Below are 72089 nucleotides of genomic sequence, written 5' to 3' on the forward strand. Positions count from 1 at the left end.
GTCCCGATACTATTTTCCCCCAAAATAAAGATTTGAGTTCTAACAATATGATTGGCTCGCTAGTATAGGGCGTAAGAGGGAGGTTGGCGAAGCTGGAAGTTTTCAGGAAACCTGGTGGAAGCTAGGGAAGAGCTTTCGAGGCAGACTCTTTTTCTTCTATGTCTCTTAAGACCTTTTCACACGAGCCAACTTTTCAAATCAAACTGCTGAGCCAGCAAAAATGGATCAGTGATCCATTTATTTCTCGCCTATTTTTTTGGTGGATCAACTCATCGAACTTTTATTCACACGAACCAACTAGTTGACTAAACTCAAGTTGACTCATCTAGTTGGGTCAAAAAGTTGGCTCGTGTGAAAAGGCCTTTAGTTTAGCGTTTACTTTCGCACTTTATATTGATTTCCGGTTACAAATAGAGAGGTTCTTTTTCCCGTTATTTATTCCGTTAAACAAGAACTTATACTTCAAAACGCTAGATGTCACCACTGCATCGATAGAAGGCACTACTTTTACAATTATCATGTTTTTTGTTAATTATATTTTCACAGCCCTGATTTTATAGTTTACGGCGAAACTCTGTGGTTCGCGATTGGCAGTGTTGTTGGATATTTCGCACTTTAACTCCCCCTCCTCGAAGGATGGGTTATTGACTTCTGTTGTTAGATTTCCGAAATCACTTAAAAATTCAAAACCCCGTTGCCAAAATGCTACATTCCGTCACCTCCGAAAACTGACGCTTCTTTGTAAAATAATTATAAGCATATGGTTTAGCTACTAGATGTCACTGAAGTCTCAGAGATCGAAACGTTCCCAAAAAGAACTACTAGATGGCGAAACGAGCAATAACCATGAATATATCTAGCTATGAATATCCAACCCTACGATATAGCCCTTCTATCATGTCGATTTGATTTGGGTGGCAACTTTCGAGACCAGTGACGCGTTTTCAGCCAATCAGGAAACTGAAGGAAATGACGGCATGCTCCTCACTCGGTCGGAGCAGATGTGATTGATCACGTGACTAGATAAGCCCAACCCAAATTTTAGCGGGAGGTTAGAGAGGCTATTGCTATTGTATATTCATAGCTAGATATATTCATGCAATAACTGAATAGCCCCGTAGAAATAGTATGAGGTCGAATGACTTCGTATAGTTGAAAAATATGTTAAGTTCCATGCAGACGCTCGACAAGATTCAACCACTCAGGAGTCAGGACTCAAACGGTAGTTCCGGAAATTACAATTGGTTGTTATTTTTCTGCTTTGTTCGCGTTTTTAAACCAGCTTTGAAAGGTGGAAAATATAAATTTGTCGATAAAGTAAAGTACGCGACAAACAAGAATTTTTCTATGAACTTAACTAAAGTGCAAACAAACCATTTCCCAATGAGAAATGTATCGCATTTAAAGCAACTGTCGGCTGTATCATTGCCACCTGTATTATGTTAAGGCCCTTGTTATTACAGATGGCAATGAATTTATCGGATTCTTAAAAAAAACGACTTTACTGGAGAGCGTAGTGCCATCTATTAATTGCAAAGGAAGCTAAAATTCAAAATAGCGAAACGATATCGTCGTCTGATAACCATTTTAGACATAACCATAATTAGACAACTTACTTTATTTAGTGAACTTTAACCTAAATTATATGTCCCAAATGAAATATTTTGTTCAAAATAAAATTATCAATTGTAAATACTATGATCAAGTCTAGCTGTGTGTTATAAGGTCTGCAGGTAAAGACTATAGAAATTTTAAATAATTACCTTTACCTACGTATGACATTTGTATGGTACCCCACGCAAAGCGTGTAATATTACCGTTATGATTTTATTAATTCGCGACTGCAAGCTATCGCTACGCCCTCTTTTGGTGGCCGACGAAAAATTAATAGAATAGCATAATTGTTTATTGTTTGTCAAAACGGAAAAGGTATATCAGCAGTTGACGACTATCGTTCAGAATTACAATTATATTAAATTAAACTAAATTAAAAATTATAATTCTTAAGGAAAGCAAAATAACTTAGAATATATGAAAATTGTAAAAATATACACATATTTAGAAATATTAACGGTGAATAGGTAGCGTATTAGCAGGCGTAAAGACTTTTTATAGCACGCAATTATTCGTATTAAAGATTTATGAAGCAGAGCGTGGCGTCGCAGTGCCACCTAGACTCGTCGATAATTATTTATAAGACTATAAGAGTGCTTAGCGCTTAACACTACAGCCATCGGTTAGGCCCAAAATCCGAGATAGTACAGGTTAAGCCCGTTCTAGAAAGCGTGTATGGTATTAGTCTGTGCACGACTAAAGGGCAACAAAAGTGGCGTGATGAAAACGTAAGTGGTGGAATCTGTAAAAACTTCACAGTGACAGTCCTCCTGGGGCGCTGCCGCACAACGCCAAAGTTATTAGCTTCAGTGTCACAGTGCAGTTTGAGCCGATTCTGCCGCGTAGTTTTCCCACGGCACTTTTATTGCGCGTTAAGCCACGTCTAAATTCCTGTACGATCAGCTATACCAGTCTTCTAGCGTGGGCTTTAAATTTTAAGACAATCAGCCGTGAAATTTTCCTCGCAGGTTGCTTTGCGAGCATCATTGAGGCCGTTGGAAATTCCCAAACTTATTTATTATTGCGTCTTTTGTCTTAAAAGGACTATAAGATTTATCAGAAGGTAAGGTTAACTGGCGCTAGTTACGTCGGGACGTCACTTCGCAACTGAGTGGTTTATCTGTTTTCTTGTTGTTGTCAGAATGACTACCATGTTACGTAGATCTTGAATGATTAATATAGGGACGTTTCGGCTCCCTTAAAACTAAAAACACACTCTGCGCGGCCATGTTTAAAACATAAGATCAGCGTCTACTGTTTTTAAAACCTTCGCACTTGCGTAGTGGATGTTACGTCTATTTTTGCCGATAAATGGATAAGAAAAATAGTTTGAATACTGTCTTGCTAAAGAAATTCAATACACCAATTCGCATATTACATACAGGAAAACAAACCTTTAGAAACCGCCATCGAGTATAAAATTTTAATTTCGTATTTCTACACTAGATGACACCAGCGTGGATATTTTGGCGCAAAATTTGAAAAAAAATTAAATGTTTATATTTATTATATAATTTAAGTGCTATTTCAAGCTGAAAGTTTATATAAAATATTTTAGAAAATATAGTTATACAAAATTTCAGCTTTTAAATAACCACAATTTAAATTAGACTTTCGCGGATATTATAATTTTTGTTATTTCGGATTGTGAACTGATGGCGCCATCTAGTAACAAGTAGATTATTAATGTACACACAATGGCGGTACCCCTGTAATAGGGTCTTCTCCCTTCTTATATGCCTATTAGTGTAAAGCACCGAAGTGCCCCTAAATATTAAATAGTCCAAGAATTGATGAAAACGCGTTTTGGAAATTAAATTTAATTGTAAATACCTTCATAAACGAAGGTTGTGTTTTCAATAGTCAATTTTATTATCCTATTCAACAATGGACGTTATTTCTATTTCCCCCAAACGGTGTTTTTTGGGTGATTTTAAAGGGACGCCATTTCAACAGGATTGGCACACAGTTTTCCATAAAATGTATTTTTTTCCTCGAAAATATATGGTAATGAGAAATTAATGAAATATCATTAATAAAGCCCATTAATAAATTAATATCCAGCCTCCTACCAATTAAAGATAAAATTGAACAATCGGAATGTTACGGCATCTACTAATATCGAATTAATGAACATAAATTAATTGTCCGCCATTTGAAGGTTTTTTTCGTCAGCACTTGCTGAACACGTTGCAAATACTAAACGCCAACCCATCTTTGATAATATAAAAATACTCTGTAAAACGGACCATTATCTAAAATTAAACGTAAGAGAATCACTGGAAATTGTTATCAAACGTAAACTCCAACCAGGTGTCTTAAATAGAGACGATGTACCAGGTAGCCTCATCACGACATTGTGGACATAATTACTAACATTTGTTGTCTTTATCCCCCCCCCTCGTATTATTTACTATATATTATTTTTATACCCTCTTTTTTGATTGTATTGGTTTTTTACCTCGAAAACGATTTTTTGTGTAACTGTATTTAATGGTGTATAGCGATCAGACCTGATGTAGCTCCCGAACGGGAACGAAACTAGTCGTCCAGTTTTTAAATAAAAACTTTTATTGTACAGACAGTGGTCTCTTTAATTTTAAATTTTATATATATGGTAACCCTGTTTCATTTTGGTAGATAATATAAATTAAAACGGTTTTCATCATTGAGTTGGGAATATTAATCTAGAGGTCCAATCAAAATGTCGGATTTCCGTATTTCGCGAAACAAGTTTTTAAAAATAAGAATACTGCCGTCTGCTCCCAAATGACGAGAAAACTTTATCATTCTACCCGTGGCGCCGTCTATCTCTCAATGGCTCGTTCAAATAAGACGCGTTTTCCGACAAATTTTTTTTTCAAAAATAATGGATGGCGCCACGAGTCATATGATAACATTTTCTCGTCATTTTAGAGGAGACGGCACATTCGTAATTTTCAAAAACTTGTTTCGCGGCCCGAGCAGATTTGATTGGATCTCTAAATTAATATTCCCAACTCAATGGTTTTCATGATGTACGCGTTCTCCTTTTCAGTAAGCCTTGGTCTCAAATTAGTTGTTGTTATCTAAAAGTTAGAAGCAGCGCCAAGTTTTCTCGCGGCGTAGGTGTGAACTTCATAATCATGTCTGTATCTTTTTAGGCGTCAACGAGCTTTTTTATAACACTTATAAAGTCAGTTTTGCCCTAGTGCAAAGATTAGATTGGCCGTTTGGCCTTTCCCTAGTTGTTCAGTAAGTTATTCGAACTCGTATTTCTCTTACGCGAGTACATTCTGCTCGAGTCCAAAGGAATATAGACACTCCCAGAATTCTTAAAACGAGAAAAAGCTAATTTATAATCCGTAGTCAGGGCAATTTAGAGCGTCTGGTCACGAGACATCGCGTGCCGTGCTTCTCTTCGGGCAGAGTGGTGGTCAGCTCCGCGAAGAGCGGAAGTGCCCGAAAGGAGTTTTGCTGCACCGGATAACGATACAGAGAATACGCCTAGACTAGATTAGATTGCGCAAATTACGACCATATCGCACTTAAGCATCTCCGACTTTGAAAGGGCTTTTAACAACCTTACGAAAATTTGGTTTTAATTTCGTCACGTGATTTCCTGTAGATCAGTTCAGGTAAGATCTGAGCAAAATAATACCGTAAGTAACACAATATAAAGGTATGAAGTAGGTCATAACTGATCTGCGCGATAAAAAATACCATAAGTAACATAACTGAAAAGGAATGATATATGCCAGATCAGATCTGAGCAATAAAATAATACTATAGGTTACATAATAGCAAAGGAATGTTAGGTCAGATCTGAGCTAGAAAATTATACCGTAAGTAACATCACAAAATTTAGAACGACGTAGATCAGGTCGGATCTGAGCAATAAAATTATACCGTAAGTAACATCACAAAAATAAGAACGACGTAGGTCAGATCGGATCTGAGCAATAAAATAATACCATAAGTAACATAATAAGAAAGGAATGCTATATGCCAGGTCAGATCTGAGCAATAAAATAATACCATAAGTAACATAATAAGAAAGGAATGACGTAGGTCAGGTTGGATCTGAGCAAGAAAATAATACCATAAGTAACATAATAAGAAAGGAATGACGTAGGTCAGGTTGGATCTGAGCAAGAAAATAATACCATAAGTAACATAATAAGAAAGGAATGACGTAGGTCAGGCCGGATCTGAGCAATAAAATAATACCATAAGTAACATAATGAGTAAGGAATGACGTAGGTCAGGCCGGATCTGAGCAATAAAATAATACCATAAGTAACATAATAAGAAAGGAATGACGTAGGTCAGGCCGGATCTGAGCAATAAAATAATACCATAAGTAACATAATAAGAAAGGAATGACGTAGGTCAGGTTGGATCTGAGCAATAAAATAATACCATAAGTAACATAATAAGAAAGGAATGATATATGCCAGGTCGGATCTGAGCAATAAAATAATACCATAAGTAACATAATAAGAAAGGAATATGATATATGCCAGGGCAGATCTGAGCAATAAAATAATACCATAAGTAACATAATAAGAAAGGAATGATATATGCCAGGTCGGATCTGAACAATAAAATAATACCATAAGTAACATAATAAGAAGGGGATGATATATGCCAGGGCAGATCTGAACAATAAAATAATACCATAAGTAACATAATAAGAAAGGAATGACGTAAGTCAGGCCGGATCTGAGCAATAAAATAATACCATAAGAAACATAATAAGAAGGGAATGATATATGCCAGGGCAGATCTGAGCAATAAAATAATACCATAAGTAACATAATAAGAAAGGAATGACGTAAGTCAGGCCGGATCTGAGCAATAAAATAATACCATAAGAAACATAATAAGAACGGAATGATATATGCCAGGGCAGATCTGAGCAATAAAATAATACCATAAGTAACATAATAAGAAAGGAATGATATATGCCAGGTCGGATCTGAGCAATAAAATAATACCATAAGTAACATAATAAGAAAGGAATGATATATGCCAGGGCAGATCTGAGTAATAAAATAATACCATAAGTAACATAATAAGAAAGGAATGATATACGCCAGGTCGGATTTGAGCAATAAAATAATACCATAAGAAACATAATAAGAAGGGAATGATATATGCCAGGGCAGATCTGAGCAATAAAATAATACCATAAGTAACATAATAAGAAAGGAATGACGTAGGTCAGGCCGGATCTGAGCAATAAAATAATACCATAAGTAATATAATAGGAAAAGAATGATATATGCAGGTCAGATCTGAGCTATAAAAATGCCAGTCTTAAATCTCAATTTTGAAACCGCCTCGAAGGCAAATACAGCGTTTTTTCTTATTACAATTAAACGTTCTATTACCATTGTTTTACTTTTTAAAAAATAATACTATAAGTAACATAATAAAATTATACAATAGATAAGACAATAAAATAAGTAAGACAGGTCAAATTGGATTTATATAATTAGAGTTCGCCCTTTATTTTCCATCAGACAAGTGACTAATACCATACGTAACAAAAAAAATAAAGTATGATTCTAATTTTCTAACTAAGAAGGACGACAATTTTGGTCAATGTCGAAAAAAGGTCGGTTAGAGAATTAGCATTAAAACCATAGAAAGCGTCATATTTATGAATCGGCGATAACATAATTTCAAGGTATACTGGGTAAAATTTCGTTCGGGAAACATTTGAGCGCCATTATAGGTAGAAACTTTTAAAAATAGTCACATGGTTATAAAATTGCTTTAAAGTTTACCGTTAAACTGCGACTTCCAGCTTCATAAAATAAATATTTATAAGTTTAACTTTTAGAGAAAGTCATACTTAAAATTTTGTGGTTATGTTTTTAAATATTTTTACTTTTTTAATATAAAAAAGATTAATTTGTTAAACTTAGTATTATTATTGTGATAGTGACTAGAAATTGTAAAAAAAATTAAAGACTTAGACTAGAACACGTTTTTAACCTAGGCTTAGTGAAGCAGCCCCTGTGTTTTGACCACAGCCAACCCCGATCGTGGAAGCGCGTTATAGAAGTTGGCAGTGCTATGAGCTAATCTCCGATAACATTTTAACAAGTTAGCTAAGACCAAAACAATTTTGGTATGTTACTTATGTTTACAACAATATTAATTTCATAGACTCAAAACTTTGGTCTAAACGTACGTGACAAATCTCGCCTTGAAAGGGCCGATCCTTTTCCGTGCTTGCCAAAAATGAGGTCCCCAAACATATCGCTATAAATTCGGCCCCAATTCTTGTAGATAATAATTACGCCGATATATCTTTCCTTTCCGTCACGAGATGTCGTGCGCCGTCCAGCCTCGTGTAGCTCCCCACCGCCGTCCGCAATGGAGGCGGCAATTCTTTGTCGCGTTTTGATTATAGGAAGGAGAAGCTTACAAAAACGGAAGAAAGACCCATTTGCCTGTTTCATTAACTTCTTCCTCTCTCTCTCTCTCTCGCTTCTTCCTCCGACAAACCCTTCGGCCTAAGGCGAGAGGGAGGGATTGAAACCTTGAGTTAAGCCTCGGTCGTATAAACCGTCGTTTTGTATCCGGTAGTGGGGGCGGCGGCCGGGTGCCGCGCGGCGATGTGCTCCTTTTTCCGGTTAATCACCGAAGACTCGGCCGGATAGGAGCCAAGTGGCGACCACCCCTAAGCCTCGGCTCTGAATCCGTCAGAGATAAACGCCAGCGCCGGACTCTCGGCGTTGCCACGGCAACTCAGGTGTCAACAAAAGCCTCTTTCAATCGGGAGACACGACGGCCTTTATACTGATTGTTATTTTGGGAATCTGGTCTACGCGGGGTGTTAAGAAAACAATGTTTTATTTTTTGTAGGGTCGTGTCCTCTCGATCGGAGTCTCCCCTTGATTTCTTTAGCCAGGTCTTGTCCGCATCAGTACCGGATTTACTGTAGGTGGGGCCCTAGGCAGATTTTGGTGGGGCCGATGTAAGGAAAGCGTAAAAACGCAAAACTCGCGTGTCCCGAAAAAAAATCCATTGATTTCATCAGGGGTGGGGCCCCATAGACCAGGGGGCCTATTCTGTAAATATTCGAAATCCAATTTTCGATCGAAAACTAGATTTCGAACTTCGAGATCTCGACGAATGGTATTCGGTAAAGATTTCAAATAAGCATAAATCACTGTAAATTGTCGAAGTCGATCTCGACATGGTATAGGGTATCGAGATCGAATACCCATTCGATTTTTTACAGAATCGCCCCCTTGTGCCTAGTAGGCCTAGTCCTTAATCCGGCCCTGGTTCGCACGCCAACCCAATCGTTCGTAATTGCCCAAAATTTTAGAAAACTCTATCTAAACAAGATGTCACGGAACTTTAAGTACACACAATCCCCCCGATGTTATAACTATAACTTAAATTTTAAATTTAAATTTGAACAAATGTTCAATCATCTTGTACATCAACTTAAAAAGTCCAAGAGGAATTTTATGGAAAATGGATTTTTCGAGTTAATTGGTTTTCGAAATAAGGTAACGAAACGCGAACTCGTTCATTTAAATAAAATTTTAGATAAACCGAATTTTTTGAGTTATCTGTTTTTGGAAATAAGTTAGCCATATTTTTCGGAGTTAGATGTATCAATTGGTACGAAATTCAAATATCACAATAGTGCGTACGCGGGTTTTGAAGTCCCGCGAATTGGCCAGAAATTAAAATTTAATGAAACCGAAAACGTAGTTCAGAAATGATCAGTACTAGCTAAGAATATAAATTTCAATAAAGTCGGTCTTAATTTAAAAACGTATGTAGATTTAAAGTCGAAAATCACGAAAAACCACTGAAATGGAAAAATTATTTATAACGGGCTAGCGAGGACATGATATTTCCTTTCGATTAAGATATTCCAGGCCCTTCTAAACCTAATTTTTGGAGAGCTATGTGGAATATTGCGGCATCGGCTACACTGTACGTGGGCCCAGTAAAGACAAATCCCTTCGGATTGTGTAAAAACCGATAGATTTAGACGGACGTCGTTCATATATCATTCAAACGATGGTTTTGGAAAGCTTGTAAATGTGCAATGGTTAAGCCACGGCCAACTTTGATCCCGCGCTGTTCGCGCTATAATAGCGGTGAGCTCATTCGTTGAAGTTTCTATGTTAACCTAGATATTTGTATGAGTTGAGCACCCCTAGCGGAATATTTTGTTTAGAATAGTTTTTTTTATACAGACCAAAGGCGGGGAATTCAAAATTATTCATATTAAAATTGTATTATTGTCATTTTTACGCAATTACCTGGGACAAAACTTGTAAATATTAATAAAGTAACATGTATTATTACCATTTAATCGCAAAAGTTTCCGTTATATATGTGATGTATTAAATTAAGCGTATAAGACGCGTTATTAACACCCGTTTTGCATTGAAGCCAATGTAAACAAGTGGGCCCGGCAGTCCTAAATAATAGTTTCACACGAGCCAAGCTTTACGAACACAACGAATAGTAGTATAACCGTTAACGGAAACATTAACAAATAAAAGAAACGGTCGAGAGCCGCCATATCTTACCCTCCCCCACCCGAATGGAAGCGAGAGGCAAGCGCTGTTGCGGAAACTGTGTGCGAACGAAAACGCCAAAACGCCAGAGACGGAAACGGCAGAAGATCGCCGAATCCCGATTCCCCGGCTTGCTAGGTTGTTAGTTGTCGAACTCGCATGAATTTTAGGGACGGAAATCTGGTATAGCTATAGGAGAATATGGCTAGCTTTCTACGGCCTTTCCCTCTCAGGTTTAAAACGCGAGTGTAGGAGGATTCTACCGTGGCGTAAGAGAACGACGTTATTGCGGACGGTGAGAATCCTACCGTGGCGTTAGAAAACGGCGTGTCTGCGAACGGCGGCGGCGGCGGGGACTGTAGCGGCTACGGGAGTTTTACTCTAGCCTATACTAGGCTCGTGTAAAACTAACTAGCCTATATTAGGCTCGTGTAAAACTAAAAACTGTATGACTTCAGCGCCACGCTCGTTATAGCGGGAAAATCCTTGCTCGCGGAATTTCGGCGAATGGGTTGGCCGCTATAACGCGAACAGCGCGTGATCAAAGTTGGCTGTGGGTAAGCAGACGCTATTTTAACAGGGCTGCCATGTATTTTCATCCGAATATGCCTTGAAAAAATAGGGAAACCCAGTTATTTTCAACGATTGCTAAACCGGGCTGCCATACACTTTCGATGTTAAATAAATTAATTCGAACGAAAAATGCACGTTCGAAAAAATCACGTTCTCTTACCAGCTTTGAAAAAACCCGGCTTGATGGAAAATATAATAATAATGCCTATTTAAATTTATAAATCTGTTAGAGAAATCGCCGAAAAAGAAATTTCGAAAATATTAGGTTTGGAACAAATTGTTCAGATGTTTTCCTGCTATCTGGTCATGCGCGGAGTGGTCGGTGCGAGGTACAGACGACGTTGCACAAAACGATGATGACGCAAATGAATTTGCAGAGATCATGCGCTTATAGAGATATGAAACTCCCAATACCCCCAGAGACCCGCTTTTTTTAGCCAACGATGGCGCCTCTCGACGTCTGGGAGAAAGCTATTGCGATGCCATAAGCGAAAAATGGGTTTTCTCCCGGCCGAGCGTCGGCGCTGATGCTTGAATTTTCTTGACACGTTTTCGTGAGAGTTTCATATCTCTATAAGCGCAGCAACTAGCAGGATCTCTGCTATGGGGGTAAGTCAAGAAGATACAGTTCAGTTTTAATAATAAGTTTATAGTATATATCTTTGTATATTATTGTTAAAATTACATCTTATTTCAACCGTGAATTTGGCTTAAACAATTGTTTTCAAAGACTTCAATCAGATAGTTATTTTAAATTATTCGAGGCTGGTAATGGTGGCGTACCGGCACTAGCTTCTCCGAGGTGGCGCAGTAGTTAGCACTTTCGCCTCGCAGCAAGAGGAGCCGGGTTCGAACCCAACTTGTGTGAAAACTATGATATATCGGCGGAAATATCGGACGATATTAATAAAGTTATCTATCATAACTGTAGAGTATAAAATCATTGTACACTGTCATACCATTTTATTCTAATTAATATATGAAAAAACTTTTGCAAGCGCATATCCGAATATGTTTTTCATTTTACGTGATACATATTTTCTATCACAAATCGAATATCGTAGTTTTTTATTTGTTTAAAATCGTAACCCCCTGTCTAAAATAGGGCATGATCTAGCTTCGGAAGTCTGGCCTACGTGGCGCGGCCAATCAAATAATATATTATCAATATTTAGTTAACCGATAATTTTCTTATTTTTAAATGTTTTTTGGAAAATATTTTCTAATAGCGGTATCGACCAATATCGGCTTAAGCGAAGCCGATATTGGTCGATACCGATATTAGATAAATAGGCCGATATATCGGTGCATCCCTGGTTCTGTTTCTTATGGTATAATGTTATTGCATGGATCGGCCCGGACCCATGTCATGGTTTTTTTTTATATATTACTTAAAGGAACTGTTGGCCCTATCATTGCCACCTGCATTATGATAAGGCCCTTGTTATTAGAGGTGGCAATGAAATTGAATGAATAAAGAAGATTCTTCGAAAAAACGACTTTACTAGAGAGCGTGGTGCCATCTATTAATGGCCAAGGAAGCTAAATTTCAATAGTCAGAGAAAGATTGTAGAGTATTATAATTTTACAACTTATACTCTACTTAGTGTACTTTAACCTAAATTATATATTGCATGATAAAATATATTGTTAAAAATTACTATAATTTAAACTATTGACAAATTTACAAATGAGTCAATCAACGCGAGGGGTCCAGCCTTTTGTGTCGAAATGTAGCGTAAGCATCTTGTTTAATCTCGACGCTAGCGACATCTGTTGAAAAAGAGCTACTTCACGTCGAGCCGACACTTGCTTTAAGATATAATTTTATTTCACAGATCCAATCTGACCCATGTCATACTTATAATTATTATGGCATAATGTTATTGAACGGAACCAATCTGACCTATGTCCTTAATTTTTATATTTTTTGTGAAGCAGATCCGAACTCGACCATTTGGCATTGTCTGCCACAGATGTTCCGCGTCTTCGGTGTGGCACTGTTGCGGACAGGCCTCTCCTCCCCGTTGGTACAATGTTATTTTTACGCTTTGCGCCGAAGATTAGATAGAGGGCGCTGTTTGGAGATCCCTGCCTCCACTCAAATCCCAAATATCTATCATTATTTGGGGGAGAGAAACCGCTAATAACAATGTTTGACTGGAATGTTTGACCCGCGTTGGCCCCTACGCGGCGCTGGATAAATGGTTATTACTAAAATTAAATTATCCCCACTATTGATGAGATGAAATTCGCAAAAATGAAAAAGGAAAAAAAACGACAGGAAAATTTCTACTCGGTAGAAATTACATTAGTAGGCCAAACCCTGTAATTTAACTTCACCCTGAACATCCGCGTATTGTGTGTGCAACACTTTTACAGGCGCTCTTCAAGATATGCCATGGGGAATTCTTTAAAAAATAATAATAATAAATTTTTTATTTATACTTAGAAAGTAGTGGAGTAGTTTCGCCTCGCAGCAAGAGAAGCCGGGTTTGCTGCCACCTTGTGGCACACTGTGAAAACTCGGAACAACTCCTTCCGCGTAGAGTTTGCGAGTTATCTCCCCACTGGTTAAACGGTTTCCCCTTTCCATATAAACTTGTAGAGGTTAACGGTAATAGTGACTGTAGTTAGCTGTTGGCTGACGTGGCATGAAGGGCTTGTCACCACCTTCCCGGCCACCTGAATTAATGGCATTAAGATTCGCTAGACTTGGATTCAAAGCAAAAAATAGTAGGCATTTGGCCTAAGTTGAAAAACATTATTGTAATTTTTTTATCAAAAGTAACATAATAATCGTAAGCATGACAGAAGAATATATATTTTAATTCACTTTTCTTTTAAACAGTAACACCCAAGCATATCCAATTAGCACCATCCGGTAGTGACTTCGTAAAATACCTGTCTCAAAGAATACTTAATTTCTGGCGTATGAATTTTCGTATCTTTTTTACTAATTCGTAAGTAGTAAAGAAAAGTGATAGAAATAGTGTTGTAAGTCGGAAAATTTTCCGTAGAAAATTTCGCACTTGGAAAATTACCGAGGCCTTTTTTCAAGAAACTTTTCCGTATTTTTCTGAAATAATAAAAAAAAAAGATTTTCACTCCATGATTGCAAAATTAAATTAAAGTAAAAATGAAAATGTAGACTTTAGTATTGAATAAAAACCCTTAAAAAGTAATATGTTTCAATTTTTATTTATTTTTTAATTTAAGGAATATTTTCCGCAATTCAGAAAATTAACAACTATAGATAGAAAGTAAACCAAATATGGGCAAGGCTACTAGCAGAGTGGGTACTTTTTTTATTTTTTTAATAAAAATGAATGGTCGTAGCCGAATAGGGAATCGGAAATTAGACTGCCGCGCCACCAGAGAGTTGTGGTGACAGCTCGACCTTAACTTTATTTTAATATTTTATTCAGTTTTTATCCTTAATATAGACCGTATCCTTAAAACTTATATATACTTCTGATCTTAAGTTCGTTGCGTTTCAATGTAACAACAAAAAGTGCAAGACAATCACGACGTGGAAAAATCATTGTGAAGTAGAAATTTTGGATAAAAATCTTTGAAGGAAGAAAACGCTGGCGAAGTTGATCATCTCTTTTGATCATAGCCGGAGCCACCAATTAGAATATCTGGCAACGTTGGTGGAGCAGTTCAGAGGCCGTCATCCGTTTTTGCGCCCTTTTAAAAATTCCTCTTTGCGAAAGGAATATTTTCTGCCGTTTTCTCTTTTTGCATGCGGCACGCTAATGAGGGAAGTTTTCCACGAAGAGGGGTTTCAGAGCCCCCGGGGGCCCAAGCTTCTCTTCTTCAAAGAGAGCATCGTTATCTTTCGCTTTTTCAGGCCCGGGCCCCTCTTTTTAATGAAATTGGCCTCGTTAAAATACCCGTATCTGTGGTTGACGGCGCCCCAAAAACGTCGAAGGTGCAGTCGCCGAAGAAGCTCCCTTTCTTCTCTGTTGGCGACAATTAACAGTGGCCACGATACAGGTAAGCCACAGCCTATGTTGAAATTTTTAGAGGCCTCCTATAAGTGGTTTCGAAATATCTCAAAAAATAGCCTCGGAATATGCTAAACATTACTTCAATATACTTCTTAAAAGGACACAAATATATCCGGAAAATAACCATGAAATACTCCTAGAATGACATTGAAATACTCCTATGATGACATCGAAATACTCCTAAAACGACATTGAAATACTCCTAAAAAGACCTCGAAATACTCCTAAAACGCTACATTTTGTAGGCTATACACTTTAACAATACAACGCGTTCTTACCCCATCTGGTGGCTGGAAATCTTACTAAATATTCATAAGGTTACCACGATAATAGCAGAATTCACAAAGAGCTTACAGGCATGGTTGGCAAAATCTTTTTTTTTCAAAAGAACAGTAACACTTTTTTATTGTTTAATATAAACCAAAAAAACTTAACTTGAAAAATCATAGAAGCATCTAAGTTCAATAAGTATATCCAAATGTTTATAATAAACTCCAGCTGCAGGAAAAGTATAACTCCCGGTTCCGTCGTAGTTTTATTTGTCGATTTTGAAAAAGGTGGTCCTACTGTTGTTTGCTAGACAAAGGAAAATTTGTATTTATAGACGTACTATTTTTTACTTATTTTATTTAGTCTATTCAAACTTGGACGACAGCGAGTCACAACTCGTCAAAAGGAGGTTAAATGAAAATGAGTAGTTAAATTAGATATTCCATTAAGAGGACAAGTTTTCGATAGCCTTCCACAGTGCATTTTATTTCTCCCCGCGTATCAATCAGCTCGAGAGACTCCGAGGGAGTCTTGCAAGGTCGTTTGTACCACTAGATCTTAAAATTTCAAAATGGCAATCTAACGCGGTTGATATTGTTACGTAATTTATTGCGCTTTATATTTTAGTAATTTTTAATCTTGGTTTTTTAATTCAATAAAAACTATCAACTGATATTTAGTATATCATATTTAATCTATAAAAACGTGAAAAAATACCTTTTGGCGTAAAAATGTACTTCGTGTTTATCTTTGTTCTTTTTTCGAAGAGTATCGTCCACTCTTAGCGATACCTGTTTTTTTCAAATAACCTTGGACGACTCCCTTAGTGTGATTGGTGTACGGGGGCTAAAAACCAGGCTTTTTACCGATCCTCTAAAATCTACTAACCATGGATATTCCCTCCCAACCGAAATGGTTATACTATAAGCTTCTGCTAGTGTCTATAATTTTTAAATTTTATGGCGTCATAAATATTCTACACTATGTGACTATCGAAATGCACCAACATATCTAGAATAAAAAAGTATATTACTTCACAACGTTATGAAAGACTTCATGAATTTGGTTCTAACAAAAACCAGAATCTCAGGAGTTGAATAAAACAATATACATGTATATATGCTTTAGACGAGAGCCAATTTCATAGCAGACCTTGAATTAAACTCTTTATGGCCAAGTCCTTTACCTTTCTTGTCGCAATAACAATGCATCAATCGAGAAATTTTTATCTAATTAACCTCATTACCTAAAAAAAAAACTTCTAAAAAAAAGTTTTTGTAAAACGTTTTAAACATTTTCTGTTTGGTTTAAAAGATTGGTTTTAAACATGTTTAAAACACTTGTTTAAAATTTGCCAACCGTGCTTACAGGGAAAAAACATTTGGAACGAATCCATTAGAGGTACGATTTTAATGTTTTTATTTACACTAGGTGGCGCCAATGAGGTGGAATTTCACTCCCACTATACCGAAGATGGCGCTACATGGCATTATAGGGGTTTCCCGTTACTACTTAATAACGGCACACGACGCACGCTGCGTGGCACGTTCCACTTAACACGTGTCACTGAGAGTGCGTCGCGCGCCGTTATAAAATAGAGGCTGGAAAGTGGAAAGCGCCATCTTCTGCATAGTCTGAATAAAAATATTCCGCAGCGAAACGTTTTGGGCATACACTATTTGTGATTTATTGCAAAAAACAACAAGTTCTAACACTATTTTAAGGGGTGTTTTATGTGGCAAAAAATTTTTCAACGTTTCAAACTGGTGGCGACATCTAGTGTTTAAAAATCGTCCCCTAATGGTGTGACCCCTGTGAAAGTATCTTTTCCCTCGCCAAATGGGTATCGGTCTATATAGGTGACCCTAGACCTCGTGGACTATACATTCTAAAGCCGAGAATTTCGGCAAACGTGTCAAGCTCTATCGTTATTGTACGTAAATTTCTCGACACAAAGAGAGCGAAAGGCATAAAGCGTGACCGCGAAGCCAACCCATCAGGGGAGCTTCTCTTAAGTGCTGATACCACCATCCTCCCCGAGTTTGACGGTGAAGCCAATAAAGCCGGCAGGGTCGCTTCTAGAGGGCCCAAATGGGAGTTTGTCATCTTTCCCGCCTGTCAAGACGACCTCTCCGCATCCTCGCCTCCTCTCGCTCTTCGCCCAGCCTCCCGAAGCGCGCGACTTATCTTGAAAGCGACGTCAAAGGCTCAGGGAATATTTATTGACGTTTTCCAACGAAATTTAATTTTGAACTTCCATCTTTTAGTGGAAAACTTTCAATCAGAATTTTGCTCGAACCAAACAGAGATTTTTAAAAGTAAAAGTTAATACCATAGGTGGTTTTAATTAACTTTAACTTATCGTACACTTCATTCTCCACCGATATTCCACTATTTGGCTTTCCGTTGCTACGCAACGCGTTTTGAAATTTTTCATGATTAGGCTTAGCCAGATTCACTGCTCGGTAAGATGAGCTCCAAATTGACGGCTTTTAAAATTCATTTTGCGCGTGAAAATACCTCTACATGTTATGGCTAAAAAGCACGCAAAGTAGGCTGTGTGCCCACGACATGTACCTGTAGTGTCGCGCGAAAAATATCTGTTTATTTTCGCGTTTTAATTTTATTATAGAAGATCTATTGCTCCGAGTATTTCGTCAGTTTTATCATTACTTTAAATTTTCTAGGGTTTAACCTTTTTTGCCCCCTTTTTACTTTGGACTTTTCTACCTTTTCACGTAATTTAACTACATTTTTAGGAGTAGATTACCAATATTGTAATAATTTTTAATGTTAATTGTATTTCCTGTTAAGTCTAATTTTGGACTTAAACATAAGCAAATTAGTCTTCCATATTGAGTCTAATTTTGGACTTAAACATAAGCAAATTAGTCTTCCATATTGAGTCTAATTTTGGACTTAAACATAAGCAAATTAGTCTTCCATATTGAGTCTAATTTTGGACTTAATACTAAAACGGGCCAAATGTACGTTAGTGAGTATTGTCAACACGAAAAATTTTGTTTTCGAGTACCTTGGTTTATCGAAATTGTATACTCTTTCCGATTTTGCCAGGATTATTCAACTATAGAAGGTTGGTATACCAAAGAACTCGGATGGTGCCCAAAAGTCATACTTGCTTTTCCTCTCTTTTATCGTTAATGCAAGGGAGCGTCATCAGTGTAACCTTTTAATAACTTTTAGAATTACATTGGGTAAAGATAGCCATCATTTTAAATAAATATTTACAAACAAAAACATCTTCTAAAATATGAAAGTAAATAAATTTTATGAAATTATTTGCCCCATAATTGTTCCCTATTTTTACCGGGCTTCTATATATACGCAATAGAGGGTGCTCTTGACAAATCAGCATAAAATCCCGCGACTGACTTATTGCGAGACACGCGTTTCTATTACAGAATAGAGGCGTAGTCCAACCTCATAAAAGTTGAGTAGCCCTGATTTCACCCTAGCTACACAAGGCTTAGAGTGAATTTAAACTAGTACTTCCTTTTTTAACTTTCATTTTAATTCATGAGCCTGAAGAGTTCATAATTACTTTCTTTTAACTATTTATAACCAAAAGCTTACATATTTTAATATTTTAACCCGACCACCGGTAATTGGCTTCATAGGGCACAAGTTGACTTAGGCCTGTGTGGTTATTTGGATATTAGCTTAGCTGATTATTATATTGACCTCCCAAAATTTATTTAGTTTTAAATTACCTCAATATGTAAATTGCGTACTAAATTGCAAGTTGCGTACTAAATTGTAAGTTGCTTACTAAATTGCAAGTTGCGTACTAAATTGTAAGTTGCTTACTAAATTGCAAGTTGCGTACTAAATTGTAAGTTGCTTACTAAATTGCAAGTTGCGTACTAAATTGTAAGTTGCTTACTAAATTGCAAGTTGCGTACTAAATTGTAAGTTGCTTACTAAATTGCAAGTTGCGTACTAAATTGTAAGTTGCTTACTAAATTGTAAGTTGAGTGCTAAATTGTAAAGTGCGTACTAAATTGTAAGTTGAGTGATAAATTTTAAGTTGCGTACTAATTTTAAGTTGCATACTATATTTTAAGTTGCGTGCTGAATTGTAAGTTGCGTACTGAATTGTAAGTTGCGTACTGAATTGTAAGTTGAATACTAAATTGTAAGTTGTGGACTAAATTGTAAGTTACGTACTGAATTGTAAGTTGAATTCTTAATTTGTAAGTTGCGGACTAAATTGTAAGTTGCGTACTGAATTGTAAGTTGCGTACTGAATTGTAAGTTGAATACTAAATTGTAAGTTGCGTGCTGAATTGTGAGTTGCGTACTAATTTGGAGGTTTGATCATTTTGTAAACTGCCATTAAAGCAATAGGTGTCGTCATAATAAAACTTTGTGTTTAGACACGGTTTAGTATAGTTATTTAAAAATAACAAATTTTACATACTGAAAACCTAATTTGATAAACTACTGGAGATAGAATAACACTTGCGTGGTAATTATGTTACTTATGGTAGCATATAAATATGATATACATGTATTTCTGTAGCAATAAGCCGATTCTGATAACTTGCGGTTCAGTAACTTATTTTGAGATGGCGCTAGTATCAAATTTAATCTGTGTGCGTTCCGATGTGGTTAAACAAACTGGTCTTTCGCGCAGTTGCGTAACGACACTGGTCACAGGGCCATCGCTAGGCGTTTAAGTGGCCCAGGCAAAATGGTTTTTTGCAACCCTATTGACGGCTACTTTTAGTTTCTATTTAATTTCGCATCGTGGTCACCACAGTGAAGAACGTTCTCAGAGCATAGTAAGTGCCCTGAGCACACACTTTGCACTGAGAATGTTCAGGGTTTTGCGTCCCCTTTTAGGGTCAAAAACCAATGTTAGGTTTCGGGTGGGTGTTTGAACCATAAAACCCATTAGATACACCTATGTACCAAATAATGTGCAAATTAAACTAAATTAGAAGCTCACTAAAAGCGCTAATAAATAAGCGAAAAGTGAAAGGTCACATTTACACAATGATCGCGGAAAGAGCAGAGCGCTATACATTAGTTTTCAAAGAGCGCAATAAGAGAGAGGCACCGTCTTCGTTTCGCAATGATCGTGGAAAGAGTAGAGCGCTGTACATGAGTTTACAATGAGCGCAATAAGAGAGAAGCACCATCTTCGTTTCGCAATGATCGTGGAAAGAGTAGAGCGCTGTACATGAGTTTACAATGAGCGCAATAAGAGAGAAGCACCATCTTCGTTTCGCAATGATCGCGGAAAGAGTAGAGCGCTGTACATGAGTTTACAATGAGCGCAATAAGAGAGAGGCGCCCTCTTCGTTTCGCAATGATCGTGGAAAGAGTAGAGCGCTATACATTAGTTTACAATGAGCGCAATAAGAGAGAGGCACCGTCTTCGTTTCGCAATGATCGTGGAAAGAGTAGAGCGCTGTACATGAGTTTCCAAAGAGCGCAATAAGAGAGAGGCGCCCTCTTCGTTTCACAGTGATCGTGGAAAGAGTAGAGCGCTGTACATGAGTTTACAATGAGCGCAATAAGAGAGAAGCACCATCTTCGTTTCGCAATGATCGCGGAAAGAGTAGAGCGCTGTACATGAGTTTCCAAAGAGCGCAATAAGAGAGAGGCGCCCTCTTCGTTTCACAGTGATCGTGGAAAGAGTAGAGCGCTGTACATGAGTTTACAATGAGCGCAATAAGAGAGAAGCACCATCTTCGTTTCGCAATGATCGTGGAAAGAGTAGAGCGCTGTACATGAGTTTCCAAAGAGCGCAATAAGAGAGAGGCGCCCTCTTCGTTTCACAGTGATCGTGGAAAGAGTAGAGCGCTGTACATGAGTTTACAATGAGCGCAATAAGAGAGAAGCACCATCTTCGTTTCGCAATGATCGCGGAAAGAGTAGAGCGCTGTACATGAGTTTCCAAAGAGCGCAATAAGAGAGAGGCGCCCTCTTCGTTTCGCAATGATCGTGGAAAGAGTAGAGCGCTATACATTAGTTTACAATGAGCGCAATAAGAGAGAGGCACCGTCTTCGTTTCGCAATGATCGTGGAAAGAGTAGAGCGCTGTACATGAGTTTCCAAAGAGCGCAATAAGAGAGAGGCGCCCTCTTCGTTTCACAGTGATCGTGGAAAGAGTAGAGCGCTGTACATGAGTTTACAATGAGCACAATAAGAGAGAGGCGCCCTCTTCGTTTCGCAATGATCGTGGAAAGAGTAGAGCGCTATACATTAGTTTACAATGAGCGCAATAAGAGAGAGGCACCGTCTTCGTTTCGCAATGATCGTGGAAAGAGTAGAGCGCTGTACATGAGTTTCCAAAGAGCGCAATAAGAGAGAGGCGCCCTCTTCGTTTCACAGTGATCGTGGAAAGAGTAGAGCGCTGTACATGAGTTTACAATGAGCACAATAAGAGAGAGGCGCCCTCTTCGTTTCGCAATGATCGTGGAAAGAGTAGAGCGCTATACATTAGTTTACAATGAGCGCAATAAGAGAGAGGCACCGTCTTCGTTTCGCAATGATCGTGGAAAGAGTAGAGCGCTGTACATGAGTTTCCAAAGAGCGCAATAAGAGAGAGGCGCCCTCTTCGTTTCACAGTGATCGTGGAAAGAGTAGAGCGCTGTACATGAGTTTACAATGAGCACAATAAGAGAGAGGCGCCCTCTTCGTTTCGCAATGATCGTGGAAAGAGTAGAGCGCTATACATTAGTTTACAATGAGCGCAATAAGAGAGAGGCACCGTCTTCGTTTCGCAATGATCGTGGAAAGAGTAGAGCGCTGTACATGAGTTTCCAAAGAGCGCAATAAGAGAGAGGCGCCCTCTTCGTTTCACAGTGATCGTGGAAAGAGTAGAGCGCTGTACATGAGTTTACAATGAGCACAATAAGAGAGAAGCGCCCTCTTCGTTTCGCAATGATCGTGGAAAGAGTAGAGCGCTATACATTAGTTTACAATGAGCGCAATAAGAGAGAGGCACCGTCTTCGTTTCGCAATGATCGTGGAAAGAGTAGAGCGCTGTACATGAGTTTCCAAAGAGCGCAATAAGAGAGAGGCGCCCTCTTCGTTTCACAGTGATCGTGGAAAGAGTAGAGCGCTGTACATGAGTTTACAATGAGCACAATAAGAGAGAGGCGCCCTCTTCGTTTCGCAATGATCGTGGAAAGAGTAGAGCGCTATACATTAGTTTACAATGAGCGCAATAAGAGAGAGGCACCGTCTTCGTTTCGCAATGATCGTGGAAAGAGTAGAGCGCTGTACATGAGTTTCCAAAGAGCGCAATAAGAGAGAGGCGCCCTCTTCGTTTCACAGTGATCGTGGAAAGAGTAGAGCGCTGTACATGAGTTTACAATGAGCACAATAAGAGAGAGGCGCCCTCTTCGTTTCGCAATGATCGTGGAAAGAGTAGAGCGCTATACATTAGTTTACAATGAGCGCAATAAGAGAGAGGCACCGTCTTCGTTTCGCAATGATCGTGGAAAGAGTAGAGCGCTATACATTAGTTTACAATGAGCGCAATAAGAGAGAGGCGCCCTCTTCGTTTCGCAATGATCGCGGAAAGAGTAGAGCGCTGTACATGAGTTTCCAAAGAGCGCAATAAGAGAGAGGCGCCCTCTTCGTTTCGCAATGATCGTGGAAAGAGTAGAGCGCTATACATTAGTTTACAATGAGCGCAATAAGAGAGAAGCACCGTCTTCGTTTCGCAATGATCGCGGAAAGAGTAGAGCGCTGTACATGAGTTTACAATGAGCACAATAAGAGAGAGGCGCCCTCTTCGTTTCGCAATGATCGTGGAAAGAGTAGAGCGCTATACATTAGTTTACAATGAGCGCAATAAGAGAGAGGCACCGTCTTCGTTTCGCAATGATCGTGGAAAGAGTAGAGCGCTGTACATGAGTTTACAATGAGCGCAATAAGAGAGAAGCACCATCTTCGTTTCGCAATGATCGCGGAAAGAGTAGAGCGCTGTACATGAGTTTACAATGAGCGCAATAAGAGAGAGGCACCGTCTTCGTTTCGCAATGATCGCGGAAAGAGTAGAGCGCTGTACATGAGTTTACAATGAGCACAATAAGAGAGAGGCGCCCTCTTCGTTTCGCAATGATCGTGGAAAGAGTAGAGCGCTGTACATGAGTTTCCAAAGAGCGCAATAAGAGAGAGGCGCCCTCTTCGTTTCACAGTGATCGTGGAAAGAGTAGAGCGCTGTACATGAGTTTACAATGAGCGCAATAAGAGAGAGGCGCCCTCTTCGTTTCGCAATGATCGTGGAAAGAGTAGAGCGCTATACATTAGTTTACAATGAGCGCAATAAGAGAGAGGCACCGTCTTCGTTTCGCAATGATCGTGGAAAGAGTAGAGCGCTGTACATGAGTTTCCAAAGAGCGCAATAAGAGAGAGGCGCCCTCTTCGTTTCACAGTGATCGTGGAAAGAGTAGAGCGCTGTACATGAGTTTACAATGAGCGCAATAAGAGAGAAGCACCATCTTCGTTTCGCAATGATCGCGGAAAGAGTAGAGCGCTATACATTAGTTTACAATGAGCGCAATAAGAGAGAAGCACCGTCTTCGTTTCGCAATGATCGCGGAAAGAGTAGAGCGCTGTACATGAGTTTACAATGAGCACAATAAGAGAGAGGCGCCCTCTTCGTTTCGCAATGATCGTGGAAAGAGTAGAGCGCTATACATTAGTTTACAATGAGCGCAATAAGAGAGAGGCACCGTCTTCGTTTCGCAATGATCGTGGAAAGAGTAGAGCGCTGTACATGAGTTTCCAAAGAGCGCAATAAGAGAGAGGCGCCCTCTTCGTTTCACAGTGATCGTGGAAAGAGTAGAGCGCTGTACATGAGTTTACAATGAGCACAATAAGAGAGAGGCGCCCTCTTCGTTTCGCAATGATCGTGGAAAGAGTAGAGCGCTATACATTAGTTTACAATGAGCGCAATAAGAGAGAGGCACCGTCTTCGTTTCGCAATGATCGTGGAAAGAGTAGAGCGCTGTACATGAGTTTCCAAAGAGCGCAATAAGAGAGAGGCGCCCTCTTCGTTTCACAGTGATCGTGGAAAGAGTAGAGCGCTGTACATGAGTTTACAATGAGCACAATAAGAGAGAGGCGCCCTCTTCGTTTCGCAATGATCGTGGAAAGAGTAGAGCGCTATACATTAGTTTACAATGAGCGCAATAAGAGAGAGGCACCGTCTTCGTTTCGCAATGATCGTGGAAAGAGTAGAGCGCTATACATTAGTTTACAATGAGCGCAATAAGAGAGAGGCGCCCTCTTCGTTTCGCAATGATCGCGGAAAGAGTAGAGCGCTGTACATAAGTTTCCAAAGAGCGCAATAAGAGAGAGGCGCCCTCTTCGTTTCGCAATGATCGTGGAAAGAGTAGAGCGCTATACATTAGTTTACAATGAGCGCAATAAGAGAGAAGCACCGTCTTCGTTTCGCAATGATCGCGGAAAGAGTAGAGCGCTGTACATGAGTTTACAATGAGCACAATAAGAGAGAGGCGCCCTCTTCGTTTCGCAATGATCGTGGAAAGAGTAGAGCGCTATACATTAGTTTACAATGAGCGCAATAAGAGAGAGGCACCGTCTTCGTTTCGCAATGATCGTGGAAAGAGTAGAGCGCTGTACATGAGTTTCCAAAGAGCGCAATAAGAGAGAGGCGCCCTCTTCGTTTCGCAATGATCGCGGAAAGAGTAGAGCGCTATACATTAGTTTACAATGAGCGCAATAAGAGAGAGGCACCGTCTTCGTTTCGCAATGATCGTGGAAAGAGTAGAGCGCTATACATTAGTTTACAATGAGCGCAATAAGAGAGAGGCACCGTCTTCGTTTCGCAATGATCGCGGAAAGAGTAGAGCGCTGTACATGAGTTTCCAAAGAGCGCAATAAGAGAGAGGCGCCCTCTTCGTTTCGCAATGATCGCGGAAAGAGTAGAGCGCTATACATTAGTTTACAATGAGCGCAATAAGAGAGAAGCACCGTCTTCGTTTCGCAATGATCGCGGAAAGAGTAGAGCGCTGTACATGAGTTTACAATGAGCACAATAAGAGAGAGGCGCCCTCTTCGTTTCGCAATGATCGTGGAAAGAGTAGAGCGCTATACATTAGTTTACAATGAGCGCAATAAGAGAGAGGCACCGTCTTCGTTTCGCAATGATCGTGGAAAGAGTAGAGCGCTGTACATGAGTTTCCAAAGAGCGCAATAAGAGAGAGGCGCCCTCTTCGTTTCACAGTGATCGTGGAAAGAGTAGAGCGCTGTACATGAGTTTACAATGAGCACAATAAGAGAGAGGCGCCCTCTTCGTTTCACAGTGATCGTGGAAAGAGTAGAGCGCTATACATTAGTTTACAATGAGCGCAATAAGAGAGAGGCACCGTCTTCGTTTCGCAATGATCGTGGAAAGAGTAGAGCGCTATACATTAGTTTACAATGAGCGCAATAAGAGAGAGGCGCCCTCTTCGTTTCGCAATGATCGCGGAAAGAGTAGAGCGCTGTACATGAGTTTCCAAAGAGCGCAATAAGAGAGAGGCGCCCTCTTCGTTTCGCAATGATCGTGGAAAGAGTAGAGCGCTATACATTAGTTTTCAAAGAGCGCAATAAGAGAGAGGCACCGTCTTCGTTTCGCAATGATCGCGGAAAGAGTAGAGCGCTGTACATGAGTTTACAATGAGCACAATAAGAGAGAGGCGCCCTCTTCGTTTCACAGTGATCGTGGAAAGAGTAGAGCGCTGTACATGAGTTTACAATGAGCACAATAAGAGAGAGGCGCCCTCTTCGTTTCGCAATGATCGTGGAAAGAGTAGAGCGCTGTACATTAGTTTACAATGAGCACAATAAGAGAGAGGCGCCCTCTTCGTTTCGCAATGATCGTGGAAAGAGTAGAGCGCTGTACATTAGTTTACAATGAGCACAATAAGAGAGAGGCGCCCTCTTCGTTTCGCAATGATCGTGGAAAGAGTAGAGCGCTATACATTAGTTTTCAAAGAGCGCAATAAGAGAGAGGCACCGTCTTCGTTTCGCAATGATCGTGGAAAGAGTAGAGCGCTGTACATGAGTTTACAATGAGCGCAATAAGAGAGAAGCACCGTCTTCGTTTCGCAATGATCGCGGAAAGAGTAGAGCACTGTACATGAGTTTCCAAAGAGCGCAATAAGAGAGAGGCGCCCTCTTCGTTTCGCAATGATCGCGGAAAGAGTAGAGCGCTGTACATGAGTTTACAATGAGCACAATAAGAGAGAGGCGCCCTCTTCGTTTCGCAATGATCGTGGAAAGAGTAGAGCGCTATACATTAGTTTTCAAAGAGCGCAATAAGAGAGAGGCACCGTCTTCGTTTCGCAATGATCGTGGAAAGAGTAGAGCGCTGTACATGAGTTTACAATGAGCGCAATAAGAGAGAAGCACCGTCTTCGTTTCGCAATGATCGCGGAAAGAGTAGAGCGCTGTACATGAGTTTCCAAAGAGCGCAATAAGAGAGAGGCGCCCTCTTCGTTTCGCAGTGATCGTGGAAAGAGTAGAGCGCTGTACATGAGTTTACAATGAGCGCAATAAGAGAAAGGCGCTGTCTTCGTTTCGCAGTGATCGTGGAAAGAGTAGAGCGCTGTACATGAGTTTACAATGAGCACAATAAGAGAGAGGCGCCCTCTTCGTTTCACAATGATCGTGGAAAGAGTAGAGCGCTGTACATGAGTTTCCAAAGAGCGCAATAAGAGAGAGGCGCCCTCTTCGTTTCGCAGTGATCGTGGAAAGAGTAGAGCGCTGTACATGAGTTTACAATGAGCGCAATAAGAGAAAGGCGCCGTCTTCGTTTCGCAGTGATCGTGGAAAGAGTAGAGCGCTGTACATGAGTTTACAATGAGCACAATAAGAGAGAGGCGCCCTCTTCGTTTCGCAATGATCGTGGAAAGAGTAGAGCGCTATACATTAGTTTTCAAAGAGCGCAATAAGAGAGAGGCACCGTCTTCGTTTCGCAATGATCGCGGAAAGAGTAGAGCGCTGTACATGAGTTTACAATGAGCACAATAAGAGAGAGGCGCCCTCTTCGTTTCGCAATGATCGTGGAAAGAGTAGAGCGCTATACATTAGTTTTCAAAGAGCGCAATAAGAGAGAGGCGCCCTCTTCGTTTCGCAGTGATCGTGGAAAGAGTAGAGCGCTGTACATGAGTTTACAATGAGCGCAATAAGAGAAAGGCGCCGTCTTCGTTTCGCAGTGATCGTGGAAAGAGTAGAGCTTTGTACATGAGTTTACAATGAGCACAATAAGAGAGAGGCGCCCTCTTCGTTTCGCAATGATCGTGGAAAGAGTAGAGCGCTATACATTAGTTTTCTAAGAGCGCAATAAGAGAGAGGCACCGTCTTCGTTTCGCAATGATCGCGGAAAGAGTAGACCGCTGTACATGAGTTTACAATGAGCACAATAAGAGAGAGGCGCCCTCTTCGTTTCGCAATGATCGTGGAAAGAGTAGAGCGCTATACATTAGTTTTCAAAGAGCGCAATAAGAGAGAGGCACCGTCTTCGTTTCGCAATGATCGCGGAAAGAGTAGAGCGCTGTACATGAGTTTACAATGAGCACAATAAGAGAGAGGCGCCCTCTTCGTTTCGCAATGATCGTGGAAAGAGTAGAGCGCTATACATTAGTTTACAATGAGCGCAATAAGAGAGAAGCACCGTCTTCGTTTCGCAATGATCGCGGAAAGAGTAGAGCGCTGTACATGAGTTTACAATGAGCACAATAAGAGAGAGGCGCCCTCTTCGTTTCGCAATGATCGTGGAAAGAGTAGAGCGCTATACATTAGTTTCCAATGAGCGCAATAAGAGAGAGGCACCGTCTTCGTTTCGCAATGATCGTGGAAAGAGTAGAGCGCTGTACATGAGTTTCCAAAGAGCGCAATAAGAGAGAGGCGCCCTCTTCGTTTCACAGTGATCGTGGAAAGAGTAGAGCGCTGTACATGAGTTTACAATGAGCGCAATAAGAGAGAAGCACCGTCTTCGTTTCGCAATGATCGCGGAAAGAGTAGAGCGCTGTACATGAGTTTACAATGAGCGCAATAAGAGAGAAGCACCGTCTTCGTTTCGCAGTGATCGTGGAAAGAGTAGAGCGCTGTACATGAGTTTACAATGAGCGCAATAAGAGAGAAGCACCGTCTTCGTTTCGCAGTGATCGTGGAAAGAGTAGAGCGCTGTACATGAGTTTACAATGAGCGCAATAAGAGAGAAGCACCGTCTTCGTTTCGCAATGATCGTGGAAAGAGTAGAGCGCTGTACATTAGTTTTCAAAGAGCGCAATAAGAGAGAGGCACCGTCTTCGTTTCGCAATGATCGCGGAAAGAGTAGAGCGCTGTACATGAGTTTACAATGAGCGCAATAAGAGAGAAGCACCGTCTTCGTTTCGCAGTGATCGTGGAAAGAGTAGAGCGCTGTACATGAGTTTACAATGAGCGCAATAAGAGAGAAGCACCGTCTTCGTTTCGCAATGATCGCGGAAAGAGCAGAGCGCTATACATTAGTTTTCAAAGAGCGCAATAAGAGAGAGGCACCGTCTTCGTTTCGCAATGATCGTGGAAAGAGTAGAGCGCTGTACATGAGTTTACAATGAGCGCAATAAGAGAGAAGCACCGTCTTCGTTTCGCAATGATCGCGGAAAGAGTAGAGCGCTGTACATGAGTTTACAATGAGCGCAATAAGAGAGAAGCACCGTCTTCGTTTCGCAGTGATCGTGGAAAGAGTAGAGCGCTGTACATGAGTTTACAATGAGCGCAATAAGAGAGAAGCACCGTCTTCGTTTCGCAGTGATCGTGGAAAGAGTAGAGCGCTGTACATGAGTTTACAATGAGCGCAATAAGAGAGAAGCACCGTCTTCGTTTCGCAATGATCGTGGAAAGAGTAGAGCGCTGTACATTAGTTTTCAAAGAGCGCAATAAGAGAGAGGCACCGTCTTCGTTTCGCAATGATCGCGGAAAGAGTAGAGCGCTGTACATGAGTTTACAATGAGCGCAATAAGAGAGAAGCACCGTCTTCGTTTCGCAGTGATCGTGGAAAGAGTAGAGCGCTATACATTAGTTTTCAAAGAGCGCAATAAGAGAGAGGCACCGTCTTCGTTTCGCAATGATCGCGGAAAGAGTAGAGCGCTGTACATGAGTTTACAATGAGCACAATAAGAGAGAGGCGCCCTCTTCGTTTCGCAATGATCGTGGAAAGAGTAGAGCGCTATACATTAGTTTACAATGAGCGCAATAAGAGAGAGGCACCGTCTTCGTTTCGCAATGATCGTGGAAAGAGTAGAGCGCTGTACATGAGTTTCCAAAGAGCGCAATAAGAGAGAGGCGCCCTCTTCGTTTCACAGTGATCGTGGAAAGAGTAGAGCGCTGTACATGAGTTTACAATGAGCGCAATAAGAGAGAAGCACCGTCTTCGTTTCGCAATGATCGCGGAAAGAGTAGAGCGCTGTACATGAGTTTACAATGAGCGCAATAAGAGAGAAGCACCGTCTTCGTTTCGCAATGATCGCGAAAAGAGTAGAGCGCTGTACATGAGTTTACAATGAGCGCAATAAGAGAGAAGCACCGTCTTCGTTTCGCAGTGATCGTGGAAAGAGTAGAGCGCTGTACATGAGTTTACAATGAGCGCAATAAGAGAGAAGCACCGTCTTCGTTTCGCAATGATCGCGGAAAGAGCAGAGCGCTATACATTAGTTTTCAAAGAGCGCAATAAGAGAGAGGCACCGTCTTCGTTTCGCAATGATCGTGGAAAGAGTAGAGCGCTGTACATGAGTTTACAATGAGCGCAATAAGAGAGAAGCACCGTCTTCGTTTCGCAATGATCGCGGAAAGAGTAGACCGCTGTACATGAGTTTACAATGAGCACAATAAGAGAGAGGCGCCCTCTTCGTTTCGCAATGATCGTGGAAAGAGTAGAGCGCTATACATTAGTTTTCAAAGAGCGCAATAAGAGAGAGGCACCGTCTTCGTTTCGCAATGATCGCGGAAAGAGTAGAGCGCTGTACATGAGTTTACAATGAGCACAATAAGAGAGAGGCGCCCTCTTCGTTTCGCAATGATCGTGGAAAGAGTAGAGCGCTATACATTAGTTTACAATGAGCGCAATAAGAGAGAAGCACCGTCTTCGTTTCGCAATGATCGCGGAAAGAGTAGAGCGCTGTACATGAGTTTACAATGAGCACAATAAGAGAGAGGCGCCCTCTTCGTTTCGCAATGATCGTGGAAAGAGTAGAGCGCTATACATTAGTTTACAATGAGCGCAATAAGAGAGAGGCACCGTCTTCGTTTCGCAATGATCGTGGAAAGAGTAGAGCGCTGTACATGAGTTTCCAAAGAGCGCAATAAGAGAGAGGCGCCCTCTTCGTTTCACAGTGATCGTGGAAAGAGTAGAGCGCTGTACATGAGTTTACAATGAGCGCAATAAGAGAGAAGCACCGTCTTCGTTTCGCAATGATCGCGGAAAGAGTAGAGCGCTGTACATGAGTTTACAATGAGCGCAATAAGAGAGAAGCACCGTCTTCGTTTCGCAATGATCGCGAAAAGAGTAGAGCGCTGTACATGAGTTTACAATGAGCGCAATAAGAGAGAAGCACCGTCTTCGTTTCGCAGTGATCGTGGAAAGAGTAGAGCGCTGTACATGAGTTTACAATGAGCGCAATAAGAGAGAAGCACCGTCTTCGTTTCGCAATGATCGCGGAAAGAGCAGAGCGCTATACATTAGTTTTCAAAGAGCGCAATAAGAGAGAGGCACCGTCTTCGTTTCGCAATGATCGTGGAAAGAGTAGAGCGCTGTACATGAGTTTACAATGAGCGCAATAAGAGAGAAGCACCGTCTTCGTTTCGCAATGATCGCGGAAAGAGTAGAGCGCTGTACATGAGTTTACAATGAGCGCAATAAGAGAGAAGCACCGTCTTCGTTTCGCAGTGATCGTGGAAAGAGTAGAGCGCTGTACATGAGTTTACAATGAGCGCAATAAGAGAGAAGCACCGTCTTCGTTTCGCAGTGATCGTGGAAAGAGTAGAGCGCTGTACATGAGTTTACAATGAGCGCAATAAGAGAGAAGCACCGTCTTCGTTTCGCAGTGATCGCGGAAAGAGTAGAGCGCTGTACATGAGTTTACAATGAGCACAATAAGAGAGAGGCGCCCTCTTCGTTTCACAGTGATCGTGGAAAGAGTAGAGCGCTGTACATGAGTTTACAATGAGCACAATAAGAGAGAGGCGCCCTCTTCGTTTCGCAATGATCGTGGAAAGAGTAGAGCGCTGTACATTAGTTTACAATGAGCACAATAAGAGAGAGGCGCCCTCTTCGTTTCGCAATGATCGTGGAAAGAGTAGAGCGCTGTACATTAGTTTACAATGAGCACAATAAGAGAGAGGCGCCCTCTTCGTTTCGCAATGATCGTGGAAAGAGTAGAGCGCTATACATTAGTTTTCAAAGAGCGCAATAAGAGAGAGGCACCGTCTTCGTTTCGCAATGATCGTGGAAAGAGTAGAGCGCTGTACATGAGTTTACAATGAGCGCAATAAGAGAGAAGCACCGTCTTCGTTTCGCAATGATCGCGGAAAGAGTAGAGCACTGTACATGAGTTTCCAAAGAGCGCAATAAGAGAGAGGCGCCCTCTTCGTTTCGCAATGATCGCGGAAAGAGTAGAGCGCTGTACATGAGTTTACAATGAGCACAATAAGAGAGAGGCGCCCTCTTCGTTTCGCAATGATCGTGGAAAGAGTAGAGCGCTATACATTAGTTTTCAAAGAGCGCAATAAGAGAGAGGCACCGTCTTCGTTTCGCAATGATCGTGGAAAGAGTAGAGCGCTGTACATGAGTTTACAATGAGCGCAATAAGAGAGAAGCACCGTCTTCGTTTCGCAATGATCGCGGAAAGAGTAGAGCGCTGTACATGAGTTTCCAAAGAGCGCAATAAGAGAGAGGCGCCCTCTTCGTTTCGCAGTGATCGTGGAAAGAGTAGAGCGCTGTACATGAGTTTACAATGAGCGCAATAAGAGAAAGGCGCTGTCTTCGTTTCGCAGTGATCGTGGAAAGAGTAGAGCGCTGTACATGAGTTTACAATGAGCACAATAAGAGAGAGGCGCCCTCTTCGTTTCACAATGATCGTGGAAAGAGTAGAGCGCTGTACATGAGTTTCCAAAGAGCGCAATAAGAGAGAGGCGCCCTCTTCGTTTCGCAGTGATCGTGGAAAGAGTAGAGCGCTGTACATGAGTTTACAATGAGCGCAATAAGAGAAAGGCGCCGTCTTCGTTTCGCAGTGATCGTGGAAAGAGTAGAGCGCTGTACATGAGTTTACAATGAGCACAATAAGAGAGAGGCGCCCTCTTCGTTTCGCAATGATCGTGGAAAGAGTAGAGCGCTATACATTAGTTTTCAAAGAGCGCAATAAGAGAGAGGCACCGTCTTCGTTTCGCAATGATCGCGGAAAGAGTAGAGCACTGTACATGAGTTTCCAAAGAGCGCAATAAGAGAGAGGCGCCCTCTTCGTTTCGCAATGATCGCGGAAAGAGTAGAGCGCTGTACATGAGTTTACAATGAGCACAATAAGAGAGAGGCGCCCTCTTCGTTTCGCAATGATCGTGGAAAGAGTAGAGCGCTATACATTAGTTTTCAAAGAGCGCAATAAGAGAGAGGCACCGTCTTCGTTTCGCAATGATCGTGGAAAGAGTAGAGCGCTGTACATGAGTTTACAATGAGCGCAATAAGAGAGAAGCACCGTCTTCGTTTCGCAATGATCGCGGAAAGAGTAGAGCGCTGTACATGAGTTTCCAAAGAGCGCAATAAGAGAGAGGCGCCCTCTTCGTTTCGCAGTGATCGTGGAAAGAGTAGAGCGCTGTACATGAGTTTACAATGAGCGCAATAAGAGAAAGGCGCTGTCTTCGTTTCGCAGTGATCGTGGAAAGAGTAGAGCGCTGTACATGAGTTTACAATGAGCACAATAAGAGAGAGGCGCCCTCTTCGTTTCACAATGATCGTGGAAAGAGTAGAGCGCTGTACATGAGTTTCCAAAGAGCGCAATAAGAGAGAGGCGCCCTCTTCGTTTCGCAGTGATCGTGGAAAGAGTAGAGCGCTGTACATGAGTTTACAATGAGCGCAATAAGAGAAAGGCGCCGTCTTCGTTTCGCAGTGATCGTGGAAAGAGTAGAGCGCTGTACATGAGTTTACAATGAGCACAATAAGAGAGAGGCGCCCTCTTCGTTTCGCAATGATCGTGGAAAGAGTAGAGCGCTATACATTAGTTTTCAAAGAGCGCAATAAGAGAGAGGCACCGTCTTCGTTTCGCAATGATCGCGGAAAGAGTAGAGCGCTGTACATGAGTTTACAATGAGCACAATAAGAGAGAGGCGCCCTCTTCGTTTCGCAATGATCGTGGAAAGAGTAGAGCGCTATACATTAGTTTTCAAAGAGCGCAATAAGAGAGAGGCGCCCTCTTCGTTTCGCAGTGATCGTGGAAAGAGTAGAGCGCTGTACATGAGTTTACAATGAGCGCAATAAGAGAAAGGCGCCGTCTTCGTTTCGCAGTGATCGTGGAAAGAGTAGAGCTTTGTACATGAGTTTACAATGAGCACAATAAGAGAGAGGCGCCCTCTTCGTTTCGCAATGATCGTGGAAAGAGTAGAGCGCTATACATTAGTTTTCTAAGAGCGCAATAAGAGAGAGGCACCGTCTTCGTTTCGCAATGATCGCGGAAAGAGTAGACCGCTGTACATGAGTTTACAATGAGCACAATAAGAGAGAGGCGCCCTCTTCGTTTCGCAATGATCGTGGAAAGAGTAGAGCGCTATACATTAGTTTTCAAAGAGCGCAATAAGAGAGAGGCACCGTCTTCGTTTCGCAATGATCGCGGAAAGAGTAGAGCGCTGTACATGAGTTTACAATGAGCACAATAAGAGAGAGGCGCCCTCTTCGTTTCGCAATGATCGTGGAAAGAGTAGAGCGCTATACATTAGTTTACAATGAGCGCAATAAGAGAGAAGCACCGTCTTCGTTTCGCAATGATCGCGGAAAGAGTAGAGCGCTGTACATGAGTTTACAATGAGCACAATAAGAGAGAGGCGCCCTCTTCGTTTCGCAATGATCGTGGAAAGAGTAGAGCGCTATACATTAGTTTCCAATGAGCGCAATAAGAGAGAGGCACCGTCTTCGTTTCGCAATGATCGTGGAAAGAGTAGAGCGCTGTACATGAGTTTCCAAAGAGCGCAATAAGAGAGAGGCGCCCTCTTCGTTTCACAGTGATCGTGGAAAGAGTAGAGCGCTGTACATGAGTTTACAATGAGCGCAATAAGAGAGAAGCACCGTCTTCGTTTCGCAATGATCGCGGAAAGAGTAGAGCGCTGTACATGAGTTTACAATGAGCGCAATAAGAGAGAAGCACCGTCTTCGTTTCGCAGTGATCGTGGAAAGAGTAGAGCGCTGTACATGAGTTTACAATGAGCGCAATAAGAGAGAAGCACCGTCTTCGTTTCGCAGTGATCGTGGAAAGAGTAGAGCGCTGTACATGAGTTTACAATGAGCGCAATAAGAGAGAAGCACCGTCTTCGTTTCGCAATGATCGTGGAAAGAGTAGAGCGCTGTACATTAGTTTTCAAAGAGCGCAATAAGAGAGAGGCACCGTCTTCGTTTCGCAATGATCGCGGAAAGAGTAGAGCGCTGTACATGAGTTTACAATGAGCGCAATAAGAGAGAAGCACCGTCTTCGTTTCGCAGTGATCGTGGAAAGAGTAGAGCGCTGTACATGAGTTTACAATGAGCGCAATAAGAGAGAAGCACCGTCTTCGTTTCGCAATGATCGCGGAAAGAGCAGAGCGCTATACATTAGTTTTCAAAGAGCGCAATAAGAGAGAGGCACCGTCTTCGTTTCGCAATGATCGTGGAAAGAGTAGAGCGCTGTACATGAGTTTACAATGAGCGCAATAAGAGAGAAGCACCGTCTTCGTTTCGCAATGATCGCGGAAAGAGTAGAGCGCTGTACATGAGTTTACAATGAGCGCAATAAGAGAGAAGCACCGTCTTCGTTTCGCAGTGATCGTGGAAAGAGTAGAGCGCTGTACATGAGTTTACAATGAGCGCAATAAGAGAGAAGCACCGTCTTCGTTTCGCAGTGATCGTGGAAAGAGTAGAGCGCTGTACATGAGTTTACAATGAGCGCAATAAGAGAGAAGCACCGTCTTCGTTTCGCAATGATCGTGGAAAGAGTAGAGCGCTGTACATTAGTTTTCAAAGAGCGCAATAAGAGAGAGGCACCGTCTTCGTTTCGCAATGATCGCGGAAAGAGTAGAGCGCTGTACATGAGTTTACAATGAGCGCAATAAGAGAGAAGCACCGTCTTCGTTTCGCAGTGATCGTGGAAAGAGTAGAGCGCTATACATTAGTTTTCAAAGAGCGCAATAAGAGAGAGGCACCGTCTTCGTTTCGCAATGATCGCGGAAAGAGTAGAGCGCTGTACATGAGTTTACAATGAGCACAATAAGAGAGAGGCGCCCTCTTCGTTTCGCAATGATCGTGGAAAGAGTAGAGCGCTATACATTAGTTTACAATGAGCGCAATAAGAGAGAGGCACCGTCTTCGTTTCGCAATGATCGTGGAAAGAGTAGAGCGCTGTACATGAGTTTCCAAAGAGCGCAATAAGAGAGAGGCGCCCTCTTCGTTTCACAGTGATCGTGGAAAGAGTAGAGCGCTGTACATGAGTTTACAATGAGCGCAATAAGAGAGAAGCACCGTCTTCGTTTCGCAATGATCGCGGAAAGAGTAGAGCGCTGTACATGAGTTTACAATGAGCGCAATAAGAGAGAAGCACCGTCTTCGTTTCGCAATGATCGCGAAAAGAGTAGAGCGCTGTACATGAGTTTACAATGAGCGCAATAAGAGAGAAGCACCGTCTTCGTTTCGCAGTGATCGTGGAAAGAGTAGAGCGCTGTACATGAGTTTACAATGAGCGCAATAAGAGAGAAGCACCGTCTTCGTTTCGCAATGATCGCGGAAAGAGCAGAGCGCTATACATTAGTTTTCAAAGAGCGCAATAAGAGAGAGGCACCGTCTTCGTTTCGCAATGATCGTGGAAAGAGTAGAGCGCTGTACATGAGTTTACAATGAGCGCAATAAGAGAGAAGCACCGTCTTCGTTTCGCAATGATCGCGGAAAGAGTAGACCGCTGTACATGAGTTTACAATGAGCACAATAAGAGAGAGGCGCCCTCTTCGTTTCGCAATGATCGTGGAAAGAGTAGAGCGCTATACATTAGTTTTCAAAGAGCGCAATAAGAGAGAGGCACCGTCTTCGTTTCGCAATGATCGCGGAAAGAGTAGAGCGCTGTACATGAGTTTACAATGAGCACAATAAGAGAGAGGCGCCCTCTTCGTTTCGCAATGATCGTGGAAAGAGTAGAGCGCTATACATTAGTTTACAATGAGCGCAATAAGAGAGAAGCACCGTCTTCGTTTCGCAATGATCGCGGAAAGAGTAGAGCGCTGTACATGAGTTTACAATGAGCACAATAAGAGAGAGGCGCCCTCTTCGTTTCGCAATGATCGTGGAAAGAGTAGAGCGCTATACATTAGTTTACAATGAGCGCAATAAGAGAGAGGCACCGTCTTCGTTTCGCAATGATCGTGGAAAGAGTAGAGCGCTGTACATGAGTTTCCAAAGAGCGCAATAAGAGAGAGGCGCCCTCTTCGTTTCACAGTGATCGTGGAAAGAGTAGAGCGCTGTACATGAGTTTACAATGAGCGCAATAAGAGAGAAGCACCGTCTTCGTTTCGCAATGATCGCGGAAAGAGTAGAGCGCTGTACATGAGTTTACAATGAGCGCAATAAGAGAGAAGCACCGTCTTCGTTTCGCAATGATCGCGAAAAGAGTAGAGCGCTGTACATGAGTTTACAATGAGCGCAATAAGAGAGAAGCACCGTCTTCGTTTCGCAGTGATCGTGGAAAGAGTAGAGCGCTGTACATGAGTTTACAATGAGCGCAATAAGAGAGAAGCACCGTCTTCGTTTCGCAATGATCGCGGAAAGAGCAGAGCGCTATACATTAGTTTTCAAAGAGCGCAATAAGAGAGAGGCACCGTCTTCGTTTCGCAATGATCGTGGAAAGAGTAGAGCGCTGTACATGAGTTTACAATGAGCGCAATAAGAGAGAAGCACCGTCTTCGTTTCGCAATGATCGCGGAAAGAGTAGAGCGCTGTACATGAGTTTACAATGAGCGCAATAAGAGAGAAGCACCGTCTTCGTTTCGCAGTGATCGTGGAAAGAGTAGAGCGCTGTACATGAGTTTACAATGAGCGCAATAAGAGAGAAGCACCGTCTTCGTTTCGCAGTGATCGTGGAAAGAGTAGAGCGCTGTACATGAGTTTACAATGAGCGCAATAAGAGAGAAGCACCGTCTTCGTTTCGCAGTGATCGTGGAAAGAGTAGAGCGCTGTACATGAGTTTACAATGAGCGCAATAAGAGAGAAGCACCGTCTTCGTTTCGCAGTGATCGTGGAAAGAGTAGAGCGCTGTACATGAGTTTACAATGAGCGCAATAAGAGAGAAGCACCGTCTTCGTTTCGCAATGATCGTGGAAAGAGTAGAGCGCTGTACATGAGTTTACAATGAGCGCAATAAGAGAGAAGCACCGTCTTCGTTTCGCAATGATCGCGGAAAGAGAAGAGCGCTGTACATGAGTTTACAATGAGCGCAATAAGAGAGAAGCACCGTCTTCGTTTCGCAGTGATCGTGGAAAGAGTAGAGCGCTGTACATGAGTTTACAATGAGCGCAATAAGAGAGAAGCACCGTCTTCGTTTCGCAATGATCGCGGAAAGAGCAGAGCGCTATACATTAGTTTTCAAAGAGCGCAATAAGAGAGAGGCACCGTCTTCGTTTCGCAATGATCGTGGAAAGAGTAGAGCGCTGTACATGAGTTTACAATGAGCGCAATAAGAGAGAAGCACCGTCTTCGTTTCGCAATGATCGCGGAAAGAGTAGAGCGCTGTACATGAGTTTACAATGAGCGCAATAAGAGAGAAGCACCGTCTTCGTTTCGCAGTGATCGTGGAAAGAGTAGAGCGCTGTACATGAGTTTACAATGAGCGCAATAAGAGAGAAGCACCGTCTTCGTTTCGCAGTGATCGTGGAAAGAGTAGAGCGCTGTACATGAGTTTACAATGAGCGCAATAAGAAAGAAGCACCGTCTTCGTTTCGCAGTGATCGTGGAAAGAGTAGAGCGCTGTACATGAGTTTACAATGAGCGCAATAAGAGAGAAGCACCGTCTTCGTTTCGCAATGATCGCGGAAAGAGTAGAGCGCTGTACATGAGTTTCCAAAGAGCGCAATAAGAGAGAGGCGCCCTCTTCGTTTCGCAATGATCGCGGAAAGAGTAGAGCGCTGTACATGAGTTTCCAAAGAGCGCAATAAGAGAGAGGCGCCCTCTTCGTTTCACAGTGATCGTGGAAAGAGTAGAGCGCTGTACATGAGTTTACAATGAGCGCAATAAGAGAAAGGTGCCGTCTTCGTTTCGCAGTGATCGTGGAAAGAGTAGAGCGCTGTACATGAGTTTACAATGAGCGCAATAAGAGAGAAGCACCGTCTTCGTTTCGCAATGATCGCGGAAAGAGTAGAGCGCTGTACATGAGTTTCCAAAGAGCGCAATAAGAGAGAGGCGCCCTCTTCGTTTCGCAATGATCGTGGAAAGAGTAGAGCGCTGTACATGAGTTTCCAAAGAGCGCAATAAGAGAGAGGCGCCCTCTTCGTTTCGCAATGATCGCGGAAAAAGTAGAGCGCTGTACATGAGTTTCCAAAGAGCGCAATAAGAGAGAGGCGCCCTCTTCGTTTCGCAATGATCGCGGAAAGAGTAGAGCGCTGTACATGAGTTTCCAAAGAGCGCAATAAGAGAGAGGCGCTGCTTCGTTTCACAGTGATCGTGGAAAGAGTAGAGCGCTGTACATGAGTTTACAATGAGCGCAATAAGAGAAAGGTGCCGTCTTCGTTTCGCAGTGATCGTGGAAAGAGTAGAGCGCTGTACATGAGTTTACAATGAGCGCAATAAGAGAGAAGCACCGTCTTCGTTTCGCAATGATCGCGGAAAGAGTAGAGCGCTGTACATGAGTTTCCAAAGAGCGCAATAAGAGAGAGGCGCCCTCTTCGTTTCGCAATGATCGTGGAAAGAGTAGAGCGCTGTACATGAGTTTCCAAAGAGCGCAATAAGAGAGAGGCGCCCTCTTCGTTTCGCAATGATCGCGGAAAGAGTAGAGCGCTGTACATGAGTTTACAATGAGCGCAATAAGAGAGAAGCACCGTCTTCGTTTCGCAATGATCGCGGAAAGAGTAGAGCGCTGTACATGAGTTTACAATGAGCGCAATAAGAGAGAGGCGCCCTCTTCGTTTCGTAATGATCGTGGAAAGAGTAGAGCGCTGTACATGAGTTTCCAAAGAGCGCAATAAGAGAGAGGCGCCCTCTTCGTTTTGCAATGATCGCGGAAAGAGTAGAGCGCTGTACATGAGTTTCCATAGAGCGCAATAAGAGAGAGGCGCCCTCTTCGTTTCGCAATGATCGCGGAAAGAGTAGAGCGCTGTACATGAGTTTCCAAAGAGCGCAATAAGAGAGAGGCGCCCTCTTCGTTTCGCAATGATCGCGGAAAGAGTAGAGCGCTGTACATGAGTTTACAATGAGCGCAATAAGAGAGAAGCACCGTCTTCGTTTCGCAATGATCGCGGAAAGAGTAGAGCGCTGTACATGAGTTTACAATGAGCGCAATAAGAGAGAGGCGCCCTCTTCGTTTCGTAATGATCGTGGAAAGAGTAGAGCGCTGTACATGAGTTTCCAAAGAGCGCAATAAGAGAGAGGCGCCCTCTTCGTTTTGCAATGATCGCGGAAAGAGTAGAGCGCTGTACATGAGTTTCCATAGAGCGCAATAAGAGAGAGGCGCCCTCTTCGTTTCGCAATGATCGCGGAAAGAGTAGAGCGCTGTACATGAGTTTACAATGAGCGCAATAAGAGATTGTGGTTCTAAAATCTACCTGTCCCCTTATCTGATCAGGTACAATCTATTGGTTTATCGGAATTATGTATTCGAACTGCTTCGGATTTTGAAAGCCCATATTTAAGAAGATAAGCAAAACAGATATCTGTCGTCAGCAAAAACATTTTAGAACATAGCCATAAGTAGCATAACAACACTAAGTATGACACTACCTATGGTCTTAATTTTTAACATCATTTAATTTAGGTGCATAGGTTTTACAGAAATATGGTTTTTGTAATAATTGAAAGTCTAGCGATTCACCAATTTTTCAGACAGAGAATTGCCGTAATTGTCTCCGGAAATAGGTAACCGCGTTAAGGCGTCACTACATCCGTTCCTTGTGAAAACTGCCGTTCGGAAGCCACCGAAGATCAAGGCTCAGGTAATGGCGGGCCATGCGTGATACTCGCTTATAATAGATAAATATTAAATTAGACCTAAACTTAGGCTGGCGGTAGTAGGTTCACCTTCCACCATGCGGTGGTGCAACGTTTCCTTTTAAAAGAAGTGAAAGCTCAGAAGCTCTGGCCTTGCTATTTCTTTTAACACTCCAGGATAATTATTGTCTTGACTACTTGATTCGTTCTGCGTGTCTTCTACCGTTGGCATGCATCATGGTATGGCCTTCTTAGTAAGGTAGAAAGACTGGCATTTAACCGTTTTGCAGAACTTTGCGTCATAGTGTTGTTTTAGCCATTTGAGCTTGAGTGTTGGGTTGCAAAACCAAGCAGCAGGGAAATGCGAACATTAAGGTTTGGGTTCGTGTGATAGATAAAAAAGGACTTTGTAAACCAATCGACGTAACCAGCGTAAAAAAGTAAACTTAAACAGTATTTAAATCCCTGCTGCTTGCTTTTGCGCTTGTTGTAGGCCACACTTTGAAACTGTCTGGCGCTCTTTTAACTCATCGTAGGAAAACGGAAAAAAAAACAGGCATACTTCTCAACTAACCCACTACGATTGTAGACCATTGGACCGAAATCCCATTCGTCCGAATGTACCATTTAACTGAATCCCAATCGACCGAAAACCACGTTTTGCGCGGTTTTAATTCAATATAACGTTAGTGATACATTTTTATATATCGTAGGGTACGTGACGATAGTATATCTAATTTGGACAAAACTATGTCTTAAATATTTATTATTTCGTACCGATGTGTATTTTTAGACCTTTTCCCCTTGAAATTCGATATTTTCCGGGTTTAATTTTTGAAAATAACCTTGATAAGACCCGACGTGAAATAGTTGCCTACCATATCTAACCAAACCCAACCCAATCTAACCTAACCTAACCTAACCCAACCCAACCCGAACTAACCTAACCTAACCTAACCCCACCCAACCCAACCTGAACTAACCTACCCGAAGTGAAAAAGAAACCAGATTTAAATTTCCCGTCAACCGAATCCCGCTATGTTGGGCTAGAAACGAAAATACGTTTCGGTTCAATGGGATTCGATCGAACGGGATTCGGTCCAATAGTATACAACCACCCACTACAACTCTTTCAAACTTTTTTATAACCTTTTGAAACACCCTGTATTTAGAAGTAGCTATAAATTTGGAAAAGTTGGTATTTGTGAAAGTTGCCATTATTAATACTTTCGATTCCGCTCACTAGATGACGCCGTCTGACTCTTACAAAAATATATAAAAACAAATTGGTAGAACTACATGCAAATGAAAACTGTGCCGGTTCCAAGTTCTTCCTTGCGTAAACTGGTTCTTGGTTATAGATTACGGGTGTAGTCATACTTTTGATAAAATCTACTTCGGTTAACCGTAAATAGATCTAATATTGCGTGGTAAAGTTGGCCGTGATATGATATATAATGGGGGCGGTATTTGGGGGGGGGGGGATGAAGAGCGACGAAGCGCGTGACACGGAGAAGTCATCTCTCTCTCTCTCCCCGGGCATCCCGCCGCACAGTGGCGTCCCGCGCGGGAAGAGATGGAAGCTCTTCTTTAATGGAATTGTCGTGTTGATCGGAAATCGTCCACCCGTGACCCCTTCTCACACCCTACGCTGTGACCTCTTCTCCTCCCACCATATCATGGCTAAAGGGCTCCCCCTAATTCTCCAGCGTATCCCCAATTCCCCATTGTATTATTCAGGATTTATTCACCACGAGGGCGTGTATTCGCGGTTTTAAAATAATTTCCTCTTGACATTCTAGGGTGATTTTTATATATATTTGGTTATTGCTTGATTTTATAGCTATAAGTATGGGAAATAATGTGTTTAGGGTTACTGAGAATGTACGAGGCTATAACCATGCGCTCAAGGTTCCAATGCTTAAGATCGTCTGTGCGCGCCATCTAGTATAAGTCGTCTGTACGATTACTTTTTACCTTTCTACAAAACAAGTTTTAGTTATTGAAATTTTTTATTTTTATTTATTTTGTTTTGTGCAACTTGAATTTAAACTGAATTTTTTTTTTAGTTCAATATTAATTACAAATAGTTAGTTTAATTTTTTAAGAGCAACCACCCATTAGATGGCGCCACTAAGTACTAACTATTTAAGCTATTTCCACCAATGGGAAAGCGGGTGAAAGGTCACGTTTATTGAATGCCCTCCAATCGTTGTCTACTCTTAAAAATTTCCCTCATTATTGTGCGAAAGAAAAAATATATTAAATTAAGTCAGGTCTATGAGGTAATATGAGTGTATTTAAGAAATGAATATTCAACTCTAATAAATAATTTCCCGCATGAACCTCTCTATAAAAGTGAAAAGTGGAGCTAGTTTTGCCGTCTAAATTCAATATAAGCCAAATAGATAATAGTTTTATGCCTTGTCTCAGTATTTATTCGTCCAAGTCTCAACTGAAGCGATTTACCTCACTAAATCTTTTTGCTATCTAAATTTTGCGAACGAACGATAAATATGTAAAGATGTCTTACGCAATTTTAAATTATCCGTAATCATTTATAATAACCAATCATAAGGTGAAGATTAATATTCTCCTCCCATTGTCTTGAGAGAGGCGACCTAGAGTATTCGACGATCTATTCAACATAATGTAGAACGGTTCAAACGCGGATTTTTTCGCCGTAGGTTCTTCTTCACCAAATAAATTATTACCAGAAAACTTTACACGTATACGCTAGGAATTATTTTTAGTAGACACTAGGAATGTCTAGGTAGGACAATGGTGGCTCTGGTGATTCTCGAAGAAATTGGTGTGGTATACATCAGAGATTTTCGGTGGTCAACCAATGGTTTTAAAAAATACACAGAACGTCTTCAACCACAGCACTCAATGTCAGTGTAGCTCCGTTGTTACACTGTTATAGACTCTTAAACGCACCTTCCCAATCGACCACCATTACCTTACGGGGAGGGTGATGAAAAAACCGGTTTTGGGGGGATGAAATTTCTGCGGCAGAGGGCTGGCTCCTTGGTTGTCTGTACGATAATGGCGGCGACCAGTACACGTTTCTAAAAAGAGTGTATATCTCAGGCCCCATCTTGAACTTAGGTCTAGAGCGCCATCTCTTAAACGGAATACGAAACATTATTCTTAAGAATTATTATATTAATTAATTATTATAAATATATTATTTTGATAAATACGTTGTATTTTGTAATTGGTAATATTAATATATATATCATATTAATTACATTTAATTATCTTTAATTTGTTGTTTTTATTTTTATTTTAATCATTAACAATTAATAGTATGAAAATGTATTCATTTCAGATTTAACATTATCGTTACAGTATTTCACAAAATATATTTAGAAATTTGGAAAATTTTATATTTGTGAAAGTTGTGATTATACTTTTGATCTCGGTCAATAGATGGCGGCATTTCAGTCTTACACAAAATTGATAATAATATAAAGTGTGTCAATTTAGACAAGAAAGAACTTGGAACCGGCACAGATTTTATTTCCATGTAGCTCTACCAATTTGCTTTATTTTTCCCCTCTAAGAGTCAGATGGCGTCATCTAGTGAGCGGAATCGAAACTTTCACAAATACATAATTTAAAGAAAATTTAGCTACTTTTAAAGCAAGTGTCGGCTCAACGTGAAGTAGCTCTTTTTTCAACAGATGTCGCTAGCGTCGAACTCAAAACAAGATGCTTACGCTACATTTCGACTCAAAAGGCGGGGCATAAAAGTACCCCTCACGTTGATTGGTTCGTTTGTAAATTTGACAATAACTTAAATTACATTAATTTTTAACAATATATTTTATATAATTTAGGTTTAAGTCCACTAAGTAGAGTAAGTTGTCTAATTTTAATAATTATAAATGGTTATAAGACAACGATATAGTTTCGCTATTTTGAATTTTAGCTTCCTTTGCAATTAATAGATGGCACTACGCTCTTCAGTAAAGTCGTTAATTTTAAAGAATCCGATAGATTCATTGCCATCTGTAATAACAAGGGCCTTATCATTATACAGGTGGCAATGATACAGCCGACAGTTGCTTTAAATATACTTTTGGAAAATACTGTAACGATATTTTTTTTATAAACTGAGTTATTTTTATAATATTTTAAAATAATGAGTATAATTACATTAAACTAAAAAACTACGAAATAATTCATAAATATAAATTAAATTGTTAAAATATAAATTTAATTTACACGCGAAAGTCAAATATAATATTGTAAAACATAACGTGTTTTTAAAAAAATAATATAATTATTATAATTACAAATAGTAATACTTATGAAAAATGTCTCGTGTTCCATTCGCCCTACACCTAAAATCAAGCCCGAATGATTACGAATTATTATGTTAATTCTAAAGAAGACGGGAAATGTGTTGAGTGGGAAGAATCTTGGATAGAGTTGGTGCGTTTCTAGCCAATAGGAAGTAGATATGAAACTTAAAATATTCTTTAGTATTCGTTTACTCCGATTAGCACGTTATTTATCTAATTTCTTCGCAATGAAATCCCAATACGATTATTCTTAAGTTATCCTTTTAATTATAATAATAAGAAATGATAATCATCGAGTTCCTTCACCCTAGCTTTACGAATTTACGAGCGAACTCCATAAATTACATCATAAGTAACATAATAATTTATTAACTATGACACTTTATATTATACCGAAAATACCCTGTTTCGCCAAAGACCGTATAAATAATTACTGTACTCTCCGATAAATTTTCGAAAGCTTGATGCAAATTGAAACGCTTTCAACTGTAAAAATAACGTTTACTTTGGCAAAATAATGATAATAACGTAAAATAGTCGCTTCGATTTGTGGGTTTTTTCACAGGATTTTCGTTTTTTTTCACCGTTTTTGAGGATTTGTTTCACAGGGCTTGTGGGTTTTTCCCACAAAATTTGTGGATTTGTAAAAAAAATCATAGTTTAAAAAAAACCACGAATTTTTATTTTGGGTGGATTCGTAGATTTGTTTCAAGAATTTCTAAATTTTTCTCTTGTATTTTGTGGTTTTTTCGATAGATTTTTTGGATTGGTTAAAACTACTATATTTTTGTAAATAAATACCAAACTATTGCGGGATTTATTTTTGTAAATAAATATCAAACCATTGCGGGATTTATTTTTTGTAAATAAATACCAAACCATTGCGGGATTTATTTTTTGTAAATAAATACCAAACCATTGCGGGATTTATTTTTGTAAATACCAAACCATTGCGGGATTTATTTTTGTAAATAAATACCAAACCATTGCGCGATTTATTTTTTTAAATATATACAAAACCATTGCGGGTTTTATTTTTGTAAATAAATACCAAACCATTGCGGGATTTATTTTTTAAATATATACAAAACCATTGTGGGTTTTATTTTTGTAAATAAATACCAAACCATTCCGGGATTTATTTTTGTAAATAAATACCAAACCATTCCGTGATTTATTTTTGTAAATAAATACCAAACCATTGCGGGATTTATTTTTGTAAATAAATACCAAATCATTGCGGGTTTTATTTTTTTAAATATATACCAAACCATTGCGGGATTTATTTTCTTAAACAAATTCCAAATCATTGCGGGATTTATTTTTGTAAATAAATACCAAATCATTGCGGGTTTAATTTTTTTAAATATATACCAAACCATTGCGGGATTTATTTTGGTAAATATATACCAAACCATTGCGGGATTTATTTTTGTAAATAAATACCAAATCATTGCGGGTTTTATTTTTTTAAATATATACCAAACCATTGCGGGATTTATTTTTGTAAATAAATACCAAATCATTGCGGGTTTAATTTTTTTAAATATATACCAAACCATTGCGGGATTTATTTTGGTAAATATATACCAAACCATTGCGGGATTTATTTTTGTAAATAAATACCAAATCATTGCGGGTTTTATTTTTTTAAATATATACCAAACCATTGCGGGATTTATTTTTGTAAATAAATACCAAATCATTGCGGGATTTATTTTTGTAAATAAATACCAAACCATTGCGGGATTTATTTTTGTAAATAAATACCAAACCATTGCGGGATTTATTTTGGTAAATATATACCAAACCATTGCGGGATTTATTTTGGTAAATATATACCAAACCATTGCGGGATTTATTTTTGTAAATAAATACCAAATCATTGCGGGTTTTATTTTTTTAAATATATACCAAACCATTGCGCGATTTATTTTCTTAAACAAATTCCAAATCATTGCGGGATTTTTTCTTAGATATTGGATTTTTCTGTGGATTTTCAGGGAATGTATGGGAATTTTCTGAATGTATGATCCCTCGTATAGTATATTTTTAGTATCATTTGTGGCGATATCTACTTCCTAAAACGCACCAACGTTCTTCAAGATTCTTCCCTCTCAACAAATTTCCCGTCTTCTTAAGAATTAGCGAACAAAATAAATTATATTTCATTCATGCAATAGATAAGTTTATCATTTCACGAAAATTTAAAAACGTTTAAAGTCGTTTGGTAGAGCACAGGAAAACCTGTATATTATTGCAAAATACAATTTTCATTCAACCCAAATGGAAACGCGTGATTAGATTCGTATTGCACAATGACAATAGTGGATACTTTTCGACTGTTCTGGGATTTCCGATGGTTTCCGGTAAATTCCGGTAATTTCGAAGCGAACAAATTATTCGGTAAATTCCTGTAATTTCTAAGCGAACAAATTAATCGGTAAATATTGGTAATTTCGAAGAGAACAAATTAATCGGTAAATATCGGTAATTTCTAAGCAAACAAATTAATCTCTAAATATTAGTAATTTCGAAGGGAACAAATTAATCGGTAAATATCTGTAATTTCTAAGTGAACAAATTAATCGGTAAATATCGGTGATTTCTAAGCGAACTAATTAATCTCTAAATATTAGTAATTTCGAGGCGAACAAAGTAATCGGTAAATATCGGTAATTTCAAAGCGAACAAATTAATAGGTTAATATCTGTAATTTCGAAGCGAACAAATTAATCGGTAAATATCGGTAACTTTTATCATAGGTCCAAGTCAACTTACAATTGTTAGTTTCGAAGCAATCAATCGGATTAAGCTGTGAATGTTGCTGAATCAGAAGGAGTAACTGGGAGTAATCGGTTTCTAATAGTTCTTAAGATACAATCCTGTTAATCGTTTAAAATCGCTAAATTAGTTGCAAACCTAATAATCGTTTAAAATCGGTAAATTAGTTGCAAACCGAATAATCGGTTAAAATCGGTAAATTAGTTGCAAACCGAATAATCGGATAAAATCGGTAAATTAGTTGCAAACCGAATAATCGGTTAAAATCGGTAAATTAGTTGCAAACCGAATAATCGGTTAAAATCGGTAAATTAGTTGCAAACCGAATAATCGGATAAAATTGATAAAATTAGATGCAGACCGAATAAACGGTTAATTTCGGTAAATAAAACGCAGACCGAGTAATCGGTTAAAATCGCTAAATTAGTTGCAAACCAAATAATCGGATAAAATTGCCAAATTAGTTGCAGGCCGAATAAACGGTTAATTTCGGTAAATAAAACGCAGACCGAATAATCGGTTAAAATCGGTAAATTAGTTGCAAACCCGATTTAGCTATCGCGAATATCAGTGTACAGCCGTGGCTCTCCGGACTCGGGCCATTCTCGGCTGAAAATCGAAGGCTGTTAAAAAATTCCGTCGTTTTTGGGGTAAAAAATGTGGTAAAAAGTCAAAAGAAAACGTTTATTCTTTTGAAGCATTGGCGCGCATACTAATGCACGAAGATGAAGTTGTGTAAAACAGCGCGTTCACTTCAAGATGCTTGTCACGCTGTCTCTCTCTGTTGATGGTAACAGCCACGTTCGCCCTTTTTCTCACGACCCTACTCGGGGCACAATTGCTCCTCTTCGTCGAGGTGCGAAATTTGGCAGTTGCCAACATCTTTCTCCCGTTTTTTAAATCTACCGAGGTGTTTTGTAATAAAACCTTTCGGGAATGCTACGGTGGCCCGAACCAAGTGTCAAAAGGGTTTCAATTCTCGAGGATGACGCCATAGATGGCGCCGCAGTTATACTCGCAAGAGGAACCGGGCTCTAGCCAAGGTTGGACATAAGGCACTAGTCACGGCGTTTGACTACTAAAATAAATGCTCTGGATATTAAAAGCTCAAGCTCAAGTTCAAGTTTATTGTTTATCATTTTATGTGACCATTTTAGTGTTTAGAATTAATTGAAATCTGGGGGCTCTCTAGTCAATTTGACTAGTTAAAAATTTAACTAAATATTCATAAATAATGGCGAATATGGCGTATCATAAATTCATCATTCATCAATCCCATTTTATTTAAAAAAATAATAAACTCCTATTTTAATTCTGACGGGTAAAGCAAAATGCTGGCTGTCCTTCTTGTTTTTACCCCCCCTAGTCAGTGACTACTAAAATAAATTAAGATAGGAGGTTCACTAGTCAGGCTGACTACTAAAAAAATATCGTTATGTCCAAACATGGTTCTACCCCAACTTGTGCCACTTATAGAAAACGCAGCTACAATTATAAATAGTCCTTTAAATAAAAGATCATTCATAGCCGATTATAGAGTTTTTGTGCTGCTGCGACTGGACATATAACTGGTTTGTTTATGGTTTCTCTTTATATTGCAGCTTTTTTCAACAGGGGGCAAGACAGTCAGAGAGGGTTTATTTAAGCGCCTATTGCCATCATTGAGTTGGGAATATTAACCTAGAGGTTCAATCAAAACGTCGGATCTCAGTATTTCGTGAAACAAGTTTTAAAAAATAAGAATACTGCCGTCTGCTACCAAATGACGAGAAAACTTAATCATTCTACCCGTGGCGCCGTCTATCTCTCAATGGTTCGTTCAAATAAGAAGCGTTTTCCGGCAAAAAGATTTTTTTCTTCAAAAATAATGGATGGCGCCATGGGTCATATGATAACGTTTTCTCGTCATTTTAGAGGAGACGACACATTCGTAATTTCCAAAAACTTGTTTCGTGGAGAGCAGATTTGATTGGATCTCTAGATTCATATTCCCAACTCAATGATTGTCATTGCGTACAAGGCGAATTTTGGAAACCCTCTACCGCCATCTATACTTTTAAACATAAATGTAAAAATGGCATAAATTAATGTTAAATTAACTAAATAAAATAAATGTTATAATATTATTAATGCGCAACTCTCGCCGTTTGTTTTCCTGAATGTAGATGGATACTTAAGCGCCGGACTATATTTAGCCTTTGGGCAAATTGTTTTCGCAGCCTCCGTTCTGCTTTGCATGGCCCTCATAGGTTCAAATGCCCTTTCCATCTTCGTCTTGAAATTCGAAGTGGACCCCGCACCCCTCTCTCCATCATTTTTGGCTTCTTTGACACCACCCGAAAGGTCGTCCCATCAAATGTGAACCCCCCAGGGTACCCCTCCCCGATGCATTATTAGTTTCGTATTTCCACTCGGAAATTATTGCGCATTTCAAAGAAACCTCTGAGACGCGGCAAACTACAGATCCTACTCGTTACCGGAAGCAAAATCAAATCGTTTTATTCAGACATTTATTTATAACGTAAATACTCCTAAGAAAGCCACGAATAAATATTCTTTAATGAAACCTTTTTCACGAAATACGACGTCACTTCCAACTCCGCGACGAAAAATTCGTCATCAAACGGAAGTTAAATAATAATCAGAAATCTAATACCCTTGGCACCACCTTAGGCCTAAGTCATCAAGCGACTTTTGAAGCCTTTAATTCAGGTGGCCGGGTTACAATGCGTAGGAGGGTGGTGGCAAGCCCTGCATGCCACACGATCGAGCCAACAGCTCCCTACACTAACTATTACCGAAGTGTATTTTTGAAACGCCCTGAATTCCTCGCGAATTTCAGCTTTTGACAATCTATAGTTTAGATCCCAAGATTTTGTTTCCATGGTAACCTTTTCGATAGCTAAAGAAATTTAAGAATATTCAATTTACAGTTCACTAATATGTTTAACGGCCTAGGATTTCTTCTGCCAGTTTTCCTTTAAGTTTTCTTCCCACCGCGCAAATATCCGGGTGGTAGGCCAACCCCTGAAACACGTTGGCCTACCACCAGGATATTTGCGCGACGGGAAGAAAACTTAAAGGAAAACCGGCAGAAGAAATCCTAGGCCTTTAATGGAGAATGCCTGATTATGTTACATATGTTTGAACTTCGTGGCTTGCACTTAATAATTGTAAAATTTTAACCTAACAATTTTATCTTTTTTTATTTTTTTATTTGCGTACAATGTATTTACAAATCAGATTTCCTTTTACAATTCCATATTTTTTGTACACTTGCCCTTTACTTCTACAAAAGCAAAGCTTGTACGTAGAGGGCACAATTAGTTATTACAGTTTTAGAAACCGCACCATTCATAAACTCAAATGTTATACAAAGATATATATTGAAACATGTTATTTATCATATCATATTTTTCAGCCGCCCATTTTTTACTTTTCTTTTAAATTTTTTAAGATATACTTCATTTTTTAAGTTTGGATTAAGTAGATTAAATATTAACGGACCATAATACATGGCATGCTTTTGACTTGGTCTTATTTAGTTTAGGAATTTTAAATTGATAAGCATTTAACGATATGGTATTTTGTACACGCGTATACATTAAATTAGGAATTGACTTATTTCTAAAAATCTTAGTCAATACTGCTACAGAATAAATCTGTCGAACGTTAAAGACCTCAAATTCATCATGAAGTAAAACACTAGGGTAACGTATTGGTTTGGATAAACAAATTTTTATAATTATATTCTGCATATGATTGAACAGACTTAGAGTCTATTTGTAGCGCTTCCCAAAATACCGTATGACAGTAAGAATTGGACCAAAGCTTAATACACAGTTTTCAAAACTCGGGTATTTCAAGTAATTAATTTCAACTCATTACTGAAAAAAATTCCAAGATATTTCCAAGAATTGACCTTTTCAATAACATTACAGACACAGGAACTATTAGTCACATTTTCACAACAATCAATTTTTTTATGTAAAAAAACACCAGATGAATTAACAATTCCTTTGTCCGAAAAAGCGATATATTTTGTTTTATCAGCGTTTAAGCTTAAATTATTTATATTTAACCATTGATTAACATTAATAAACACCTATATTGTGTTTAAAGGCCTAGGATTTCTTCTGCCTGTTTTCCCTTAAGTTTACTTCCCGCCGCGCAAATATCCTGGTGGTAGGCCAACGTGTTCTGCGGTAAGCCTACCACCAGGATATTTGCGCGGCGGGAAGAAAACGTAAGGGAAAACAGAGATAAGAAATCCTATGCCTTTCTGCAATACATTTTCTCGCGTATTCCCAACAAAAACCAAAACAGTATCACCTGCAAAGGCAAATAAGGCATCGGTATGAATACTGCAATAACTATCTTATTATTATCGAGATTTTCCGTTAAGTACTTCGTAAAATCATAAATGGCGTCGTTTGTACTCTTCCATACTTGAAATCCGTATTGGTTCGGAGAAATAATATTATTGTTACTGATAAATTTGCATAGTCGGACTTTCATGCATTTTTCAAATATCTTCGAAAAGTTACTCAAAAGAGAAAATGGTCTGTAGTGTATTGTTAACGTTTTGTCACCAGCTTTTTAAATTGGTATAATTATAGCCCTTTTCAAAACGTCTGGAAAAATACCTGACTCAAAACTTCGATTTACTATATATGTCAAAGGCACACAGATAAAAACACCTATACTTTTTAGTCAGACCTCATCATACTCATCACTATAGATATCCATGTCAAAGCCCTTAACACCAGTTTTATCTATACTTTCAGCCATTTTTAGGCCAACTGCTGAAAAATATTAATTTAATTTAGTAGCGACTATATTTGGTTCAACAGCTGATTCAACAACACCATTAGCAGTCTTAAGCTTTATACCCTCGTTCGTAATCGTATCATAATTTTTACCTATAATTTCATTGATTGTTTTCCATATTTTTCCAGTATTATTTGCGTCCTTTTCAATTTTTTTCCGATAATAGAGATTTTTAGCTTCACGAATAAATAATTTAAACTGTTAATTTGCACTTGATAATTGTAAAATTTTAATCCAACAATTTTATCATTATTTTAACTGTTAATTTTCACTTGATAATTGTAAAAGTTTAACCTATAAATTTTATCAATATTTTAACTGTTAATTTGCACTTGATAATTGTAAAACTTTAATCTAACAATTGTATCATTATTTTAACTGTTAATTTGCACTTGATAATTGAAAGGATAAGTCTCAAATTATTTCGCCGGATAATTTTCTAATTATTTTACATGATAATTTAAAAAATTTCCATTGATAATTTATAAATTTTCCAATGATAATTTCAAAATTTTCCATTGATAATATTAATTTTACAATGATGAATTTAAAATATTCAAACGACAATTAATGATAATTCGTAAATTTTCAAATTACAATTTAATTTTACAATGATGAATTTAAAATATTCAAACGACAATTAATGATAATTTGTAAATTTTCAAATTACAACTTATGATATTTTGGAAATTTTCAAACGATAATTTATCATAATTCAAGTTAAAAATTACTATAATATTCAAATTACGAATTATGATAATTTGCAAATTACCAATTATGATAATTTTCAAATTACGAATGATGATATTTGCAAATTACGAATTATGAGAATTTACAAATAACGAATTATGATCATTTTCAAATTAGAAATAATGATAATTTTCAAATTAGAAATGATGATAATTTTCAAATTAGAAATTATGATAATTTTCAAATTAGAAATTATGATAATTTTCAAATTAGAAATAATGATAATTTTCAAATTAGAAATTATAATAATTTTCAAATTAGAAATGATGATAATTTTCAAATTAGAAAAAATGATAATTTTCAAATTAGAGATGATGATAATTTTCAAATTAGAAATGATGATAATTTTCAAATTAGAAATAATGATAATTTTCAAATTAGAAATTATAATAATTTTCAAGTTACAAATTATAATAATTATCAAGTTACAAATTATGATAATTTTCAAATTAAAAACTACAATAACTTTCCAGTTACAAATTACGATAATTTTAAAATTACGAATTATTATAATTTTAAAATTACGAATTATGTTAATTTCAAATTACGTATTATGTTAATTTTCAAGTTACAAATTACGATAATTTTTTATTTTTAATCTGATAATTTCAACTTTTCCCCTGATAATTTTAAAATTAACACAATTTTCTAATATATCAAAAAATAAAGTAGGCTATCAAAGTTTTACCGATATGGTCGGGAGATGTCGCTGATGTCAATTCAAATCATGTTCATTATCTCCCGTGTCTGACGTGAGGGGTAGAATCAGGAAAGCCGCTGTTATTATAACAATAGACCAGCACCACAATCTGCAATGTCCCTCTCATCACGCACGCTATACGCAAGCAGCCCGTGTTTATCAGAGAAGAGGCTTTTCGGGCTGCAGCTGGGCTATTTGGGCTAATAGCAAATACGTGTCGCCGTCGAAGGCGCCAAAGACATCGCGTGTGTCCAGCGCCTGTTCCCCCAGAATGGACAATAGCCCTTCTCCATTACATTACGTTATACCGTGAGTAATGTAATAACCGTAAGTCCGACACTTCATATTCATCGATTCCGAAAGTCAGAGGATGAAAATTGCGTTCTTTTCACCTAAGTCTGTTACGTCATCTGCTCCCTATCTCTCAAAAGCTTAAAGTATGGTTTTCACTAGGCGAGTATCGACGCAAAGGTTCCCGTTAGGCCTAAGGCTTGGTTTCCACTAGAGCACGTATCGTCTGCTTCCCCTCTCTCCCAAGCTTAAAGTATGGTTTTCACTAGGCGAGTATCGACGCAAAGGTTCCCGTTAGGCCTAAGGCTTGGTTTCCACTAGAGCACGTATCGTCTGCTTCCCCTCTCTCCCAAGCTTAAAGTATGGTTTTCACTAGGCGAGTATCGACGCAAAGGTTCCCGTTAGGCCTAAGGCTTGGTTTCCACTAGAGCACGTATCGTCTGCTTCCCCTCTCTCCCAAGCTTAAAGTATGGTTTTCACTAGGCGAGTGTCGACGCAAAAGGTTCCCGTTGGGCCTTGGTTTCTACTAGCGCGCTTTAAGGACCGACCCTCAACTTTGGGACATGCAACAGGCTATCATCATAAGTAATATAAGAAACATAAGTAAGACATTTCCTATTCTTTAAATGCGAATTACCTTTAATCGACTCTGAAATCCTCTTAAAGTTCCGACTTGGACTTGCATTCGGACTGAGTAGCGTGTTATCGTCCTTGGTAGTCGGATATTCCGCCTTTAACATAAATTTAGCAATAGCTCTGAAAATTTCTTCGGTGATAATGTTTCCCAAATGACATTCTTCAGTGTGGTGGTGGAGTGGTTAGCACATTCGCCTCGCAGCAAGAGGAGCCGGGTTTGATCCCAGTTTGTAGTAGACTGGGTGAAAACTCGGAATCACTCCTTCCGCGTTGCGTTTGTAAGTTTTCTCCCTGCTGGTTTGAGGGGTTTTACTCCTAGTTCTTCGGTTTCCCCTTTTCGAGGTTAACGGTAACAGTGAGTGTAGGGAGCTGTTGGCTCGCTTAGCATGGAGGGCTTGCCACCCCCTTGGATTAATAATGAAAGCTAACGCTTACTGGATATTTCACACGCACCTTCGTTAACGCATTTTTTTTCTTAAAATAGAGCTAATACCCAAGGCACCACCTTCGACCACATAAGCAATGTTGCTTGTGCGTAACAGGTGGCCGGGTTACAATGCGTAGGAGGGTGGTGGCAAGCCCTTCATGCCACGCGAGCCAACCGTCAGCTCCCTACACTTACTATTACCGTTAACCTCAGCAAGTTTTTATGGGAAGGGGAAACCGAAGATCTCGGGGGAAAACCCTTTCAAACTTAGGAGAAGACGGTGGGTTAGCGAGGGGGAGGGGTTACTATTTAGTGGGACAAGCTTCACGGCGCGTGCGCGAGATTTAAAAAATAAGTTAAATAACGGCAGTTTGAAATTTTAGTCCGGTGTTGGGCTTCGTGCGGAATAATTGTAAGCTATTAATAGATAAGTCGTTATTACTTATTAATTAAACGGTATAATACGGTACAATAATGTTATAAAATGGGAAGAGTCAAACATATTTATACCCAAAAAGTTCATTGTTTTCACAATATGTCACCGAAAGTTCATTCCAGCCACTGAAACTCATATCTAAAACAATAAATAATTAATAGTTACGTAAATAATAATAACCATAATATGCGGTACTTACTTAAAAACTCCAAACAATAATAATTTATATACAAAAAAGAATAACATAGGGTAATAATCCACCACGTGGAGAAACACGTGCGCCCTCCTTAAAAAGCTTGTCCCACCGAATCGCGAAAAATCGACAGATGGCGCTGAAAGCAATCCCATAGTTTGGTGGACGCGGAAAACAGAGAGTGAAATATCCAGTAAAGCGTTAGTTTTATTTTTAATCCAAGCCACCACCCTCCTACGCAGTAGGCCTTTCCATAATATAAAATACGCTTGCTGAACTTATTAATTCGTCACGAAATACTTATGTCCAGGCCTTTTCGTAGTAAAACGTCATAGATACGTCACCCGTGACGCAGCAGCAACATCAAAACATTAAGAAAGCCAAAGCTACGTTATTGAAAAACCTATATAGTCCGCGGTCAACGGTAATTGTCTTCACTAGTTGACTTAGGTTTGTGTTTGTTCCTTGGGTATTAGCTTAGCTGATTATCATTATAATATTATTATTATTATGTTAAGTTTAAAGGAACCACAAATGAACTGCATTGCAAAGGATCGTAAAACATTCAAATAACTAGTTTAGTCCATTACGAAAACGGATAAAAAAGCTAAACCCTAAAAAAAATTGAAGAAATTGAAACACTTACAAATAGCTTGTACCAACGGGTTTTCGATCAAACAAAAAGACGCGAATCTCGGACCAAATAGATCTTCGAGTGAAAAACTAAATGAAATAAAATAGCCAGAAATTCCAACGGTAGACCGGTTTCATCCTATTTGGGACTCATCAGTACCATACGAGAAATCTGGCTCGCGACTGTTACACCGAAAAGAGAAACTAAGCCTAAATATTAAAAAGTTCAAAACGAGTTGCGTAGCAACGGAAACCTAAATACGGGGAGAGTGGTGGAGAATATTAAATACGAAAAGTTAAGTTAAAAGGAACCACGGTTTTGGACTGCATTGCAAAGCATGATAAAATACGCGAATAAGTAGATTAGTCCATAATGAAAAAGTTTTTAAATTTCTTCAAATTTTTTAGGGTTTAACTTTTTTATCCCTTCAATGCGAATCTTCCAGTGTCATACTTACGTGTATTATGTTACTTATGATTTACAAACATTTCATTCTGCGCATTTCTTATAAAGAGAGAAGATTTGCATACGTAGGAATGGACATTTTAATCTTTCGTACGTGGGGAATCAAGGAGGCAAACAGATCCATATAGATCGGACAAAATGCGTTTTCTGCAGCGACTCACGCGATCCACTTCGTTTCCAAAAAACACGACTTGCGTTTTAGAAGTGACCCTTCGGATTCGGTCTCTTTCTTTATTGTCGTTCCGAAAAGGAATTAGCTCTCCTTAATCACCCGCAGCCACCATCATCTTGACTTCTTAATTTTCTTTTGCACTCTCTTTCGATTGGAGACTCCAGATTGAAATTGCGACACGAGTTCGGAACTTTCTTTATATACTTTACGTTCAAAACAAGTAGGACTCGGCGTTCGGATAAGAAATTTTCCGTTCATTTCTTTTATATCCATATCCGAAAATTATCCGAATAAAATAATTTGTTGAATATTAAATCGTATAATAGTCGCGAATAATATCCATAAATAAACAGTTAATCGAATTTTTTATGATTAATTGCAATTTTGGCGGTTAATTTATTCGTTTCCTCGAGCTCTAAAAACAATTCTTCATCTTGAACTGTACAAAAATGTTCGACAAAATTCGAACAGAATTGTAATAATTTCCATTGAAAAATTACTCAAATTCTTAAAAAATATGGATATATTTGCGTCACTTTTGAATCCTAAAGAAATTTGTCTATAGAAATATCGGTGCTGTAAAAGAAATCGTACAGAATTGTAATCGGAGTTCTATAGAAATATCGGTCAAATATCAAGAGAAATCGCATAGAATTGTAATCGGAATTCTTTAGGGTTATCGGTCAAATATCAAGAGAAATCGTATAGAATTGTAATCGGAATTCTATAGAAATACCGGTCAAATATCAAGAGAAATCGTATAGAATTGTAATCGGAATTCTTTAGGGTTATCGGTCAAATATCAAGAGAAATCGTACAGAATTGTAATCGGAAATCTATAGAAATACCGGTCAAATATCAAGAGAAATCGCATAGAATTGTAATCGGAATTCTATAGAAATATCGGTCAAATATCAAGAGAAATCGTACAGAATTGTAATCGGAATTCTATAGAAATACCGGTCAAATATCAAGAGAAATCGTATAGAATTGTAATCGGAATTCTTTAGGGTTATCGTTCAAATATCAAGAGCAATCGTATAGAATTGAAATCGAAGTTATACAGAAATATACACCCAAATTCTGTACTCTAGTTAGAGACGATTATCTATAAACATTCTATAGACTTGTAATGTGAGGTCTATCGAAAAATTACTGATATTCTTAAAAATACAGATAAATTTCAGACAATTTTCTATAGAAATTCTGTAGCATTATAATTTGGATCCTATAGAAAAATGACCCAAATTCTATAGAATCTTGATAAATTTAGGTAAATTTTCTATCAATATTCTATAGAATTTTAATACCCTCCTACGCATTGTTTTCCGGCCACCTGATTTACATGAATTAAAAGTCGTTAGTTAACTTGGGCCTAAGGTGGTGCCTTGAGTAGCTGATTATTATTATATTAATTAGAAAGAACTTACAAAATTCTACATTTTTCAATGTCTATAATAAAATGATCTAAATTTCTCTATAAAATATCAACCACAAATCAATACAGAACTCGTTACCACTTTTGTCCACAATTTTTAGAAATAAATTTACGGTTAATATTAGTGCTCACAAGCTGGAAAAACACCATCAACAAATTTTTCACGTCTAAATAGTCTATAACTTTCAAATTATACAGACACAAAGCGGCTTACGTGAGACCCCAACCCCAGGGGCGGGTAAATGAACACCGCTCGAGTCCCGAGGGTACAGCCTAGCCCCGGGTTTAAATGGGGAGTAAACCATCCCCTAAATTGTAAGTCCCAATCTATCAACTCAAATGAGCTATGAAAAGCTAGGGACGATTGGCGTGGCTTTGATTTCAGTCCTTCGCTCTATTGCCTCTGTTCCGTCAAACATGGCGGCGTGAAATGGTTTGAACTTCTCTCTTCGGCACGAAGTGGTCCTTGACGCTCTCCCCAGACAGTGCCGCTTGAGCCCAAACAGAGGTTCCACTTTCGGAAGAGTACCTAGCGGTGAAATTGGAATAAACGTCGGGGAGGGTTATAATGTATATTTAGTTGAGGCCTCCCGCGAGATTCTACTTGTTTTTGGAGGGCTAACAGAGACCGCCGTAGAATTCGGACACGGGCCATTTGAGGCTATCTCCGAGGTGGTCTTCACTTGACCACCCCAATGCGTTTTTCTGGTTTTTTTTGAAGAGGTGGAAAATAATTGAGTGAGATATCTTGGACTTCTTCGCATTAGAACGGTTTTATAAGAGAGGTGGGGTAACGGACGGGTTAGTACTTTCGCCTCGCAGCAAGAGGAGCCGGGTTCGATCCCAACTTCTGGCACTGGGTGAAAACTCGGAACTACTCCTTCCGCGTTGAGTTTGTAAGTTCTCTCCCCACTGGTTTAAGGGGCTTTCCCCCGAGCTCTTCGGTTTCCCCTTCCATAAAAACTCGTTGAGGTTAACGGTAACAATGAGTGTATAGGGAGCTGTTGGCTCGCGTGTCTTGCACGGCTTGCCACCACCCTCCTACGCATTGTAACCCGGCCTTATGAATTAAAGGCTTTAAAAGGCGCTCGATGACTTAGGCCTAAGGTGGTGCCTTGGGCATTAGCCTAGCTGATTATTATTAGATTAAACCGGTCCTTAAAAAATGGTGTACAAATCGTATAGGCAGAAGTAAATGAACCGCAGTTATCAGACTGCTATACTCCCCATGTTGGAGGCGTTTTCCTTATAAAGTTACATTTTTACCTCGAATTTGAAATTTTGTCCGCTTCTAGGCCGAAAAAAAAGTTTTTGTTTTTATGAAACCATTTTTTATACATATAATTAGCTATACCCACAATTCCCAAGTGCAATTTATCGCGTCAAAAGACGGGGATGGAAATTAGCTTTTATTTGACTCAATTTTCATAATGAAAACGTCTTCCGATTGGACCGATTCTGAGCACTATTTTTATTACTTCGGTTCATTTACTTCTGGTATAGGTAATCACGAAAAATCACTTACGAAACTCACTGTACAATCTACACGTCTACAATTTTCCTTGTACATTTCTGAAGGGAGGCTTAACCTCCTGTCTGTTATGACGGTAATCATAATGTAGTTTAATTTGATTTTAAATGAACTAAAGTATAACAAATTGATATCGAAATCTAAGGGACAGAGTAAGTATTTTTTATTTATTTATTTCGGAATATAATAATCAGCTAGGCACCACCTTAGGCCTAAGTCCTCTAGTGAGGGTTACAATGCGTAGGAGGGTGGTGGCAAGCCCTTCATGCCACGCGAGTCAACAGCTCCCTACACTCATTATTACCTTTAACCTCCACAAGTTTTTATGTCAAGGTTAAACCGAAGAACTCAGGGAAAAACCCCTTTAACCAGTGGGGAGAGAACTTGCAAACTCAACGCAGTATTCCACCAGTACCACAAGTTGGGATCGAACTCGGCTCCTCTAGCTGCGAGGCGAATGTGCTAGCCACTGCAGTCTTTACAAAACATTTTCATTTGATTTTGTATGAATTCTTATAGACGTTTAACGAAAGTCTAAGGTTTACTACATTTTATAGTGCTCTTTATAGATTTCTATGGGAAATTGCTTAAGTATTAAGATTTTTCATTGGTGATGGAAATATAAATAACATTATTACAGATTCTATAGAAATTAGGCCAAATTTTTTACATGATTCCGATTTCATTTCTATATAAATTCTATATACCTTTTTGTGTTGAATTATATTTGATACATGATATCTCATAAGCTCAAATTTTTAGATTTTTCATTGGCGATAGAAAAAATACTACAAATTCAAAAAAAAATCTACAAATTCTAAAAAAATCTACAAATTCTAAAAAAATCTACAAATTCTAAAAAAAATCTACACATTCTATAGAAATCAATTTCTATAGGATTCTGATAACAATTCTATAGCAATTCAGGTCAGTTACCTATAGGCATACGATTAAATTTCTACAGAAATTCTGGTCAATTTTTTATAGGATTACGATAACATTTTTCTATAGAGTTTCTATAGATCTTTTTTTCTGGTGGATTGTTCTTAAGACATGGCATCTCATAAGCTCGAAATTTAAAATAATTTCATTGGCGATAGAAAGATAACTAACATTACTATAGATTCTATAGAGATTCTGCTCAAATTCGGGTCCATTATCTATGGAATTCGTATTTCATTTGTTAAGGATTTCTATAGAACGTTTTGTATGGGATTCATCTCGAGACATATCTCACAAATTAAAAAACACCACAGTGTTTCGAATTTATGTTGGATCACCGAATTGGACATTTATACCTCCATGTTTAACAGAGGTTAATGGTTACTGGATCTAGTTACGTTAATAACTAATCGTAGTTAAAATCTGTTTAAAGGAACGTTTGTCTATACATAGAAAATATGGTCTGTTGGTGGTGCCTAGGGTATTATAGCCTAGCTGATTATTAGTTAGTATTAGTAAATGTTAAGGTACCAAATTATTTTAATTAAATTAATTAATCCAAGTATAGGAATGTCTAGGGGTCTCAAAATAATTAAGCAAAGATCGAATGTCTAATTAATATATATTTAAAACACATGGATATTAAATACAATAATTACCATAACACAATACAGGTTGTTAAGACTGCGAAATAAATAAATACCGGTTGTTAAGACTATCACATTAATAAATATTTGCTGTCAAAGACTACCAAATAAATACTTTTCGGAAACTACCAATGGAATAATTACTTGTCAGAAACCACCAATGGAATAATTACTTGTCAGAAACCACCAATGGAATAATTACTTGTCAGAAACTACCAATGGAGTAATTACTTGTCGGAAACTACCAATGGAATTATTACTTTTCGGAAACTACCAATGGAATAATTACTTTTCGGAAACTACCAATGGAATAAATACTTGTTAGAAACTACCAATGGAATAAATACTTGTTAGAAACTACCAATGGAATAGAAACTTGTTAGAAACTACCAATGGAATAAATACTTGTTAGAAACTGCCAATGGAATAGAAACTTGTTAGAAACTACCAATGGAATAAATACTTGTTAGAAACTGCCAATGGAATAAATACTTGTTAGAAACTACCAATGAAATAAACACTTATTAGAAACTACCAATGGAATACATACTTGTTAGAAACTACCAATGGAATAAATACTTGTTAGAAACTACCAATGAAATAAATACTTGTTAGAAACTACCAATGGATTAAATACTTGTTAGAAACTACCAATGGAATAAATACTTGTTAGAAACTACCAATGGAATAAATACTTGTTAGAAACTACCAATGGAATAAATACTTGTTAGAAACTACCAATGAAATAAATACTTGTTAGAAACTACCAATGGAATAAATACTTGTTAGAAACTACCAATGGAATAAATACTTGTTGTACAAGACTACCAATGGAATAAATACTTGTTGTACAAGACTACCAATGGAATAAATACTTGTTGTCCAAGACTACCAATGGAATAAATACTTGTTGTACAAGACTACCAATGGAATAAATACTTGTTGTCCAAGACTACCAATGGAATAAGTACTTGTTGCCCAAGACTAAAATTGCTTAATTGTCTGCTTATAGGACCTCCACCTCGTTCATGCCCCTAGTGGTGTAAGTTAATTCGAACTAGAAAATCCTTTTTTGTTGTGTTAATTGTACAGTTTAATCACACATTTCATTTAGTACTAATTTGAATTTCGCGTCTCTTAAGAGTCAAGATACTTTATAATAATTTGCAAAAGGGGTCTATATCTTTTAATATAACATTTCCAAATTTCGTAGGAAGAAATGATGACATTTCACTTCCCTAATTCGGAAATTTTAAAGCAATGATAGAAGACTTTGGACGAGAGCATTTTTAATTAAATTCGAAACTCAGCTTCGGAAACCTTCTCTTTTAGCTCCGTCCGGTTTACATATCTTTAATGAACATGTCAAAACGACATTTTTTGCGGGGAGGGTGACTATTTACTTTTGCGGTGGCTTTTGAAAGTTCCTTTAAACTTTGTATCTAATCCTAGTTTTGGCGGTAGCGGTGTGAAAGCGATTGATTGCTTTTTTATGCAAATTTCTAATGCGCCCCAATATGGAAGTATAGCTTAAAAATTGTTCTTTAATTTTTACTGACTTGGGGGAATTACTTAGGAACAGGGAATTTTAAACGAGTTGGACTGAAAATTAATTTCTTCTTGCAACCTGAAGGTCTTGATGCCATTGATATTTCAAATTTACGTTCATTTCAGTTACTAACTTTAATTGTAATTAATGCAAAACTTAGTCTACGATGTACTCAATTTACCAATAATAATAAATAAATATCGGTATTGGTATTTTATATAAATTTAATGTTGGTATTTTATTTAAGGTTAGCCAGGATTTTGGTACATACAATCCTACGCTCCTACGCCCCACGGCTACGCGAATGAAACAAGTGAAACATACAACAAACAAATGGTTGAAAAGTTTTCAAAGAAATCTTTATAATTGTAATCTTTGTTAAAAATAAAAAAATAATATAGAGTCGGGATACTTCATGACTAAAATTTTTAATATTTATATTTATTTATAGTAAAATAAATTAATTAAATTAAATTAATTAGCTGAGCTGATTATTATTATTATTATATCGCCATGACTCTAAGGGTTTTTAAAATTAATGACTGTAATATTTATATAGAAAAATGACGCAAATTGTTAAAACGTTTACAGTTATTGGGAAAACCAATAATTTTCAACGTTTTTCTATAGGAATATATGATATAGAAATCCTTTGACTTTCTAGAGATTTTCATAACATTTTACAGAAATTCTAAAGAATATTTTTGAAAAAACCTTAAAGTATCGAGGTATTTCTATAGAAATATTAATGGAGCACAATATAGGATACAGAAAACCTTAAAAAATCGAGTTATTTTTAATAGAAATATTTACGAAGCATTATATAGGATATAGGAACCCATCGACTTTCCATAAGATTTTATAGAAAGTCTATATAATATTTTTGTTAAAACCTTAAAATATCCAAATATTTTCTCTATAAATATTTATAGAGAAAATATTTGGATATTTTAAGGTTTTAACAAAAATATTATATAAATTTTTATAAATATTTATAGAGCACAATATAGTATTTAGAAAGCCTTCGACTCGTTACAGACGACGTTATGAGATGTTAATCTTCTCAAGAAAGGGGGAAGAAAATTTTCACCTACTGACATTTGGAATTGGTTTGTACTTTTCCCGTAAATATTATTTACTTCTGATAATTATACAAATTGCATTCTAGGGACGACTCCGTTGTTGACTCGAGTAGAATAATCACTCTTCTACGACCTTGTTTCTCGTGAGGAGCGGCGGATCACCTTTGCTTATGTGGCGCAATATCTCGAATTGCCGATAGGTCTTGACAGCCGATAATTAGGAATCGCGAAGATCACGTAGAAGCGAATTCCAAAGTCCCTTGCCCAAAAAAAAACAAGCGAGATTAGGTTTCGCCAATTCGTTTTATTTCCAATCGTTTTGAGTTTTGTAGCGTTTACCTCGAACGGATAGCGTAGACAGACCGCGACACGGTGGGCGCTGAATGATAAAGGATACACTGGGTAAAGTTTGTAAGGTCAGCGTGGCTTCTCTACCTGTCTATCGGTGCACTCTGAAACGGCTCGCGAATGGTACGCCTCGAAGTGAGAGTGTTTGGGATCTCGTGTCTTGAAAGAGGATCGACGTTTCACTTTTACCTGACAAAAAGGCCTCCTCTGGTAAACTTCGCGGAAAGAAATACAATTTCCATAACTGAATATTCACAAAATAGAAAGTCAGGATCGAATTACGCCAGGACCAGCGATTTTTTCCTCTTCCCCATATTCCGGGTTTCATTTGTTTCGTTTTGCAGGCTGCCTCTCGCAATCCTATAGGTTCGTTTTGACTTTGAGTTGTTATATTGATTGACCCGTCTAACTAACGCTACCATTCCAAAGTTTAGGAATATCTGGAGTTAGAATTATCTAGTGGCTAGCTCTTAAGGAAAATCTATAGACTGTAGCTAGAATTCTCTAGTGGATAACTGTTAAGGAAAATCTCGAGCCAGAATTATCTAGTGGATAACTGTTAAGGAAAATCTCGAGCCAGAATTATCTAGTGGATAACTGTTAAGGAAAATCTCGAGCCAGAATTATCTAGTGGATAACTGTTAAGGAAAATCTCGAGCCAGAATTATCTAGTGGATAACTGTTAAGGAAAATCTCGAGCCAGAATTATCTAGTGGATAACTGTTAAGGAAAATCTCGAGCCAGAATTATCTAGTGGATAACTGTTAAGGAAAATCTCGAGCCAGAATTATCTAGTGGATAACTGTTAAGGAAAATCTCGAGCCAGAATTATCTAGTGGATAACTGTTAAGGAAAATCTCGAGCCAGAATTATCTAGTGGATAACTGTTAAGGAAAATCTCGAGCCAGAATTATCTAGTGGATAACTTTTAAGGAAAATCTCGAGCCAGAATTATCTAGTGACTAACGGTTAAGGAATATCTGGAGCTAGCTTTTTTTATACAAATATCATAGCAAAGCAAACAAGTTCATCACCACTTAAGTTAGAAGGATGATAAAATACGCGAAAAAGTAGATTAGTCCATAATTAAAAGGGATAATATAGCTAAATCCTAAACAAATTTGAAGGTATTAAATTTTTTTTTAAAAACTTACTAATAACTCGTACCAATAGGTCTTCGAGCAAACGCGAAACTCGGATCAAATAGATCTTCGAGTAATAAACTAAATTAAAAATAAATAAAATAGCCAGAAATTCCAACGGTAGACCGGTTTCGTTCTATTTGGAACTCATCAGTACCGTGCGGGAAATCTGGCTGGCGACTGTCAAATCTAAAGGAGAAACTAAGCCTAAACATTAAAAATTTCAAAACGCGTTGCATATAGCAACTTAATCTATCTGATCACATAAATTTTGTTCACCTTACCTGAATAACTCAACTGATCTGTCTTTTAAATTTAAATGATTGGTTAATCAATCAGCTGTGGACTTCTGGTCGAAGTGCTTGGTAAAATGCACATTATGCAATTAAGAAAAAGTTAATATTGTAAATATATTTATTGATAGCGCGCAAACCACACTCGTAATAGGATTATGCAGGGTGTTATTTTGGTTTGGACAAATGATTTTTTACGAAAACTACTTAAGGTAGAAATTTGAAATTTTTATGGTTAATTAAATACACCGGGGGACATTGATTGGTGGAATTTCGTCGTTTTCTGAAAATAGATTCACACTTTTAGAAACCTTATTTTTGCACCACTATAAGTACTAGATCAACTTTGTCATTTGATAAGTTGCAGAACATCATCTGAAACCTACGAATATATTTGCTTCAATGGAAAAAGACCTTTTTGGGCTAGCCAAAATAAACTTGTTTGATCCGGGAAAGAGATTGCAAAGCAGTGGCGTAGCCAGGGGGGCACAGGGGCACATGCCTCCCCCGAAACGTATGGTCGTACGTACAAATATTTTTATTTTGTTACTTTTTTTTCAATGGCGTGCCCCCCTTGAAACAAAATCCTGGCTACGCCACTGTTGCAAAGATATGCACTAGTTCATTCTGATATTATGGGAATCGACGGAAACTTCCAATTTAGGAATACCCGCATTAGTTTTAATAAAATGTAAATGCCACACACTCAGAATAGTTTGCACATTCAAAAACAGTATTCGGGTTTCATTAAATACAATAATTTATTTCAAACACCCTAAATAATGGTTTACAAAGTGGGTTCATTTATATCCCCATCGGCTGCAACGCAAGCTAGAGCTCGGACAATCATATCATCAAATGCACGCTTTATAATTTCGGTTGTTACTTCTTCACAAGCAATTCCAATTCTCCGGCTTTCGTTTCAATAGCAGTTGCGTAAACGCTTTCTTTGGTAAATCCCTACAGAAGAAAGTTTAGGGTCAACCAAATTCGACGTCTTTCAGCCAAAGGAAAGTCGTCGATGGCATCTACAAGCTCGTTCTGTAAAGAACGCAAATAGTTCTGGCCGTTGATATTTTGAGGCCAGAACACTGGACCAATCAAAAGATTTCCTAAAAGTCCAACACAAACATTTAAGCGCTGGAACTGAACTTGGTGATGTATATAAAACGAGTTTTGATACTGTATATAAAACGAATTTTGATACTGTATATAAAACGAATTTTGATACTGTATATAAAACGAATTTTGTAGCTGTTTATAAAACGTATTTTGATACTGTATATAAAACGAATTTTGATACTGTATATGAAACGAATTTTGATACTGTATATAAAACGAATTATTATATTGATTATAAAACGAATTTTGATACTGTATATAAAACGAATTTTGATACTGTATTTAAAACGAATTTTGATACTGTATATAAAACGAATTTTGATACTGTATATAAAACGAATTTTGATACTGTATATAAAACGAATTTTGATACTGTATATAAAACGAATTTTGTAGCTGTTTATAAAACGTATTTTGATACTGTATATAAAACGAATTTTGATACTGTATATGAAACGAATTTTGATACTGTATATAAAACGAATTTTGATACTGTATATAAACAGAATTTTGTAGCTGTTTATAAAACGTATTTTGATACTGTATATAAAACGAATTTTGATACTGTATATGAAACGAATTTTGATACTGTATATAAAACGAATTATTATATTGATTATAAAACGAATTTTGATACTGTATATAAAACGAATTTTGATACTGTATTTAAAACGAATTTTGATACTGTATACAAAACGAATTTTGATACTGTATATAAAACCAATTTTGATGTTGTTTATAAAACGTATTTTGATACTGTATTATATAAAACGTATTTTGATACTGTATTATATAAAACGAATTTTGATACTGTATATGAAACGAATTTTGATATTGTATATAAAACGAATTTTGATACTGTATATAAAACGAATTTTGATACTGTATATAAAACGAATTTTGATACTGTATATAAAACGAATTTTGTAGCTGTTTATAAAACGTATTTTGATACTGTATATAAAACGAATTTTGATACTGTATATGAAACGAATTTTGATACTGTATATAAAACGAATTTTGATACTGTATTTAAAACGAATTTTGATACTGTATATAAAATGAATTTTGATACTGTATATAAAACCAATTTTGATGTTGTTTATAAAACGTATTTTGATACTGTATTATATAAAACGAATTTTGATACTGTATATAAAACGAATTTTGATACTGTATATAAAACGAATTTTGATACTGTATTTAAAACGAATTTTGATACTGTATATAAAACGAATTTTGATACTGTATATAAAACCAATTTTGATGTTGTTTATAAAACGTATTTTGATACTGTATTATATAAAACGAATTTTGATACTGTATTATATAAAACGAATTTTGATACTGTATATGAAACGAATTTTGATATTGTATATAAAATGAATTTTGGTACTGTATATGAAACGAATTTTGATACTGTATATAAAACGAATTTTGATACTGTATATAAACGAATTATGATACTCTATATAAAACGAATTATGATACTCTATATAAAACGAATTATGATACTCTATATAAAACGAATTTTTATACTGAATAAAACGAATTATTATACTGATTATAAAACGAATTTTGATAATATATAAATTGGATTTTAATAGATAATATACTTGACATTACAACATGACTAAAAATGGTTCTTCAAAATTATTATATACATTTGAAAACATCCACTAATACGTTCAATATATTATAAACCCGTCGTCTAGTTTGTCCAATATTTCTGATAGTCCTGATAAAAAACGTTTTTTTACCTTTACAATATTATTCTAGCATAACCCTAAAATTAACCAACATTATAAGTAAACACACTGAATCTAAGAGCTCCTTTCGCCCATTAAACAACATTTTTCAAAATTTACATAGTCTTAAAGAACCCCTTGATAATATGCAAAAAACGGCATATATTGGACAGACTAGAAGGAGATTAGAAACCAGAATTAACGAACACAAGCGTGCGATTAAAAACAAGTTGGCGAGCCAAAATATACCTCTCCTCGGAAGTATGGTCCCTAGTGGTATTAATTTCTCGATACGACCCCCAAAGATATCTCCGCAATTCAGAGTTATTTACGAAAAACGTATTCTCGGTTCAAATCCTGCCCGGTATAAAATTTTAATTTTAATTTAAATAATTGAGACGAAACAATCGAGTTTAATTTATTCAGAATATTATAAATTAAGTAGTTACAACAGCGAGTTAGATTCACTAAAACAATGCACAATTGAATTTAACCCTTTTTACAGTACATGTTTATCAGTTGAATATAATACTAAGCAAATTTTAATGAAAGAAACATCTACAGATGGTATTTGTATTTTTCTCGCTTACGAAATACTTGCCGCATCTTTAACGCTCATTTTATTTCAACTTCCAGTTGACGTTGTGACACATACCGCATGAAAAAGACCAATGCCGTCCAATTTCCAATATCATATAATGACTCGCACACCCAAGAAATCATTGACTGCGTTAGAAATCGTAGATATCCAAATATCCACACCAAATATATTTACAAGAAGCAAAAACCTTACCATCAACAAAGCACAGAGAGCCACTTGACTAACCGTCAGCTCTTAAAGCAATTAACGTTAAATTATCTCCTTTGAATTAACACAACTATATATAGGTCGTTAATAATACCCGTAAATAAATAACAAAAAAAACTAACAAAGTGAACCACCCACAGGGTCTACCCTTTAACCCTCTAATCTCGGCTGACTGCGCTAAAACAAGATTTAACCTTTAAAAAAAACCAGATTAGGCCTTCATAAATTCATTAATAAAAAAAGACTTTATTACCTATTATGCTTACGATGCCTGTCTTAATTTCAGTGAATCTAAGCAGCTATCGGTGGTTCTGTGGTAGAGCGCTCGACTACCAAGCTGAATAGTCTGGGTTCGAAACCTGGGTGGCGCATTTGTTTTTAATCAATAGAGAAACGCTAAATTAGAATTTCTTCGATGCAATACTTTCAATTTCAATTCTATTTCAATTAAACCAAAATTTCGTACTCTATTAAATACGCTTCCGATAAAGCTGAAGGTCTAATTTTCAATAAGGCGTAACAAGTGTCGGTGGTTCTGTGGTAGAACGTCCGCTTGTCAATCAGGAGGTCTCGGGTTCATATCCCGCCCGATGCGATCGCAAATTGATACTAAGACGAATACCGTGTACAACTGGTGGAAACCCTGCCATTGGACGTTGAGAGGTAGCATTACACTCAGCACTCGTTCCGTCCCAAAGTCATTAAGAAGAAGTTGGAGAGAAAACGCCCATATAAACACAACAGACTCAACATGCACAACCATCAGAACACAAACACAACAAATTCAACACTCACAACCTACGCATAAACATTACAAAAACGTAAAACACCAAACCGTCACGACGGTGAGCGAAAAAACACCATCCAAACCAAACCGCAAATGCATCCGTTAACGCTCACCGTCACACGGTGGTTTTGCCAACCCTTTGAGAAACTGCGTACGCAGTGATTACACTTTGCACCGAAAATGCGAACGCGTTCGCAGGCCTGACAGACCCACAGACCCACAGACCCACAGACCCACAGACCCACAAACAGACACGCTGGTTGTATAACCCCTCCTAGGGGACTTTGTCCCCTCGGAGAGGTAATAATGCCCTCTGTTCTGCCCTTGTAGAATATATTTATAAAACAAGACGTACGACGGTCAGAATACACACAATCCTTCTAATGTGTTAAGTTTGTTTGAGCTATTCACAGCAACCTGCAACGCCGGTATCACAATCATAATATATCCACGGTCACACATATATACAAATTTACACTTAATTGTTACTTCTAGTCATACTTTGAAAGCATCGAAGATTCCTTCGATCAGTGTCACTCTTATTTTTTACTTCTGATCACACTTATTTGTTACTATACTAGTCAGCCGTTGAGTGTCACACTTATTTTTTTTAGTTATACGACAAAGACTAGTTCGATCAGTTTCATACTTATTTGTTACTTCTGATCACACTTATTTGGACATGTACATTCGAACGAGATATCATTGACTCTTCTAGCCCTAACCGTTGAAGAGATATGCGCGACACAACGGCATCGGCGGCAACGGCTACACTGTACGTGAGACTAATACACACAAATCCTTAAAGGTGATTGAGTGTAAAAACTGGAAAAACAGCTGATAAAAAGGAAAAATATTATTGACTATGGACTAGGACAAAGCGGATGATTTAATTGTTAACTATATCTGATGTGGACTGAGCTGATGATATACTCATGATGGAATTATCTTCATTAATCAAGTAGGTCTTGGCTAATGTATAGAAATAGTAGTATATATTATCTTTAAGGATAAAAATGAAGTTATATAATTTAATTTCTAGTAAATGGCACTGTGTAGTCACAGGACGTCACCAAAGCCTTTCCTATAGTATCGTAACAGTTTGCGTCTAAAATGGCGACCATGGCCAAAGCTACGGAATACTATCACTTAGGTTACTGATTAGGAAACGGAAAGTCTCAATTTTTTCAATAGTTTAGCTCCATCTAGTATCGGTCGTAAGAACGTTTTCTTTTATCTTTCGAGAAAACGTGCATAATTAGTTGTCACAAAAGTTTCGATTTAACTCTTAATTAATTTAGTGAAACTTTAATAAAAGCTATATTTAACGATTTAATTAATTAGATTAACCAAAAATTCAAAATAGTTAATTGATTATCGATATTCTGTGTCGAGATAACATATGGCGTTACAGTTTCAAATTGAATATTTATTTTTAGTATACTACTTGCTTCTGTTAATCTACGGGTGACACGTAAGTTCTCAGATACCCTAAATAAGTTCTTGCTAATATCAATTATACTTCACTAACCTTAATCATAAAATGACAATTTCGCCGCGAAAACCAATTAAACCTCGTAAAGTTTGAACATGACAATTGTCAAGAATTTAATCGAGT

Source organism: Leiobunum rupestre, chromosome 10, assembly GCF_980474605.1.
Source record: "Leiobunum rupestre chromosome 10, qqLeiRupe1.1.hap1, whole genome shotgun sequence".
NCBI lineage: Eukaryota > Metazoa > Arthropoda > Arachnida > Opiliones > Sclerosomatidae > Leiobunum > Leiobunum rupestre.